Consider the following 72,089-nt stretch of genomic DNA (forward strand, 5'->3'; position numbering starts at 1 on the left):
CTCCACTAGTATATAATAGCCTGGTACATTCCCATACTGGTGTTGAATACCAATGTGCATCCCTCTACTAGTATATAATAGCCTGGTACATTCCCATACTGGTGTTGAATATCAATGTGCATCCCTCCACTAGTATATAATAGCCTGGTACATTCCCATACTGGTGTTGAATACCAATGTGCATCCCTATACTAGTATATAATAGCTTGGTACATACCCATACAGGTGTTGAATACCAATGTGCATCCCTCCACTAGTATATAATAGCCTGGTACATTCCCATACTGGTGTTGAATACCAATGTGCATCCCTCCACTAGTATATAATAGCCTGGTATATTCCCATACTGGTGTTGAATACCAATGTGCATCCCTATACTAGTATATAATAGCTTGGTGCATCCCAATACTGATGTAGAATACCAATGTGCATCCCTCCACTAGTATATAATAGCCTGGTACATTCCCACACTGGTGTTGAATACCAATGTGCATCCCGCCACTAGTATATAATAGCCTGGTACATTCCCATACTGGTGTTGAATACCAATGTGCATCCCGCCACTAGTATATAATAGCTTGGTGCATCCCAATACTGGTGAACAATACCAATGTGCATCCATCTACTAGTATATAATAGCCTGGTACATTCCCATACTGGTGTTTAATACCAATGTGCATCCCTCCACTAGTATATAATAGCTTGGTACATTCCCATACTGGTGTTTAATACCAATGTGCATCCCTCCACTAGTATATAATAGCCTGGTACATTCCCATACTGGTGTTTAATACCAATGTGCATCCCGCCACTAGTATATAATAGCCTGGTACATTCCCATACTGGTGTTGAATACCAATGTGCATCCCGCCACTAGTATATAATAGCTTGGTGCATCCCAATACTGGTGAACAATACCAATGTGCATCCATCTACTAGTATATAATAGCCTGGTACATTCCCACACTGGTGTTGAATACCAATGTGCATCCCGCCACTAGTATATAATAGCCTGGTACATTCCCATACTGGTGTTGAATACCAATGTGCATCCCGCCACTAGTATATAATAGCTTGGTGCATCCCAATACTGGTGAACAATACCAATGTGCATCCATCTACTAGTATATAATAGCCTGGTACATTCCCATACTGGTGTTTAATACCAATGTGCATCCCTCCACTAGTATATAATAGCTTGGTACATTCCCATACTGGTGTTTAATACCAATGTGCATCCCTCCACTAGTATATAATAGCCTGGTACATTCCCATACTGGTGTTTAATACCAATGTGCATCCCGCCACTAGTATATAATAGCCTGGTACATTCCCATACTGGTGTTGAATACCAATGTGCATCCCGCCACTAGTATATAATAGCTTGGTGCATCCCAATACTGGTGAACAATACCAATGTGCATCCATCTACTAGTATATAATAGCCTGGTACATTCCCACACTGGTGTTGAATACCAATGTGCATCCCGCCACTAGTATATAATAGCCTGGTACATTCCCATACTGGTGTTGAATACCAATGTGCATCCCGCCACTAGTATATAATAGCTTGGTGCATCCCAATACTGGTGAACAATACCAATGTGCATCCCTCTACTAGTATAAAATAGCCTGGTACATTCCCATACTGGTGTTGAATACCAATGTGCATCCCTATACTAGTATATAATAGCTTGGTTCACACCCATGCTGGTGTTGAATACCAATGTGCATCCCTCCACTAGTATATAATAGCCTGGTACATTCCCATACTGGTGTTGAATACCAATGTGCATCCCTCCACTAGTATATAATAGCTTGGTACATACCCATACTGGTGTTGAATACCAATGTGCATCCCTCCACTAGTATATAATAGCCTGGTACATTGCCATACTGGTGTTGAATACCAATGTGCATCCCTCTTCTAGTATATAATAGCTTGGTACATTCCCATACTGGTGTTGAATACCAATGTGCATCCCTCTACTAGTATATAATAGCCTGGTACATTCCCATACTGGTGTTGAATATCAATGTGCATCCCTATACTAGTATATAATAGCTTGGTACATACCCATACTGGTGTTGAATACCAATGTGCATCCCTCCACTAGTATATAATAGCCTGGTACATTCCCATACTGGTGTTGAATACCAATGTGCATCTCTCTACTAGTATATAATAGCCTGGTACATTCCCATACTGATGTAGAATACCAATGTGCATCCTTCTACTAGTATATAATAGCCTGGTACATTCCCATACTGGTGTTGAATACCAATGTGCATCCCTATACTAGTATATAATAGCTTGGTGCATCCCAATACTGGTGAACAATACCAATGTGCATCCATCTACTAGTATATAATAGCCTGGTACATTCCCACACTGGTGTTGAATACCAATGTGCATCCATCTACTAGTATATAATAGCCTGGTACATTCCCATACTGGTGTTGAATACCAATGTGCATCCCTCCACTAGTATATAATAGCTTGGTACATCCCAATACTGATGTAGAATACCAATGTGCATCCCTCCACTAGTATATAATAGCCTGGTACATTCCCATACTGGTGTTGAATGCCAATGTGCATCCCGCCACTAGTATATAATAGCTTGGTGCATCCCAATACTGGTGAACAATACCAATGTGCATCCATCTACTAGTATATAATAGCCTGGTACATTCCCATACTGGTGTTGAATACCAATGTGCATCCATCTACTAGTATATAATAGCTTGGTACATACCCATACTGGTGTTGAATACCAATGCGCATCCCTATACTAGTATATAATAGCCTGGTACATTCCCATACTGGTGTTGAATACCAATGTGCATCCCTATACTAGTATATAATAGCTTGGTACATACCCATACTGGTGTTGAATACCAATGCGCATCCCTATACTAGTATATAATAGCCTGGTACATTCCCATACTGGTGTTGAATACCAATGTGCATCCATCTACTAGTATATAATAGCCTGGTACATTCCCATACTGGTGTTGAATACCAATGTGCAACCCTCTACTAGTATATAATAGCCTGGTACATTCCCATACTGGTGTTGAATACCAATGCGCATCCCTCCACTAGTATATAATAGCCTGGTACATTCCCATACTGGTGTTGAATACCAATGTGCATCCCTCCACTAGTATATAATAGCCTGGTACATTCCCATGCTGGTGTTGAATACCAATGTGCATCCCTCCACTAGTATATAATAGTCTGGTACATTCCCATACTGGTGTAAAATACCAATGCGCATCCCTATACTAGTATATAATAGCTTGGTACATTCCCATACTGGTGTTGAATACCAATGTGCATCCATCTACTAGTATATAATAGCCTGGTACATTCCCATACTGGTGAACAATACCAATGTTCATCCCTCCACTAGTATATAATAGCCTGGTACATTCCCATACTGGTGAACAATACCAATGCGCATCCCTATACTAGTATATAATAGCCTGGTACATTCCCATACTGGTGTTGAATACCAATGTGCATCCATCTACTAGTATATAATAGCCTGGTACATTCCCATAATGGTGAACAATACCAATGTTCATCCCTCCACTAGTATATAATAGCCTGGTACATTCCCATACTGGTGTTGAATACCAATGTGCATCCCTCCACTAGTATATAATAGCCTGGTACATTCCCATACTGGTGTTGAATACCAATGTGCATCCCTCCACTAGTATATAATAGCCTGGTACATTCCCATACTGGTGTTGAATACCAATGCGCATCCCTATACAAGTATATAATAGCTTGGTGCATCCCAATACTGGTGAACAATACCAATGTTGATCCCTCCACTAGTATATAATAGCCTGGTACATCCCCATACTGGTGTTGAATACCAATGTGCATCCCTCTACTGGTATATAATAGCCTGGTACATTCCCATACTGGTGTTGAATACCAATGTGCATCCCTCCACTAGTATATAATAGTCTGGTACATTCCCATACTGGTGTAAAATACCAATGTGCATCCCTCTACTAGTATATAATAGCCTGGTACATTCCCATACTGGTGTTGAATACCAATGTGCATTCCTCCACTGGTATATAATAGCCTGGTACATTCCCAGTACTGGTGTTTAATACCAATGTGCATCCCTCCACTAGTATATAATAGCTTGGTACATACCCATACTGGTGTTGAATACCAATGTGCATCCATCTACTAGTATATAATAGCCTGGTACATACCCACACTGGTGTTGAATACCAATGTGCATCCCTCTACTAGTATATAATAGCCTGGTACATTCCCATACTGGTGTTTAATACCAATGTGCATCCCTCAACTACTATATAATAGCCTGGTACATTCCCATACTGGTGTTTAATACCAATGTGTATCCATCTACTAGTATATAATAGCCTGGTACATACCCATACTGGTGTTGTATACCAATGTGCATCCTTCTGCTAGTATATAATAGCCTGGTACATTCCCATACTGGTGTTGAATACCAATGTGCATCCCTATACTAGTATATAATAGCCTGGTACATTCCCATACTGGTGTTTAATACCAATGTGCATCCATCTACTAGTATATAATAGCCTGGTACATACCCATACTGGTGTTGAATACCAATGTGCATCCATCTACTAGTATATAATAGCCTGGTACATTCCCATACTGGTGTTGAATACCAATGTGCATCCCTATACTAGTATATAATAGCTTGATACATACCCATACTGGTGTTGAATACCAATGTGCATCCCTCCACTAGTATATAATAGCCTGGTACATTCCCATACTGGTATTGAATACCAATGTGCATCCCTCTACTAGTATATAATAGCCTGGTACATTCCCATACTGGTGTTGAATATCAATGTGCATCCCTCCACTAGTATATAATAGCCTGGTACATTCCCATACTGGTGTTGAATACCAATGTGCATCCCGCCACTAGTATATAATAGCTTGGTGCATCCCAATACTGGTGGACAATACCAATGTGCATCCATCTACTAGTAGATAATAGCCTGGTACATTCCCATACTGGTGTTGAATACCAATGTGCATCCCTCTACTAGTATATAATAGCCTGGTACATTCCCATACTGGTGTAGAATACCAATGTGCATCCCTCCACTAGTATATAATAGCTTGGTACATTCCCATACTGGTGTTGAATACCAATGTGCATCCCTATACTAGTATATAATAGCCTGGTACATTCCCATACTGGTGTTGAATACCAATGTGCATCCCGCCACTAGTATATAATAGCTTGGTACATTCCCATACTGGTGTTGAATGCCAATGTGCATCCCGCCACTAGTATATAATAGCTTGGTACGTCCCAATACTGGTGAACAATACCAATGTGCATCCATCTACTAGTATATAATAGCCTGGTACATTCCCAGTACTGGTGTTTAATACCAATGTGCATCCCGCCACTAGTATATAATAGCTTGGTACATTCCCATACTGGTGTTGAATGCCAATGTGCATCCCTATACTAGTATATAATAGCCTGGTACATTCCCATACTGGTGTTGAATGCCAATGTGCATCCCGCCACTAGTATATAATAGCTTGGTGCATCCCAATACTGGTGAACAATACCAATGTGCATCCATCTACTAGTATATAATAGCCTGGTACATTCCCAGTACTGGTGTTTAATACCAATGTGCATCCCTCTACTAGTATAAAATAGCTTGGTGCATCCCAATACTGGTGAACAATACCAATGTGCATCCCTCTACTAGTATATAATAGCCTGGTACATTCCCATACTGGTGTATAATACCAATGTGCATCCCTCCACTAGTATATAATAGCTTGGTACATTCCCCATACTGGTGTTTAATACCAATGTGCATCCCTCCACTAGTATATAATAGCTTGGTACATCCCCCATACTGGTGTAGAATACCAATGTGCATCCATCTACTAGTATATAATAGCCTGGTACATTCCCACACTGGTGTAGAATACCAATGTGCATCCCTCTACTAGTATATAATAGCCTGGTACATTCCCAATAATGGTGTAGAATACCAATGTGCATCCCTCTACTAGTATATAATAGCTTGGTGCATCCCAATACTGGTGTTGAATACCAATGTGCATCCATCTACTAGTATATAATAGCCTTGTACATTCCCAGTACTGGTGTTTAATACCAATGTGCATCCCTCTACTAGTATATAATAGCTTGGTGCATCCCAATACTGGTGAACAATACCAATGTGCATCCATCTACTAGTATATAATAGCCTGGTACATTCCCATACTGGTGTTGAATACCAATGTGCATCCCTCCACTAATATATAATAGCTTGGTACATCCCAATACTGGTGTTGAATACCAATGTGCATCCCTCTACTAGTATATAATAGCCTGGTACATTCCCATACTGGTGTTGAATACCAATGTGCATCCCTCCACTAATATATAATAGCTTGGTACATCCCAATACTGGTGTTGAATACCAATGTGCATCCCTCTACTAGTATATAATAGCCTGGTACATTCCCATACTGGTGTTGAATACCAATGTGCATCCCTCCACTAATATATAATAGCTTGGTACATCCCAATACTGGTGTTGAATACCAATGTGCATCCCGCCACTAGTATATAATAGCTTGGTACATCCCCCATACTGGTGTAGAATACCAATGTGCATCCATCTACTAGTATATAATAGCCTGGTACATTCCCATACTGGTGTTTAATACCAATGTGCATCCCTCCACTAGTATATAATAGCTTGGTACATCCCCCATACTGGTGTAGAATACCAATGTGCATCCATCTACTAGTATATAATAGCCTGGTACATTCCCACACTGGTGTTGAATACCAATGTGCATCCATCTACTAGTATATAATAGCCTGGTACATTCCCAGTACTGGTGTTTAATACCAATGTGCATCCCTATACTAGTATATAATAGCTTGGTGCATCCCAATACTGGTGAACAATACCAATGTGCATCATTCTACTAGTATATAATAGCCTGGTACATTCCCTGTACTGGTGATTAATACCAATGTGCATCCCGCCACTAGTATATAATAGCTTGGTGCATCCCAATACTGGTGTTTAATACCAATGTGCATCCATCTACTAGTATATAATAGCCTGGTACATTCCCACACTGGTGTAGAATACCAATGTGCATCCCTCTACTAGTATATAATAGCCTGGTACATTCCCATACTGGTGTTTAATACCAATATGCAACCCTCTATTAGTATATAATAGCCTGGTACATTCCCATACTGGTGTTTAATACCAATGTGCAACCATCTATTAGTATATAATAGCTTGGTACATTCCCATACTGGGGTTTAATACCAATGTGCAACCCTCTATTAGTATATAATAGCCTGGTACATTCCCATACTGGTGTTGAATACCAATGTGCATCCCTCTACTAGTATATAATAGCCTGGTACATTCCCATACTGGTGTAGAATACCAATGTGCATCCATCTACTAGTATATAATAGCCTGGTACATTCCCACACTGGTGTAGAATACCAATGTGCATCCATCTACTAGTATATAATAGCCTGGTACATTCCCACACTGGTGTTGAATACCAATGTGCATCCCTCTACTAGTATATAATAGCTTGGTGCATCCCAATACTGGTGAACAATACCAATGTGCATCCCTCTACTAGTATATAAGAGCCTGGTTCATTCCCATACTGGTGTTTAATACCAATGTGCATCCCTCCACTAGTATATAATAGCTTGGTACATCCCCCATACTGGTGTAGAATACCAATGTGCATCCCTCTACTAGTATATAATGCCTGGTACATCCCCACACTGGTGTAGAATACCAATGTGCATCCATCTACTAGTATATAATAGCCTGGTACATACCCACACTGGTGTAGAATACCAATGTGCATCCATCTACTAGTATATAATAGCCCGGTACATACCCACACTGGTGTTAAATACCAATGTGCATCCTTCTATTAGTGTATAATAGCCTGGTACATCCCCACACTGGTGTAGAATACCAATGTGCAAACTTGGCATTGACATCAGTCATAATCACGGTGGGTTTCTGATGCACGACACTGACTTTCGTGATTCCATTCAAAATGGTGGACTGGTGGCCATATTGTTTTTACAAATGTTCTGCAGATTTTACATAGATGAAGGAGGCAAGCTATAGATAGTTAAATTTTGTGTCCGTTATTTCTTGTGCATACTTGGACCATTTTTTTCAAAGTTGGTACATCACAAGTCAATATCACTTTATTTTATTTTGTTTATTGTGAAATTAATACTCTGTGTTGTTTGTAATAGATATTTTCTGAACATATGTTTGAAAGGTTGTGTCAGTTTCTTAATTCTGTTTCTGTATTACACGTTCGCATTGATGTGGATACAGTGCTTGTATTATTTGCAAATAATTGTTTCTGAGATTGGCAAAGTACTGTAGGTTGTAGTCATGTCAATTATCGTTTGTAGTTCACCGCTTTCTTTTATTCCAGTAACCGTTTGCTTGTGTTTCCTATAGGTTGATTTCATTTGTTCACTAAGCCCAATATGCACATATAAATTTGATTGGGTTAGTTAACGTGCACTGAAAGATCATCAGGCGGACCCGACAGTTGATAAGGTATCTATCCAATATGATACCATTCTTCTTAACATAATCCCAGTACCGCGAGTTAAATAAGTAAGTAAGTAGTCAGCTGGAGATCGAACCAACATCCTCCTTTAATACAAACAAGGTTTGCTCCGACTGATGACGCAATATAAATTGGCGTCATGTTATACGGTTAATCATTTAAGGGCTGTACTACGATCAGTTCGCATGCGAGTTGTTAGCTGTGCAGTTATGATATGGCTTTAGTATTACTCTTTGCGGATGATATTGTCATATTGTCAAATTCAGGTTCTGAGCTACAAGACAGTCTTAATCTCTTTAATGACTACTGCAAAAGGTGGAAACTGACTGTCAACATCAAGAAAACCAAAGTTATTATTCTGCAAACAACTACTCGGTTCACAAAAGGGTAAGTAATATTGCTGTTAGAGCAGAACTTGGTAGTTATCCCCTAATTACTGAAATTTGTACTCAAATGTACAAGTTTTGGTTAAGAGTAAAAAAAAATAAAGAATGCAGTAATATAGCGCACTGTGCTTATCAGTCAGAGTGTACAATCAATAGTAATTCATGGGCAAACTTTGTTAGCAAACAACTTGAAATAACTCGATTAAATGAAACGGATCATAATGCTAACATTTTTAAAAACAATCTTAAAAGAATTTGCTATGAACAAATTTTGTTACCAACTCTATCCAAAAAGGAAAATAATAAACTACGTATTTACAATAAATACAAATTAGATCATGAATTTGAACCATATCTGAATAAAATTAATAATTTAAATCACAGAGTAAGTGTAACCAAATTTAGAATTTCAGCACATAAACTACCAATTGAAAAATTAAGATACCAAAAAATACCCTCAGAGCAAAGATTTTGCACACTGTGTTCTGATCAGTCTGTTGATGAAATGCATGCTCTTTTTGACTGCAAACTGGGTGAAATTTTAAAGGAACGTAGCTACTTTTGGAATACTCTATCATTATACAATGATAGAATTACTTTATCAACACAATTTTACAATGTACTAACTTATAGTTGTTAGTGTTATCCGTTTTAACATTTTATTGTTTATATCTGTATTTCGTTTTATTGTGTTTTGTGTATGATTATTGTCCATGGTTAATGTATTTCCAATTCATTCATTTGAGTCAAATAAAATATACTATACTATTCTACGATTGATTTTGTCATCTGTCGTCGGGTGTTTGTCTATTGATAGTAACCAAGCAACACGTCCTCGTTTACATTTGCACTTTGATATCTAGTTATATGGCACGCATACAAACTGACCTTACCGGAACTAAAGTAAATCATTACTCATTACAGGCTGAATTTCCAGCATTGCGAAAAAGTATAACCGCTTCGATGTTAGTTTTTCTACACACTGACACATCACTTCAATAACAGTATGTGCGATTTCGAATCAACCTAAGTAATAGTTACATCGTCTGCTAATGTCAATATTTTGATAGAATACGTGCCGCAGACAGATTAGTGATGTATTCAAGTTAATTATCAATATCATGTATTTCATTTGTATTTGCGCATCAGTAAAACGCTGAAAGGATACCTCGCAGATGATACTGAAGCCAGTGAATCGTTCTGTGTAATAAATTTAAAGTAGACAACCTAGCAATTACATGTAAGTACAGTTCCGTGAATTTGTATATATTCTTAGCAGGGACAATTGCGTATTGACAGAAACAAACTGGATGGGGAGAGACTGTCGTGTGGTCCGTGCTTGGCTATGGCGAGTCCTGAATGGTGTTTATCTTTGTCTGGCTTTAAAGGTGATTGCCTATGACAGGTATTAGTCGATCCTTGACCAAGTATAACCCTCGGGGTATAACCAGATGGTTCTACGCTATTGCATGGCACCATCGACGCTCGGTTATGCTAATTCATCGTCGCTGCTTGGCAAGGTGTTTTACTGGGTGTATTAGGTATGTCATTGACTGATTAGTTAATGAACACGAATCAACAAATCATAATACAATGAATCGCCAATCGCCAATCAATAAATTATAGATCACAACCAGAAAACAATAAATATGACCAGAAAAAAGTACTTAACTATGACAGAGTAAATATTAACTATTTTTGCGTATCGGTGTTAGAGAATAATTAGTGCTTGAACATGGTTGAAATTTTGATGCTTGAGTATTGCAGGGAAATGTTGTACTTGGGTAAGGAAAGGATAGTAGTGGTCGAGTATAGCAAAAACAGATTGTTGCTTGAATAAGGTAGTGAGAATTTATTTGGGTGTGGAAACAATGGTGTTTGAGTTATGGCGGGGAAAATTGGTGCATACTAGTATGTATGGCAAGGTAAATGGTGCTTGGGTTATGGCAGGAAAAATTTGGTGCATGGGTATGGGTATGGCAGGGGAAATTGGTTCTTGGGTATGAAGAAAAATGGTGCTTGGGTGTAGCAAGAAATAAATTGGTGCCCGGGTTTTGCAGGAAAAATGGTGCGTGAGTGTGGCAAGGAAAATGATATATTGGGCATGGTAGAAGAAAATTGTGCTTGTGTATAGCTATCGTATTTAACAAAGTGATCAAGTAATTGAGATAAAATAAACTTTATCCAGATTGAAAAATATTTTTTCAGTTGATTTGTTTGCATTGGGGTTATGTCACGTGACCGTACTAAGGCTGACACGCTATGCTCTGCCTATATCACCACGTGATAACGAGATATCGTTATAAGTTTGCCAACTTGAGGTTCAGTGTACTCGGTGGTTAATATACAGACTAGTTACTTTATGTATAATATAAATCAACCAATAATGATCCCATATACTTTGACTTGTTTCGAATCAGTCTGGATTGTTTGCCCGTAAATCAAAATTATTACCACATTCATTAATTCATACTTGATTTTCTTCTCAGATAGAGACAACTCAATTCATGGTGACCTTCAAATAGATGAGGTCAAACCCAACATGACGTCATTCATCATAAACTAAATATATGACTTGGTGATTTGATGAACGAAGATGGCAGATCGTCACTATAAACGCAAACAGGAAACACAACTGATAGCCACTCTCTCTCGATATTTTCGCCGAGTTGATAGACGAAAATTACTTACAATGATACTTGCGATGTCTTCCCTGAATCTTGTATATACGTTGTATGCTACTCCAACGAAGACCAGTTTTACCGAAGAACAAGCGAAGCCATTCAGTCATGAAAATCGATTAATGAACTATCCAAGGCAGTTATGGCAACGTATGTTTCATAAGAAAGACCCAACTAATATCTGCACAGAAAATGGGTTACTTTCTTCAATTGGTGTTTATCACGTGCACAATCCGTGTTCTGTCAAATCGCACTTCATAATGTATTTAATCATTTCAACAAAGGAAACAGCTTCACACAGAATGACTATTAGGAACACTTGGATAAAACACGGTAAAACTATGGATAGTATCCAATACATGTTTGTCATCGAACGCAATAACTCAATTAATTCAAAGCTTATAAAAGAGAAAGAACGTTACAGGGATTTGGTAATAGGAGACAGTGTCAAACTGATTCGGGCATTACATTGGGTCACTAAATGTTGTAAAGATGTCCACTACTTGGCCATAGTTACAGATGATGTATTTGTGAACACCGCTTTAGTGAAAAGGTGGCTTCAAAACACAACAGATTATGCGTACGCTTTTGTCAAACAAACGCAATCGCAGACAGACTACACACATCAACAAAAGAACGTTTCGTTTGACAAAATTGTGTCTTTTGAGAACAAACGATTTACAAGCGAATACCTAAATAATTCGTTTGCCATGTTTCTTCCTATGCATTTAATACATAGACACATTGACCTGATTGGCGGTGTACTAAACCAGCCAGCATTGAAACATCTACCTTATGTTACCGTGAAGACAGTACAAAAACTGACGAATACACAAAGTGTATGTGAACTAAAGCAGTCAATGACGTCATGGACAGAAACTCCCGATACTATGTTTATTTATAACATGAAACTGAACGTATGGGGCAAACACATCCAATGTGTACATAACAGCGCACATGGTTATATCCAACGCACGCTGACAGAACACTTCTATGTAAAATTCATTGTAAATCACAAATCTTGGTGTAAGCATGCATTTCATAGCATACCAACTCCTCACATATTGGCGATAGTTACATCGTCTGCTACAAATTTCGATGCTAGGCAGGCAATAAGAGAAACATGGGGAAATAATGACGAAACAAAAAGTAAAAACGTTAAGACATTGTTTCTTTTAGGTTTGCCACAAGATAAACTCACAATAGAACAGATAAAAGAAGAAGATGACGTAAATAATGATATCCTGGTAGCTGACTTCATCGATGATTACTACAACTTGACTTTGAAAACATTTGCACTTGTAGAATGGGTGAATCGTCACTGTTCCTTTGTGGATTACGTCATCAAAATTGACGATGACGTATTTATGAACTGGGATAACTTAGCTGCTTTACTGATGTTATCACCCCGTAAGAAGCTATACCTAGGCGACCCGTATGTTGGCACTCGACCAGTTCGTTTAACAAACAGTAAATGGTACACACCGGAAGAGGCATGGAATAACACATTCTACCCAGCATACATCAGTGGAGTGTGTTACGTAATGTCGATTGACGTTATAGTTGACATACATAATTTCTCTAAGACAATCAGCACCATACCTTGGGAGGATACTATGATGGGTATCTTAATGTCAAAACTGGACAATGTATCCCCAGTACCGAGTAAATTGTTTGATACCAATGGCATGCTACGTCATCACCCCTGTTACTTACGAGATGCAATTATATCTCATAAGTTCACACCAAACACTCTACGTCTTTACTGGTACTATTTTAACGTGAGAACAACCTGCAGCAAAAATAAACGACAAAAAATTATGAATCAAACTATTCGTAACTTTGGCAACCGAGTGGATGAACTACCTAAATTAAACAACACTGCTTTAAAGCAACTAGCGGTAGAATGCGGAAAGTGCACAGACGTTTTCTGTGATGGCGACACTTTCCTTATCGTCTTTGTTTTTTCCGAACCTGAACATTACGAACGTCGTAAATATACGCGGTTGACATGGACAAGGTTAAATAGACTCAGTAACAAGACTGCCAAGACTGTCTTCATTGTAGCATTTTCTGAAGATCCTTTGCTGCAATCTTTTATCCTGAATGAAATTGCCGTTGAGGGCGATATACTTTTGACCGGTGTTGACCTGAAAAATAATCAAGAGGCATTGACAGGCATGTCATATAAGCCTCAACTGGTTTTCTTAAACGCGATTACAAAGCAGTTATGTTCTTCTGCAAAGTACTTACTCAAAACCGAAGATGATGTGTTTGTTAATATTCATAATATATTGCACTTCTTGAAGACAGGATTGTCAACAAGCGTCATAGTGGGCGGGCTTCAAAGCCAACAGTTTGGTTCGAACACATCTGATGAACCACAATTTGCAAAAGTTTTCATTTCAGCAACAGATAATTCACCAATAGAATTCAACTATCGTCCTGGTGTCACATCAAACAACGAGGCATTGTTGTCAGATATTAGCTGTGGCAATGATAAACTGTGTGATGTGTGTACTTTACATCACATACTAACTATACAGGGATTTAAAGACCAGTTTATGTTAAAAGTTGTACAATCATTCTCAGACGACAGTTACTTCCATACTTGTAATATTAGCGGCGATGGAAGTGAGTTAGTGGACGAATTCCGCCAATACAAGCTACTGGAACCCATTCCGGAAATTCATGTTTTGTATGGCGGATGGATATACGAACGCACAATGGACGCACTACGGTACGGCTACTTAATAAATAAACCGCATCACTGCGATGGAGACGTATTTCTGTTAATAGTGGTCTTCTCCGGGCCGGGTAGTGGTTATCGATCTGCCGTACGGGCAACCTGGGCAAGTAACAACAGCTGGAATAACCACGTCATCAAACACGTCTTCTTTACTGGCAGCGCAGATAATTTGATGAATATCAGAGTGAGACACGAAGACATGATTCACGGTGACATTGTACAAGTAAACGTTAGTGACAATTTTCGGAATACAACCATTATAACTGCCATGGCATTGAAATGGTCAAGTTTATTTTGTCATTCAGCAAAATACGTTCTTTTCGTCAAACCACATATGTATATTAACATGCCTAGACTGATGCAGTTCTTAAAAAACCTACGCAATGAACATAATATCGCAATCGGTCAATTACAAACGCAGGCCACCCCAATTCGAAACCCTAATCATTTGTTTTACACCCCACAAAAACTGTATGAAGCAGATATCTATCCTCACTATTTAGTCGGAAGAAGCTGTGTGATGTCATCAAATGTGGTGCACAAATTGTCAGTGACGTCATCAAAAGTAGAGCTATTTCCGTGGGATGATGTTTACTTAGGAATGCTATTACAGGCAGCAGGAATCACTCCGTTCGGGCATTCCGATTTCATTACTAGCGCAGTTCCAGCGTCAGTTAGCAGATGTGAGAAGCACTCATACATTGCATGGAAAGTCGAAGATAATGAAAATATACATGTCACGTGGTCGGAGATGCACCAGCCATGTGTGGCACGTGGCATACACATTGACATGATTGGACGTCATTTCGTTATGCATAATTATTCACTGTGTAATAATTATGACGTCATGGTACTAATGATGGTGATATCGAAAGCGGAGCATAAAAACAAACGGAATGTTATCCGTCAAACATGGGCTGAGAAGAACGAAGCTACGAGGCACGTGTTTATTATTGGAAAACCACACAGCGATCACCTGCAAAGCATAATTCATGAAGTAGAACACAATCGTGACGTCATTCTGCTAAGTTCTCCTGACACATACGACGAATTAACATACAAATCCGTGATGGCAATGAAGTGGGCTGGGCAATATTGTCCACACGCCAGGTTCGTATTGAAAGTTGACGATGATGTCTTTATTAACACAGTTAACTTACTGGCATTTCTTCAACATGCTCCAGAACGGGGGTTCTACTTTGGGTATACAAATTACAAGATGGGGCCAGTTAAACAGAAAGATAATCACAACTACACACCAGATCATCTCTGGCCAGCTGGTAAAATCTACCCAGCATACAACGCGGGTCCTGCATACATAATATCCGGTGATGTAATTCAAAATATCAACTCAGCAATACACGATGTATTGTATTTGAACAACGAGGACGTGTTCATGGGATCTCTCCTTCAGGAGATCGGTATATTTCCAGTATCCAGTGACCGATTAGACATGAATGCTACTACAGATACATTCGGTAACATTATGGGAATGTTGGCATTACATCCAGTTAAACCACATCATATATTTGAACTGTGGTATGATATCACCGAAAAAGCCGAGGCGTACTCGAGTGAACTGGAGTACGAGCAAAACGATTTGTTTTCAATGCTATCTGAGAAATCTAATATATTTCCCGCAAACACACACGTGACCTGCGAGGGCAAATTACTCGTTGTTGTCACGAGTAAAGCCTCGCACAATGCATATAGAGATGCAATACGTAATACATGGGCACAGGACAAGGAAGATATCATTGTCAGATTTCTCGTTTATAGAGGGAAATCAGGAGGATATACCCCTGATATTTATAAGTTGGAAGAGGAAATTATGTTTTATAATGACGTAATCGATATAACAGGTGAACATGTGTTTTCGGAGTGGTTAAATCTTTTAGGTTTAAGATGGGGGTCCCTTTTTTGTAATGACGCAAAATACGTCATGCTAGTCCCAGATCATAGCTACATTCAAATACACAACGTTCTAAGTTACCTAGAAACACCACATATTCATAGTTTTATTTGTGGGAGAGGGAAAAATGTAGTAAACACAGACAATCGGCCAATCACCAACCAGATTGGCACTCAGAACGGTCATCATGCAAGTATATCTCAGATAGATGGAGGCGCATTCATATCGTCGTTGGACGTAGCAACAAGACTCATAGATATGGCGCTTATAACACCTGTTCTGCCAGACATGTATGTGTATATGACGTTACTCTTGGATAAACTAAATGTCTCAGTCACTCTTACTGACGAGTTTGACACGAATGCTGCTGCACGTGCAGGTGATGTATGTGCAATGCGTCATTTACTCCTATCATGTTACTTTGTTCCAAAACAAATGTATGCAGAATATCATGTTCTTAGAGAAGGTGACGTTAGTGACTGTTACCTGTACGTTGATGAGAAAGACATCCGGGTACTGATGAAGAAAGACATCCGGGTACTGATGGTAATATTAATAACGATATTCGTTGCACTGTGTGGAATAACAACTAAATGTATTTTCCGATATGTACTAGTAACATGATATAATTCGTTCTATAATGTATTCATGTATTTCAATGAGATTTGACTTGACACAATCTTACCATTCAGGGCGTGACAGGCACAAGGCGTGATTTCGCAAAAGTGGGCATGGTCATTTTTGTAACTCGATGCTCGTTCTCGTTGTCCGTAACTCGAACAATTCAGCATCTCGACAGGAACGAGTTTTGTTATGGCCGTCATGAAGCTTACCGCTAAATGCATGGCTGCGGGTATGGTCGTACATTTCTATTTGTCATAAGAAACTCTCCTTCTCTTTTCTGCCTTCCACCCGTACGTTTATGACACATGCCGATACAGGAAGACAGCAGAAGAGAAAAAAAACAACAATTATGACGTAATCTACAACTAAAAAAGGCGGAAGGTCTCACTGGTGATGCAGCCATAGTCTGTGTATTTAAGCCGCAGTGCAAAACCTGTCTGTTTTAAGTCAAATTAATGTTCATATTTTACTGAGCTATCTTAAGACAGTTTATTGAATTGGTCAATATTGGAATTTAAAGTGCGGTGATCGTCGCGCCGCGCATGTACGACATTTGTGTTGATAAACATTGATTTCCCCTACAATCCAATGCGCTCTTCTAATGGAATTCACAAGTGTGAGTTTTGACCTGGGCGCAAGTTGCATTAATTACCGCCGGTGACTTTATACTTTTCGATACCTAACTTCGTAACGTTTGTATTCGTTGATCTGCGCAACCGTCAAAGTCGCTATCTTTGTTCATAAGAGACTCATATCTTGCGCATGCGTGGCGCGACGACCACCGCCCTTTAACCAGCCTAATATAGTCTGGCAATCTGTGGTAATTGACGACTAAACGAGTACCATCATATTGCTAGCATGTTTGTATTCTGACCACTCATTCATATTCAGTTATTATTCGAGATTATAATCACTTTTATTACTTGTAAGTTTTTATTAATTAAAAGACGCCTCCACGCGCTTGTGAAGGCTCTTTGTACTTCGATATTCAATAGTTGTACTCTTTTGTTGTTGTTGTTTGGGGGTAAGTGTTTTTTGTACTGTACTTGTATTTTTATTGAAGGTCCAAATCTACATTAACAATTCCCAGCGAAATTGTGAGCCAAATGCACCAGTCTTTAGTGAAATGTAAGAGGATATGATAGATTGTGTTTTAATTTACACACATTAAGGTCACCGTGTACGATACAGTAATATACACTAAAACAACGTTTTGAACGAAAGGGACTTGGTGAGCGTTTGGGGGATTTGGAACCTAACAGCGGCTTCATTTGAACCTGTTGTCGGTCAAGAATTCTACATCAATGCAAAGATAGCTTCCACAGAAAATGTAACATTCGCAATTGTATTGCAAATGGGGGATGCCGATTGTTAAAGGGCGGCAGTAGTGTGACACATGTGTGACATTCGTGTTGATAAACATTGATTTTCCCACAATCCAACACGCTCTACTAACGGAAAAATGAATTTTGACCTGGGCACGACTTGCATTAATTACTGCCGGTGATACTTTCGATACCTGAAAAAATACCTAATTAAAGCTTTGTGTAGTCTCAGTTTGTACTCGTTTATCTGCGCAACAGTCAAAGTCACCATCTTTGTTTATATGAGACCCATATCTCGCGCATGCGTGGCGCGATGACTACCGCTCTTTAACAATAACAACAAAGAAAACAAAACATTGAGTTTCTAAAGTTTTAAATATTTTACAAACAATATGGGCCACCTATGCAGTGACTTCGTTGTACAATTTCTCGTTAACATAATCGTTGAGCTCAATGAAGACGTAATTGTTCATTGTCTATGTTTTTATGATTTCATTCATCCGACGAGTAGGTGTAAAAATAAATTTCATTAATTACGAGAACGACTGTGGATAATATATGATTCAGAGATAGCCACCCTCTGCTGCATGTACGAAAGGCTCACTGGACAAGGTACGAGTCTATAGTAGACAACACTGGGACGTAACGTCATTGTAAAATGGCGCCATCTATTGGTATCAAACGTTGTTTTGTAGACCTTGCTGGCATATTTCGTCAGCTAATTCTCGCTGTTATTACAACTCACATAATTGACTAGTCCTAACATAGGTGAGGTTTAGATCCTGGTCCTAACATAGGTATATATTAGATCCTGGTCCTAACATAGGTATGTATTAGATTCTGGTTCTAACATACGTACGTATTAGATCCTGCTTCTAACAGGTATATATTAGATTCTGGTCCTAACATAGGTACGTATTAGATCCTTGTTCTAACATAGGTAAATATTAGATTCTGGTCCTAACATAGGTATATATTAGATCCTGGTCCTAACATAGGTACGTATTAGATCCTGGTCCTAACATAGGTATATATTAGATTCTGGTCCTAACATAGGTATGTATTAGATCCTGGTTCTAACATAGGTATATATTAGATCCTGGTCCTAACATAGGTACGTATTAGATCCTGGTCCTAACATAGGTATATATTAGATTCTGGTTCTAACATAGGTATATATTAGATTCTGGTCCTAACATAAGTATGTATTAGATCCTGGTCCTAACATAGGTATATATTATATCCTGGTCCTAACATAGGTATATATTAGATTCTGGTCCTAACATAAGTATGTATTAGATTCTGGTCCTAACATAGTTATGTATTAGATCCTGCTCCTAACATAGGTATGTATTAGATACTGGTCCTAATATAGGTAGAGGTTAGATCCTGGTCCTAACATAGGTATGTATTAGATCCTGGTTCTAACATAGGTATATATTAGATCCTGGTTCTAACATAGGTATGTATTAGATCCTGGTCCTAACATAGGTACGTATTAGATCCTGGTCCTAACATAGGTATATATTAGATTCTGGTCCTAACATAGGTATGTATTAGATCCTGGTCCTAACATAAGTATGTATTAGATCCTGGTTCTAACATAGGTATGTATTCGATCCTGGTTCTAACATAGGTATGTATTAGATCCTGGTTCTAACATAGGTATGTGTTAGAACCTGGTCCTAATATAAGTATGTATTAGATACTGGTCCTAATATAGGTAAAGGTTAGATCCTGGTCCTAACATAGGTATGTATTAGACCCTGGTCCTAATATAGATAAAGATTAGATCCTGGTCCTAACATACGTATGTATTAGATCCTGGTTCTAAAATAGGTATGTATTATATTCTGGTCCTAACATAAGTATGTATCAGATCCTGGTCCTAACATAAGTTTGTATTAGATCCTGGTTCTAACATAGGTATATTTCATATTCTGGTCATATCATAGGTATGTATTAGATCCTGGTCCTAACATTGGTATATATTATATCCTGGTTCTAAGATATGTATGTATTAGACACTGATTCTAACATAGGTATTATTAGATCCTGGTTCTAACATAAGTATGTATTAGATCTTGGTCCTAACACAGGTATGTATTAGATCCTGGTCCTAACATAGGTATGTAATAGATCCTGGTCCTAACATAGGTATGTATTAGATCCTGGTCCTAATATAGGTAAAGGTTATATCCTGGTCCTAACTTAGGTATGTATTAGACCCTGGTTCTGACATAGGTATGCATTAGATCATGGTTCTAACATAGGTATATATTAGATCCTGGTCCTAACATAGGTACGTATTAGATCCTGGTCCTAACATAGGTATGTATTAGATCCTGGTCCTAACATAGGTATGTATTAGATCCTGGTCCTAACATAGATATGTATTAGATCCTGGTCCTAACATAGGTGAGGTTTAGATCCTGGTATTAAGATAGGTAATGGTTAGATCCTGGTCCTTACATAGGTATGTATTAGATTCTGGTCCTAACATAGGTATGTATTAGATTCCGGTCCTAACATAGGTACGTATTAGATCCTGGTCTTAACATGGGTATGTATTAGATCCTAGTCCTAAAATAGGTATGTATTAGATTCTGGTCCTAACATAGGTACGTATTAGATCCTGGTCCTAACATAGGTACGTATTAGATCCTGGTCCTAACATAGGTATGTATTATATCCTGGTCCTAACATAGGTATATATTAGATCCTGGTTCTAACATAGGTATGTATTAGACCCTGGTTCTAACATAGGTATGTATTAGATCCTGGTTCTAACAAAGGTATGTATTAGATCCTGGTTCTAACATAGGTATGTGTTAGAACCTGGTCCTAATATAAGTATGTATTAGATACTGGTCCTAATATAGATAAAGGTTAGATCCTGGTCCTAACATAGGTATGTATTAGACCCTGGTCCTAATATAGATAAAGATTAGATCCTGGTCCTAACATAGGTATGTATTAGATCCTGATTCTAAAATAGGTATGTATTATATTCTGGTCCTAACATAAGTATGTATCAAATCCTGGTCCTAACATAAGTTTGTATTAGATCCTGGTTCTAACATATGTATATTTTTATTCTGGTCCTAACATAGGTATGTATTAGATCCTGGTCCTAACATTGGTATATATTATATCCTGGTTCTAACATATGTATGTATTAGACACTGATTCTAACATAGGTATGTATTAGATCCTGGTTCTAACATAAGTATGTATTAGATCTTGGTCCTAACACAGGTATGTATTAGATCCTGGTCCTAACATAGGTATGTATTAGATCCTGGTCCTAATAAAGGTATATAATAGATCCTGGTTCTAACATAGGTACGTATTAGATCCTGGTTCTAATATAGGTATGTATTAGATCCTGGTACTAACATAGATATGTATTAGATCCTGGTCCTAACACAGGTATGTATTTGATACTGGTCCTAATATAGGTAAAGGTTAGATCCTGGTCCTAACATAGATATGTATTAGATCCTGGACCTAATATAGGTAAAGGTTTGATCCTGGTCCTAACATAGGTACGTATTAGATCCTGGTCCTAACATAGGTATGTATTAGATCCTGGTCCTAACATAGGTATGTATTAGATACTGATCCTAACATAGGTATGTATTAGATCCTGGTCCTAACATAGGTATGTATTAGATCCTTGTCCTAACATAGATATGTATTAGATCCTGGTCCTAACATAGGTGAGGTTTAGATCCTGGTATTAAGATAGGTAATGGTTAGATCCTGGTCCTTACATAGGTATGTATTAGATTCTGGTCCTAATATAGGTATGAATTAGATTCCGGTCCTAACATAGGTACGTATTAGATCCTGGTCTTAACATGGGTATGTATTAGATCCTAGTCCTAATATAGGTATGTATTAGATTCTGGTCCTAACATAGGTACGTATTAGATCCTGGTCTTAACATGAGTATGTATTAGATTCTGGTCCTAACATAGGTATGTATTAGATCCTGGTCCTAACATAGGTATGTATTAGATCCTGGTTCTAACATAGGTATGTATTAGACCCTGGTCATAACATAGGTACGTATTAGATCCTGGTCCTAACATTGGTACGTATTAGATCCTGGTCCTAACATAGGTATGTATTAGATCCTGGTCCTAACATATGTATGTATTAGATACTGGTCCTAACATAGGTATGTATTAGATCCTGGTCCTAACAGAGGCATGTATTAGATACTGGTCCTAACATAAGTATGTATTATATCCTGGTCCTAACATAGGTATGTATTAGATCGTGGTTCTAACATAGGAACGTATTAGATTCTGGTCCTAACATAGATATGTATTAGATCCTGGTTCTAACATAGGTGAGGTTTAGATCCTGGTATTAATATTGGTAATGGTTAGATCCTGGTCCTTACATAGGTATGTATTAGATTCTGGTCCTAACATAGGTACGTATTAGATCCTGGTCTTAACATGGGTATGTATTAGATCCTAGTCCTAACATAGGTATGTATTATATTCTGGTCATAACATAGGTACGTATTAGATCCTCGTCCTAACATGGGTATGTATTAGATTTTGATCCTAACACAGGTATGTATTAGATCCTGGTCCTAACATAGGAATGTATTAGATCCTGAACCTAACATAGGTATGTATTAGATGCTGGTCCGAACATAGGTATGTATTAGATCCAGGTCCTAACATAGGTATATATTAGATCCTGGTTCTAACATAGGTATGTATTAGATCCTGGTACTAACATAGATACGTATTAGATCCTGGTCCTAACACAGGTATGTATTTGATACTGGTCCTAATATAGGTAAAGGTTAGATCCTGGTCATAACATAGATATGTATTAGATCCTGGACCTAATATAGGTAAAGGTTTGATCCTGGTCCTAACATAGGTACGTATTAGATCTTGGTCCTAACATAGGTATGTATTAGATCCTGGTCCTAACATAGGTATGTATTAGATACTGGTCCTAACATAGGTATGTATTAGATCCTGGTCCTAACATAGGTATGTATTAGATCCTGGTCCTAACATAGATATGTATTAGATCCTGGTCCTAACATAGGTGAGGTTTAGATCCTGGTATTAAGATAGGTAATGGTTAGATCCTGGTCCTTACATAGGTATGTATTAGATTCTGGTCCTAACATAGGTATGTATTAGATTCCGGTCCTAACATAGGTACGTATTAGATCCTGGTCTTAACATGGGTATGTATTAGATCCTAGTCCTAAAATAGGTATGTATTAGATTCTGGTCCTAACATAGGTACGTATTAGATCCTGGTCCTAACATAGGTACGTATTAGATCCTGGTCCTAACATAGGTATGTATTATATCCTGGTCCTAACATAGGTATATATTAGATCCTGGTTCTAACATAGGTATGTATTAGACCCTGGTTCTAACATAGGTATGTATTAGATCCTGGTTCTAACAAAGGTATGTATTAGATCCTGGTTCTAACATAGGTATGTGTTAGAACCTGGTCCTAATATAAGTATGTATTAGATACTGGTCCTAATATAGATAAAGGTTAGATCCTGGTCCTAACATAGGTATGTATTAGACCCTGGTCCTAATATAGATAAAGATTAGATCCTGGTCCTAACATAGGTATGTATTAGATCCTGATTCTAAAATAGGTATGTATTATATTCTGGTCCTAACATAAGTATGTATCAGATCCTGGTCCTAACATAAGTTTGTATTAGATCCTGGTTCTAAGATATGTATATTTTTATTCTGGTCCTAACATAGGTATGTATTAGATCCTGGTCCTAACATTGGTATATATTATATCCTGGTTCTAACATATGTATGTATTAGACACTGATTCTAACATAGGTATGTATTAGATCCTGGTTCTAACATAAGTATGTATTAGATCTTGGTCCTAACACAGGTATGTATTAGATCCTGGTCCTAACATAGGTATGTATTAGATCCTGGTCCTAATAAAGGTATATAATAGATCCTGGTTCTAACATAGGTACGTATTAGATCCTGGTTCTAATATAGGTATGTATTAGATCCTGGTACTAACATAGATATGTATTAGATCCTGGTCCTAACACAGGTATGTATTTGATACTGGTCCTAATATAGGTAAAGGTTAGATCCTGGTCCTAACATAGATATGTATTAGATCCTGGACCTAATATAGGTAAAGGTTTGATCCTGGTCCTAACATAGGTACGTATTAGATCCTGGTCCTAACATAGGTATGTATTAGATCCTGGTCCTAACATAGGTATGTATTAGATACTGATCCTAACATAGGTATGTATTAGATCCTGGTCCTAACATAGGTATGTATTAGATCCTGGTCCTAACATAGATATGTATTAGATCCTGGTCCTAACATAGGTGAGGTTTAGATCCTGGTATTAAGATAGGTAATGGTTAGATCCTGGTCCTTACATAGGTATGTATTAGATTCTGGTCATAATATAGGTATGTATTAGATTCCGGTCCTAACATAGGTACGTATTAGATCCTGGTCTTAACATGGGTATGTATTAGATCCTAGTCCTAAAATAGGTATGTATTAGATTCTGGTCCTAACATAGGTACGTATTAGATCCTGGTCTTAACATGAGTATGTATTAGATTCTGGTCCTAACATAGGTATGTATTAGATCCTGGTCCTAACTTAGGTATGTATTAAATCCTGGTTCTAACATAGGTATGTATTAGACCCTGGTCATAACATAGGTACGTATTAGATCCTGGTCCTAACATTGGTACGTATTAGATCCTGGTCCTAACATAGGTATGTATTAGATCCTGGTCCTAACATAGGTATGTATTAGATACTGGTCCTAACATAGGTATGTATTAGATCCTGGTCCTAACAGAGGCATGTATTAGATACTGGTCCTAACATAAGTATGTATTAGATCCTGGTCCTAACATAGGTATGTATTAGATCGTGGTTCTAACATAGGAACGTATTAGATTCTGGTCCTAACATAGATATGTATTAGATCCTGGTCCTAACATAGGTGAGGTTTAGATCCTGGTATTAATATTGGTAATGGTTAGATCCTGGTCCTTACATAGGTATGTATTAGATCCTAGTCCTAACATAGGTATGTATTAGATTCTGGTCCTAACATAGGTACGTATTAGATCCTGGTCCTAACATAGGTATGTATTAGATTCTGGTCCTAACATACGTATGTATTAGATTCTGGTCCTAACATATGTATGTATTAGATCTTGGTCCTAACATAGGTATGTATTAGATCCTGGTTCAAACATAGGAACGTATTAGATTCTGGTCCTAACATAGATATGTATTAGATCCTGGTCCTAATATAGGTAAAGGTTATATCCTGGTCCTAACTTAGGTATGTATTAGACCCTGGTTCTGACATAGGTATGCATTAGATCATGGTTCTAACATAGGTATATATTAGATCCTGGTCCTAACATAGGTACGTATTAGATCCTGGTCCTAACATAGGTACGTATTAGATCCTGGTCCTAACATAGGTATATATTAGATTATGGTCCTAACATAAGTATGAATTATATCCTGGTTCTAACATAGGTACGTATTAGATCCTGGTTCTAACATAGGTATGTATTATATCCTAGTCCTAACATAGGTATATATTAGATCCTGGTTCTAACATAGGTATGTATTAGACCCTGGTTCTAACATTGGTATGTATTAGATACTGGTCCTAATATAGGTAAAGGTTAGATCCTGGTCCTAACATAGGTATGTATTAGACCCTTGTCCTAATATAGATAAAGATTAGATCCTGGTCCTAACATAGGTACGTATTAGATCCTGGTCCTAACATAGGTATGTATTATATCCTGGTCCTAACATAGGTATATATTAGATCCTGGTTCTAACATAGGTATGTATTAGACCCTGGTTCTAACATAGGTATGTATTAGATCCTGGTTCTAACAAAGGTATGTATTAGATCCTGGTTCTAACATAGGTATGTTTTAGAACCTGGTCCTAATATAAGTATGTATTAGATACTGGTCCTAATATAGATAAAGGTTAGATCCTGGTCCTAACATAGGTATGTATTAGACCCTGGTCCTAATATAGATAAAGATTAGATCCTGGTCCTAACATAGGTATGTATTAGATCCTGATTCTAAAATAGGTATGTATTATATTCTGGTCCTAACATAAGTATGTATCAGATCCTGGTCCTAACATAAGTTTGTATTAGATCCTGGTTCTAACATATGTATATTTTTATTCTGGTCCTAACATAGGTATGTATTAGATCCTGGTCCTAACATTGGTATATATTATATCCTGGTTCTAACATATGTATGTATTAGACACTGATTCTAACATAGGTATGTATTAGATCCTGGTTCTAACATAAGTATGTATTAGATCTTGGTCCTAACACAGGTAAGTATCAGATCCTGGTCCTAACATAGGTATGTATTAGATCCTGGTCCTAATAAAGGTATATAATAGATCCTGGTTCTAACATAGGTACGTATTAGATCCTGGTTCTAATATAGGTATGTATTAGATCCTGGTACTAACATAGATATGTATTAGATCCTGGTCCTAACACAGGTATGTATTTGATACTGGTCCTAATATAGGTAAAGGTTAGATCCTGCTCCTAACATAGATATGTATTAGATCCTGGACCTAATATAGGTAAAGGTTTGATCCTGGTCCTAACATAGGTACGTATTAGATCCTGGTCCTAACATAGGTATGTATTAGATCCTGGTCCTAACATAGGTATGTATTAGATACTGATCCTAACATAGGTATGTATTAGATCCTGGTCCTAACATAGATATGTATTAGATCCTGGTCCTAACATAGATATGTATTAGATCCTGGTCCTAACATAGGTGAGGTTTAGATCCTGGTATTAAGATAGGTAATGGTTAGATCCTGGTCCTTACATAGGTATGTATAAGATTCTGGTCCTAATATAGGTATGTATTAGATTCCGGTCCTAACATAGGTACGTATTAGATCCTGGTCTTAACATGGGTATGTATTAGATCCTAGTCCTAAAATAGGTATGTATTAGATTCTGGTCCTAACATAGGTACGTATTAGATCCTGGTCTTAACATGAGTATGTATTAGATTCTGGTCCTAACATAGGTATGTATTAGATCCTGGTCCTAACATAGGTATGTATTAAATCCTGGTTCTAACATAGGTATGTATTAGACCCTGGTCATAACATAGGTACGTATTAGATCCTGGTCCTAACATTGGTACGTATTAGATCCTGGTCCTAACATAGGTATGTATTAGATCCTGGTCCTAACATAGGTATGTATTAGATACTGGTCCTAACATAGGTATGTATTAGATCCTGGTCCTAACAGAGGCATGTATTAGATACTGGTCCTAACATAAGTATGTATTATATCCTGGTCCTAACATAGGTATGTATTAGATCGTGGTTCTAACATAGGAACGTATTAGATTCTGGTCCTAACATAGATATGTATTAGATCCTGGTCCTAACATAGGTGAGGTTTAGATCCTGGTATTAATATTGGTAATGGTTAGATCCTGGTCCTTACATAGGTATGTATTAGATTCTGGTCCTAACATAGGTACGTATTAGATCCTGGTCTTAACATGGGTATGTATTAGATCCTAGTCCTAACATAGGTATGTATTATATTCTGGTCATAACATAGGTACGTATTAGATCCTCGTCCTAACATGGGTATGTATTAGATTTTGATCCTAACACAGGTATGTATTAGATCCTGGTCCTAACATAGGAGCGTATTAGATCCTGAACCTAACATAGGTATGTATTAGATGCTGGTCCGAACATAGGTATGTATTAGATCCAGGTCCTAACATAGGTATATATTAGATCCTGGTTCTAACATAGGTATGTATTAGATCCTGGTACTAACATAGATACGTATTAGATCCTGGTCCTAACACAGGTATGTATTTGATACTGGTCCTAATATAGGTAAAGGTTAGATCCTGGTCATAACATAGATATGTATTAGATCCTGGACCTAATATAGGTAAAGGTTTGATCCTGGTCCTAACATAGGTACGTATTAGATCTTGGTCCTAACATAGGTATGTATTAGATCCTGGTCCTAACATAGGTATTTATTAGATACTGGTCCTAACATAGGTATGTATTAGATCCTGGTCCTAACATAGGTATGTATTAGATCCTGGTCCTAACATAGATATGTATTAGATCCTCGTCCTAACATAGGTGAGGTTTAGATCCTGGTATTAAGATAGGTAATGGTTAGATCCTGGTCCTTACATAGGTATGTATTAGATTCTGGTCCTAACATAGGTATGTATTAGATTCCGGTCCTAACATAGGTACGTATTAGATCCTGGTCTTAACATGGGTATGTATTAGATCCTAGTCCTAAAATAGGTATGTATTAGATTCTGGTCCTAACATAGGTACGTATTAGATCCTGGTCCTAACATAGGTACGTATTAGATCCTGGTCCTAACATAGGTATGTATTATATCCTGGTCCTAACATAGGTATATATTAGATCCTGGTTCTAACATAGGTATGTATTAGACCCTGGTTCTAACATAGGTATGTATTAGATCCTGGTTCTAACAAAGGTATGTATTAGATCCTGGTTCTAACATAGGTATGTGTTAGAACCTGGTCCTAATATAAGTATGTATTAGATACTGGTCCTAATATAGATAAAGGTTAGATCCTGGTCCTAACATAGGTATGTATTAGACCCTGGTCCTAATATAGATAAAGATTAGATCCTGGTCCTAACATAGGTATGTATTAGATCCTGATTCTAAAATAGGTATGTATTATATTCTGGTCCTAACATAAGTATGTATCAGATCCTGGTCCTAACATAAGTTTGTATTAGATCCTGGTTCTAACATATGTATATTTTTATTCTGGTCCTAACATAGGTATGTATTAGATCCTGGTCCTAACATTGGTATATATTATATCCTGGTTCTAACATATGTATGTATTAGACACTGATTCTAACATAGGTATGTATTAGATCCTGGTTCTAACATAAGTATGTATTAGATCTTGGTCCTAACACAGGTATGTATTAGATCCTGGTCCTAACATAGGTATGTATTAGATCCTGGTCCTAATAAAGGTATATAATAGATCCTGGTTCTAACATAGGTACGTATTAGATCCTGGTTCTAATATAGGTATGTATTAGATCCTGGTACTAACATAGATATGTATTAGATCCTGGTCCTAACACAGGTATGTATTTGATACTGGTCCTAATATAGGTAAAGGTTAGATCCTGGTCCTAACATAGATATGTATTAGATCCTGGACCTAATATAGGTAAAGGTTTGATCCTGGTCCTAACATAGGTACGTATTAGATCCTGGTCCTAACATAGGTATGTATTAGATCCTGGTCCTAACATAGGTATGTATTAGATACTGATCCTAACATAGGTATGTATTAGATCCTGGTCCTAACATAGGTATGTATTAGATCCTGGTCCTAACATAGATATGTATTAGATCCTGGTCCTAACATAGGTGAGGTTTAGATCCTGGTATTAAGATAGGTAATGGTTAGATCCTGGTCCTTACATAGGTATGTATTAGATTCTGGTCCTAATATAGGTATGTATTAGATTCCGGTCCTAACATAGGTACGTATTAGATCCTGGTCTTAACATGGGTATGTATTAGATCCTAGTCCTAAAATAGGTATGTATTAGATTCTGGTCCTAACATAGGTACGTATTAGATCCTGGTCTTAACATGAGTATGTATTAGATTCTGGTCCTAACATAGGTATGTATTAGATCCTGGTCCTAACATAGGTATGTATTAGATCCTGGTTCTAACATAGGTATGTATTAGACCCTGGTCATAACATAGGTACGTATTAGATCCTGGTCCTAACATTGGTACGTATTAGATCCTGGTCCTAACATAGGTATGTATTAGATCCTGGTCCTAACATAGGTATGTATTAGATACTGGTCCTAACATAGGTATGTATTAGATCCTGGTCCTAACAGAGGCATGTATTAGATACTGGTCCTAACATAAGTATGTATTATATCCTGGTCCTAACATAGGTATGTATTAGATCGTGGTTCTAACATAGGAACGTATTAGATTCTGGTCCTAACATAGATATGTATTAGATCCTGGTCCTAACATAGGTGAGGTTTAGATCCTGGTATTAATATTGGTAATGGTTAGATCCTGGTCCTTACATAGGTATGTATTAGATTCTGGTCCTAACATAGGTACGTATTAGATCCTGGTCTTAACATGGGTATGTATTAGATCCTAGTCCTAACATAGGTATGTATTATATTCTGGTCATAACATAGGTACGTATTAGATCCTCGTCCTAACATGGGTATGTATTAGATTTTGATCCTAACACAGGTATGTATTAGATCCTGGTCCTAACATAGGAACGTATTAGATCCTGAACCTAACATAGGTATGTATTAGATGCTGGTCCGAACATAGGTATGTATTAGATCCAGGTCCTAACATAGGTATATATTAGATCCTGGTTCTAACATAGGTATGTATTAGATCCTGGTACTAACATAGATACGTATTAGATCCTGGTCCTAACACAGGTATGTATTTGATACTGATCCTAATATAGGTAAAGGTTAGATCCTGGTCATAACATAGATATGTATTAGATCCTGGACCTAATATAGGTAAAGGTTTGATCCTGGTCCTAACATAGGTACGTATTAGATCTTGGTCCTAACATAGGTATGTATTAGATCCTGGTCCTAACATAGGTATGTATTAGATACTGGTCCTAACATAGGTATGTATTAGATCCTGGTCCTAACATAGGTATGTATTAGATCCTGGTCCTAACATAGATATGTATTAGATCCTGGTCCTAACATAGGTGAGGTTTAGATCCTGGTATTAAGATAGGTAATGGTTAGATCCTGGTCCTTACATAGGTATGTATTAGATTCTGGTCCTAACATAGGTATGTATTAGATTCCGGTCCTAACATAGGTACGTATTAGATCCTGGTCTTAACATGGGTATGTATTAGATCCTAGTCCTAAAATAGGTATGTATTAGATTCTGGTCCTAACATAGGTACGTATTAGATCCTGGTCCTAACATAGGTACGTATTAGATCCTGGTCCTAACATAGGTATGTATTATATCCTGGTCCTAACATAGGTATATATTAGATCCTGGTTCTAACATAGGTATGTATTAGACCCTGGTTCTAACATAGGTATGTATTAGATCCTGGTTCTAACAAAGGTATGTATTAGATCCAGGTTCTAACATAGGTATGTGTTAGAACCTGGTCCTAATATAAGTATGTATTAGATACTGGTCCTAATATAGATAAAGGTTAGATCCTGGTCCTAACATAGGTATGTATTAGACCCTGGTCCTAATATAGATAAAGATTAGATCCTGGTCCTAACATAGGTATGTATTAGATCCTGATTCTAAAATAGGTATGTATTATATTCTGGTCCTAACATAAGTATGTATCAGATCCTGGTCCTAACATAAGTTTGTATTAGATCCTGGTTCTAACATATGTATATTTTTATTCTGGTCCTAACATAGGTATGTATTAGATCCTGGTCCTAACATTGGTATATATTATATCCTAGTTCTAACATATGTATGTATTAGACACTGATTCTAAAATAGGTATGTATTAGATCCTGGTTCTAACATAAGTATGTATTAGATCTTGGTCCTAACACAGGTATGTATTAGATCCTGGTCCTAACATAGGTATGTATTAGATCCTGGTCCTAATAAAGGTATATAATAGATCCTGGTTCTAACATAGGTACGTATTAGATCCTGGTTCTAATATAGGTATGTATTAGATCCTTGTACTAACATAGATATGTATTAGATCCTGGTCCTAACACAGGTATGTATTTGATACTGGTCCTAATATAGGTAAAGGTTAGATCCTGGTCCTAACATAGATATGTATTAGATCCTGGACCTAATATAGGTAAAGGTTTGATCCTGGTCCTAACATAGGTACGTATTAGATCCTGGTCCTAACATAGGTATGTATTAGATCCTGGTCCTAACATAGGTATGTATTAGATACTGATCCTAACATAGGTATGTATTAGATCCTGGTCCTAACATAGGTATGTATTAGATCCTGGTCCTAACATAGATATGTATTAGATCCTGGTCCTAACATAGGTGAGGTTTAGATCCTGGTATTAAGATAGGTAATGGTTAGATCCTGGTCCTTACATAGGTATGTATTAGATTCTGGTCCTAATATAGGTATGTATTAGATTCCGGTCCTAACATAGGTACGTATTAGATCCTGGTCTTAACATGGGTATGTATTAGATCCTAGTCCTAAAATAGGTATGTATTAGATTCTGGTCCTAACATAGGTACGTATTAGATCCTGGTCTTAACATGAGTATGTATTAGATTCTGGTCCTAACATAGGTATGTATTAGATCCTGGTCCTAACATAGGTATGTATTAAATCCTGGTTCTAACATAGGTATGTATTAGACCCTGGTCATAACATAGGTACGTATTAGATCCTGGTCCTAACATTGGTACGTATTAGATCCTGGTCCTAACATAGGTATGTATTAGATCCTGGTCCTAACATAGGTATGTATTAGATACTGGTCCTAACATAGGTATGTATTAGATCCTGGTCCTAACAGAGGCATGTATTAGATACTGGTCCTAACATAAGTATGTATTAGATCCTGGTCCTAACATAGGTATGTATTAGATCGTGGTTCTAACATAGGAACGTATTAGATTCTGGTCCTAACATAGATATGTATTAGATCCTGGTCCTAACATAGGTGAGGTTTAGATCCTGGTATTAATATTGGTAATGGTTAGATCCTGGTCCTTACATAGGTATGTATTAGATTCTGGTCCTAACATAGGTACGTATTAGATCCTGGTCTTAACATGGGTATGTATTAGATCCTAGTCCTAACATAGGTATGTATTATATTCTGGTCATAACATAGGTACGTATTAGATCCTCGTACTAACATGGGTATGTATTAGATTTTGATCCTAACACAGGTATGTATTAGATCCTGGTCCTAACATAGGAACGTATTAGATCCTGAACCTAACATAGGTATGTATTAGATGCTGGTCCGAACATAGGTATGTATTAGATCCTGGTCCTAACATAGGTATATATTAGATCCTGGTTCTAACATAGGTATGTATTAGATCCTGGTACTAACATAGATACGTATTAGATCCTGGTCCTAACACAGGTATGTATTTGATACTGGTCCTAATATAGGTAAAGGTTAGATCCTGGTCATAACATAGATATGTATTAGATCCTGGACCTAATATAGGTAAAGGTTTGATCCTGGTCCTAACATAGGTACGTATTAGATCTTGGTCCTAACATAGGTATGTATTAGATCCTGGTCCTAACATAGGTATGTATTAGATACTGGTCCTAACATAGGTATGTATTAGATCCTGGTCCTAACATAGGTATGTATTAGATCCTGGTCCTAACATAGATATGTATTAGATCCTGGTCCTAACATAGGTGAGGTTTAGATCCTGGTATTAAGATAGGTAATGGTTAGATCCTGGTCCTTACATAGGTATGTATTAGATACTGGTCCTAACATATGTATGTATTAGATTCCGGTCCTAACATAGGTACGTATTAGATCCTGGTCTTAACATGGGTATGTATTAGATCCTAGTCCTAAAATAGGTATGTATTAGATTCTGGTCCTAACATAGGTACGTATTAGATCCTGGTCTTAACATGAGTATGTATTAGATTCTGGTCCTAACATAGGTATGTATTAGATCCTGGTCCTAACATAGGTATGTATTAGATCCTGGTTCTAACATAGGTATGTATTAGACCCTGGTTCTAACATAGGTATGTATTAGATCCTGGTTCTAACATAGGTATGTATTAGATCCTGGTTCTAACATAGGTATGTGTTAGAACCTGGTCCTAATAAAAGTATGTAATAGATACTGGTCCTAATATAGGTAAATGTTAGATCCTGGTCCTAACATAGGTATGTATTAGACCCTGGTCCTAATATAGATAAAGATTAGATCCTGGTCCTAACATAAGTATGTATTAGATCCTGGTTCTAAAATAGGTATGTATTATATTCTGGTCCTAACATAAGTATGTATCAGATCCTGGTCCTAACATAAGTTTGTATTAGATCCTGGTTCTAACATAGGTATATTTTATATTCTGGTCATATCATAGGTATGTATTAGATCCTGGTCCTAACATTGGTATATATTATTTACCTGGTTCTAAGATATGTATGTATTAGACACTGATTCTAACATAGGTATTATTAGATCCTGGTTCTAACATAAGTATGTATTAGATCTTGGTCCTAACACAGGTATGTATTAGATCCTGGTCCTAACATAGGTATGTATTAGATCCTGGTCCTAATAAAGGTATATAATAGATCCTGGTTCTAACATAGATACGTATTAGATCCTGGTTCTAATATAGGTATGTATTAGATCCCGGTACTAACATAGATATGTATTAGATCCTGGTCCTAACACAGGTATGTATTTGATACTGGTCCTAATATAGGTAAAGGTTAGATCCTGGTCCTAACATAGATATGTATTAGATCCTTTTCCTAATATAGGTAAAGGTTTGATCCTGGTCCTAACATAGGTACGTATTAGATCCTGGTCCTAACATAGGTACGTATTAGATCCTGGTCCTAACATAGGTATGTATTAGATCCTGGTTCTAACATAGGTATGTATTAGATACTGGTCCTAACATAGGTATGTATTAGATCCTGGTCCTAACATAGGCATGTATTAGATACTGGTCCTAACATAAGTATGTATTAGATCCTGGTCCTAACATAGGTATGTATTAGATCCTGGTTCTAAAATAGGAACGTATTAGATTCTGGTCCTAACATAGATATGTATTAGATCCTGGTCCTAACATAGGTGAGGTTTAGATCCTGGTATTAATATAGGTAATGGTTAGATCCTGGTCTTTACATAGGTATGTATTAGATCCTGGTCCTAACATAGGTACGTATTAGATCCTGGTCTTAACATGGGTATGTATTAGATCCTAGTCCTAACATAGGTATGTATTAGATTCTGGTCATAACATAGGTACGTATTAGATCCTGGTCTTAACATGAGTATGTATTAGATTATGGTCCTAACATAGGTATGTATTAGATCCTGGTCCTAACATAGGTATGTATTAGATCCTGGTCCTAACATAGGTATGTATTAGATTCTGGTCCTAACATAGGTACGTATTAGATCCTCGTCCTAACATGGGTATGTATTAGATTTTGATCCTAACACAGGTATGTATTGGATCCTGGTCCTAACATAGGAACGTATTAGATCCTGAACCTATCATAGGTATGTATTAGATGCTGGTCCGAACATAGGTATGTATTAGATCCTGGTCCTAACATAGGTATATATTAGATCCTGGTTCTAACATAGGTATGTATTAGATCCTGGTACTAACATAGATATGTATTAGATAATGGTCCTAACACAGGTATGTATTTGATACTGGTCCTAATATAGGTAAAGGTTAGATCCTGGTCCTAACATAGATATGTATTAGATCCTGGACCTAATATAGGTAAAGGTTTGATCCTGGTCCTAACATAGGTACGTATTAGATACTGGTCCTAACATAGGTATGTATTAGATCCTGGTCCTAACATAGGTATGTATTAGATACTGGTCCTAACATAGGTATGTATTAGATCCTGGTCCTAACATAGGTATGTATTGGATACTGGTCCTAACATAAGTATGTATTAGATCCTGGTCCTAACATAGGTATGTATTAGATCCTGGTCCTAACATAGATATGTATTAGATCCTGGTCCTAACAGAGGTGAGGTTTAGATCCTGGTGTTAATATAGGTAATGGTTAGATCCTGGTCCTTACATAGGTATGTATTAGATTCTGGTCCGAACATAGGTATGTATTAGATTCTGGTCCTAACATAGGTACGTATTAGCTCCTGGTCTTAACATGAGTATGTATTAGATTCTGGTCCTAACATAGGTATGTATTAGATCCTGGTCCTAACATAGGTATGTATTAGATCCTGGTCCTAACATAGGTATGTATTAGATTCTGGTCCTAACATAGGTACGTATTAGATCCTCGTCCTAACATGGGTATGTATTAGATTTTGATCCTAACACAGGTATGTATTGGATCCTGGTCCTAACATAGGAACGTATTAGATACTGAACCTAACATAGGTATGTATTATATGCTGGTCCGAACATAGGTATGTATTAGATCCTGGTCCTAACATAGGTATATATTAGATCCTGGTTCTAACATAGGTATGTATTAGATCCAGGTACTAACATAGATATGTATTAGATCCAGGTCCTAACACAGGTATGTATTTGATACTGGTCCTATTATATATGTATGTATTAGATTCTGGTCCTAACACAGGTATGTATTTGATACTGGTCCTAATATAGGTAAACGTTAGATCCTGGTCCTAACATAGATATGTATTAGATCCTGGTCCTAATATAGGTAAAGCTTAGATCCTGGTCCTAACATAGGTACGTATTAGATCCTGGTCCTAACATAGGAACGTATTGGATCCTGGTCCTAACATAGGTATGTATTAGATCCTGGTCCTAACATAAGTATGTATTAGATTCTGGTCCTAACATAGGTATGTATTAGATCCTGGTTCTAAAATAGGAACGTATTAGATTCTGGTCCTAACATAGATATGTATTAGATCCTGGTCCTAACATAGGTGAGGTTTAGATCCTGGTATTAATATAGGTAATGGTTAGATCCTGGTCTTTACATAGGTATGTATTAGATTCTGGTCCTAACATAGGTACGTATTAGATCCTGGTCTTAACATGGGTATGTATTAGATCCTAGTCCTAACATAGGTATGTATTAGATTCTGGTCATAACATAGGTACGTATTAGATCCTGGTCTTAACATGAGTATGTATTAGATTATGGTCCTAACATAGGTATGTATTAGATCCTGGTCCTAACATAGGTATGTATTAGATCCTGGTCCTAACATAGGTATGTATTAGATTCTGGTCCTAACATAGGTACGTATTAGATCCTCGTCCTAACATGGGTATGTATTAGATTTTGATCCTAACACAGGTATGTATTGGATCCTGGTCCTAACATAGGAACGTATTAGATCCTGAACCTAACATAGGTATGTATTAGATGCTGGTCCGAACATAGGTATGTATTAGATCCTGGTCCTAACATAGGTATATATTAGATCCTGGTTCTAACATAGGTATGTATTAGATCCTGGTACTAACATAGATATGTATTAGATAATGGTCCTAACACAGGTATGTATTTGATACTGGTCCTAATATAGGTAAAGGTTAGATCCTGGTCCTAACATAGATATGTATTAGATCCTGGACCTAATATAGGTAAAGGTTTGATCCTGGTCCTAACATAGGTACGTATTAGATACTGGTCCTAACATAGGTATGTATTAGATCCTGGTCCTAACATAGGTATGTATTAGATACTGGTCCTAACATAGGTATGTATTAGATCCTGGTCCTAACATAGGTATGTATTGGATACTGGTCCTAACATAAGTATGTATTAGATCCTGGTCCTAACATAGGTATGTATTAGATCCTGGTCCTAACATAGATATGTATTAGATCCTGGTCCTAACAGAGGTGAGGTTTAGATCCTGGTGTTAATATAGGTAATGGTTAGATCCTGGTCCTTACATAGGTATGTATTAGATTCTGGTCTGAACATAGGTATGTATTAGATTCTGGTCCTAACATAGGTACGTATTAGCTCCTGGTCTTAACATGAGTATGTATTAGATTCTGGTCCTAACATAGGTATGTATTAGATCCTGGTCCTAACATAGGTATGTATTAGATCCTGGTCCTAACATAGGTATGTATTAGATTCTGGTCCTAACATAGGTACGTATTAGATCCTCGTCCTAACATGGGTATGTATTAGATTTTGATCCTAACACAGGTATGTATTGGATCCTGGTCCTAACATAGGAACGTATTAGATACTGAACCTAACATAGGTATGTATTATATGCTGGTCCGAACATAGGTATGTATTAGATCCTGGTCCTAACATAGGTATATATTAGATCCTGGTTCTAACATAGGTATGTATTAGATCCAGGTACTAACATAGATATGTATTAGATCCAGGTCCTAACACAGGTATGTATTTGATACTGGTCCTAATATAGGTATGTATTAGATTCTGGTCCTAACACAGGTATGTATTTGATACTGGTCCTAATATAGGTAAACGTTAGATCCTGGTCCTAACATAGATATGTATTAGATCCTGGTCCTAATATAGGTAAAGCTTAGATCCTGGTCCTAACATAGGTACGTATTAGATCCTGGTCCTAACATAGGAACGTATTGGATCCTGGTCCTAACATAGGTATGTATTAGATCCTGGTCCTAACATAAGTACGTATTAGATTCTGGTCCTAACATAGGTATGTATTAGATCCTGGTTCTAAAATAGGAACGTATTAGATTCTGGTCCTAACATAGATATGTATTAGATCCTGGTCCTAACATAGGTGAGGTTTAGATCCTGGTATTAATATAGGTAATGGTTAGATCCTGGTCCTTACATAGGTATGTATTAGATTCTGGTCCTAACATAGGTATGTATTAGATTCTGGTCCTAACATAGGTACGTATTATATCCTGGTCTTAACATGGGTATGTATTAGATCCTAGTCCTAACATAGGTATGTTCTAGATTCTGGTCCGTACATAGGTACGTATTAGATCCTGGTCTTAACATGAGTATGTATTAGATTCTGGTCCTAACATAGGTATGTATTAGATCCCTGGTCCTAACATAGGTATGTATTAGATCCTGGTCCTAACATAGGTATGTATTAGATTCAGGTCCTAGCATAGGTACGTATTAGATCCTCGTCCTAACATGGGTATGTATTAGATTTTGATCCTAAGACGGGTATGTATTAGATCCTGGTCCTAACATAGGAACGTATTAGATCCTGAACCTAACATAGGTATGTATTAGATGCTGGTCCGAACATAGGTATGTATTAGATCCTGGTCCTAACATAGGTGAGGTTTAGATCCTGGTATTAATATAGGTAATGGTTAGATCCTGGTCCTAACACAGGTATGTATTAGATCCTGGTCCTAACATAGGTATGTAATATATCCTGGTCCTAACATAGGTATGTATTACATACTGGGTCTAACATAAGTATGTATTAGATCCTGGTCCTAACATAGGTATGTATTCGATCCTGGTTCTAACATAGGTGAGGTTTAGATCCTGGTATTAATATAGGTAATGGTTAGATCCTTGTCCTTACATAGGTATGTATTAGATCCTAGTCTTAACATAGGTGAGGTTTAGATCCTGGTATTAATATAGGTAAAGGTTAGATCCTGGTCCTAACATATGTATGTATTAGATCTTGGTCCTAACATAGGTATGTATTAGATCCTGGTTCTAACATAGGAACGTATTAGATTCTGGTCCTAACATAGATATGTATTAGATCCTGGTCCTAACATAGGTGAGGTTTAGATCCTGGTATTAATATAGGTAATGGTTAGATCCTGGTCCTTACATAGGTATGTATTAGATCCTAGTCCTAACATAGGTATGTATTAGATTCTGGTCCTAACATAGGTGTGTATTACATACTGGTCCTAACATAAGTATGTATTAGATACTGGTCCTAACATAGGTATGTATTAGATCCTGGTTCTAACATAGGAACGTATTAGATTCTGGTCCTAACATAGATATGTATTAGATCCTGGTCCTAACATAGGTGAGGTTTAGATCCTGGTATTAATATAGGTAATGGTTAGATCCTGGTCCTTACATAGGTATGTATTAGATCCTAGTCCTAACATAGGTGAGGTTTAGATCCTGGTATTAATATAGGTAATGGTTAGATCCTGGTCCTAACATAGGTATGTATTAAATCCTAGTCCTAACATAGGTATGTATTAGATTCTGGTCCTAACATAGGTGTGTATTACATACTGGTCCTAACATAAGTTTGTATTAGATACTGGTATTAATATAGGTATGTATTAGACTCTGGTCCTAACATAGGTGAGGTTTAGATCCTGGTATTAATATAGGTAAAGGTTAGATCCTGGTCCTAACATATGTATGTATTAGATCTTAGTCCTAACATAGGTATGTATTATATTCTGGTCCTAACATAGGTACGTATTAGATCCTGGTCCTAACATAGGTATGCATTAGATCCTGGTTCTAACATAGGAACGTATTATATTCTGGTCCTAACATATATATGTAAAAGATCCTGGTCCTAACATAGGTGAGGTTTAGATCCTGGTATTAATACAGGTAATGGTTAGATCCAGGTCCTTACATAGGTATGTATTAGATTCTGGTCCTAACGTAGATACGTATTATATCCTGGTCTTAACATGGGTATTATTAGATCATAGTCCTAACATAGGTATGTATTAGATTCTGGTCCTAACATAGGTATGTATTACATACTGGTCCTAACATAAGTATGTATTAGATACTGGTCCTAACATAGGTATGTATTAGATCCTGGTCCTAACATAGGTATGTATTAGATCCTGGTTCTAAAATAGGAACGTATTAGATTCTGGTCGTAACATAGATATGTATTAGATCCTGGTCCTAACATAGGTGAGGTTTAGATCCTGGTATTAATATAGGTAATGGTTAGATCCTGGTCCTTACATAGGTATGTATTAGATTCTGCTCCTAACATAGGTATGTATTAGATTCTGGTCCTAACATAGGTACGTATTATATCCTGGTCTTAACATGGGTATGTATTAGATCCTAGTCCTAACATAGGTATGTTCTAGATTCTGGTCCGTACATAGGTACGTATTAGATCCTGGTCTTAACATGAGTATGTATTAGATTCTGGTCCTAACATAGGTATGTATTAGATCCCTGGTCCTAACATAGGTATGTATTAGATCCTGGTCCTAACATAGGTATGTATTAGATTCAGGTCCTAGCATAGGTACGTATTAGATCCTCGTCCTAACATGGGTATGTATTAGATACTGGTCCGAACATAGGTATGTATTAGATCCTGGTCCTAACATAGGTGAGGTTTAGATCCTGGTATTAATATAGGTAATGGTTAGATCCTGGTCCTAACACAGGTATGTATTAGATCCTGGTCCTAACATAGGTATGTAATATATCCTGGTCCTAACATAGGTATGTATTACATACTGGTTCTAACATAAGTATGTATTAGATCCTGGTCCTAACATAGGTATGTATTCGATCCTGGTTCTAACATAGGTGAGGTTTAGATCCTGGTATTAATATAGGTAATGGTTAGATCCTTGTCCTTACATAGGTATGTATTAGATCCTAGTCTTAACATAGGTGAGGTTTAGATCCTGGTATTAATATAGGTAAAGGTTAGATCCTGGTCCTAACATATGTATGTATTAGATCTTGGTCCTAACATAGGTATGTATTAGATCCTGGTTCTAACATAGGAACGTATTAGATTCTGGTCCTAACATAGATATGTATTAGATCCTGGTCCTAACATAGGTGAGGTTTAGATCCTGGTATTAATATAGGTAATGGTTAGATCCTGGTCCTTACATAGGTATGTATTAGATCCTAGTCCTAACATAGGTATGTATTAGATTCTGGTCCTAACATAGGTGTGTATTACATACTGGTCCTAACATAAGTATGTATTAGATACTGGTCCTAACATAGGTATGTATTAGATCCTGGTTCTAACATAGGAACGTATTAGATTCTGGTCCTAACATAGATATGTATTAGATCCTGGTCCTAACATAGGTGAGGTTTAGATCCTGGTATTAATATAGGTAATGGTTAGATCCTGGTCCTAACATAGGTATGTATTAAATCCTAGTCCTAACATAGGTATGTATTAGATTCTGGTCCTAACATAGGTGTGTATTACATACTGGTCCTAACATAAGTATGTATTAGATACTGGTATTAATATAGGTATGTATTAGACTCTGGTCCTAACATAGGTGAGGTTTAGATCCTGGTATTAATATAGGTAAAGGTTAGATCCTGGTCCTAACATATGTATGTATTAGATCTTAGTCCTAACATAGGTATGTATTATATTCTGGTCCTAACATAGGTACGTATTAGATCCTGGTCCTAACATAGGTATGCATTAGATCCTGGTTCTAACATAGGAACGTATTATATTCTGGTCCTAACATATATATGTAAAAGATCCTGGTCCTAACATAGGTGAGGTTTAGATCCTGGTATTAATACAGGTAATGGTTAGATCCAGGTCCTTACATAGGTATGTATTAGATTCTGGTCCTAACGTAGATACGTATTATATCCTGGTCTTAACATGGGTATTATTAGATCATAGTCCTAACATAGGTATGTATTAGATTCTGGTCCTAACATAGGTATGTATTACATACTGGTCCTAACATAAGTATGTATTAGATACTGGTCCTAACATAGGTATGTATTAGATCCTGGTCCTAACATAGGTATGTATTAGATCCTGGTTCTAAAATAGGAACGTATTAGATTCTGGTCGTAACATAGATATGTATTAGATCCTGGTCCTAACATAGGTGAGGTTTAGATCCTGGTATTAATATAGGTAATGGTTAGATCCTGGTCCTTACATAGGTATGTATTAGATTCTGCTCCTAACATAGGTATGTATTAGATTCTGGTCCTAACATAGGTACGTATTATATCCTGGTCTTAACATGGGTATGTATTAGATCCTAGTCCTAACATAGGTATGTTCTAGATTCTGGTCCGTACATAGGTACGTATTAGATCCTGGTCTTAACATGAGTATGTATTAGATTCTGGTCCTAACATAGGTATGTATTAGATCCCTGGTCCTAACATAGGTATGTATTAGATCCTGGTCCTAACATAGGTATGTATTAGATTCAGGTCCTAGCATAGGTACGTATTAGATCCTCGTCCTAACATGGGTATGTATTAGATTTTGATCCTAAGACGGGTATGTATTAGATCCTGGTCCTAACATAGGAACGTATTAGATCCTGAACCTAACATAGGTATGTATTAGATGCTGGTCCGAACATAGGTATGTATTAGATCCTGGTTCTAACATAGGTGAGGTTTAGATCCTGGTATTAATATAGGTAATGGTTAGATCCTGGTCCTAACACAGGTATGTATTAGATCCTGGTCCTAACATAGGTATGTATTATATCCTGGTCCTAACATAGGTATATATTACATACTGGTTCTAACATAAGTATGTATTAGATACTGGTCCTAACATAGGTATGTATTAGATCCTGGTTCTAACATAGGAACGTATTAGATTCTGGTCCTCACATAGATATGTATTAGATCCTGGTCCTAACATAGGTGAGGTTTAGATCCTGGTATTAATATAGGTAATGGTTAGATCCTTGTCCTTACATAGGTATGTATTAGATCCTAGTCTTAACATAGGTGAGGTTTAGATCCTGGTATTAATATAGGTAAAGGTTAGATCCTGATCCTAACATATGTATGTATTAGATCTTGGTCCTAACATAGGTATGTATTAGATCCTGGTTCTAACATAGGAACGTATTAGATTCTGGTCCTAACATAGATATGTATTAGATCCTGGTCCTTACATAGGTGAGGTTTAGATCCTGGTATTAATATAGGTAATGGTTAGATCCTGGTCCTTACATAGGTATGTATTAGATCCTAGTCCTAACATAGGTATGTATTAGATTCTGGTCCTAACATAGGTATGTATTACATACTGGTCCTAACATAAGTATGTATTAGATACTGGTCCTAACATAGGTATGTATTAGATCCTGGTTCTAACATAGGAACGTATTAGATTCTGGTCCTAACATAGATATGAATTAGATCCTGGTCCTAACATAGGTGAGGTTTAGATCCTGGTATTAATATAGGTAATGGTTAGATCCTGGTCCTTACATAGGTATGTATTAGATCCTAGTCCTAACATAGGTGAGGTTTAGATCCTGGTATTAATATAAGTAATGGCTAGATCCTGGTCCTAACATAGGTATGTATTAAATCCTAGTCCTAACATAGGTATGTATTAGATTCTGGTCCTAACATAGGTATGTATTACATACTGGTCCTAACATAAGTATGTATTAGATACTGGTATTAATATAGGTATGTATTAGACTCTGGTCCTAACATAGGTGAGGTTTAGATCCTGGTATTAATATAGGTAAAGGTTAGATCCTGGTCCTAACATATGTATGTATTAGATCTTGGTCCTAACATAGGTATGTATTAGATTCTGGTCCTAACATAGGTACGTATTAGATCCTGGTCCTAACATAGGTATGCATTAGATCCTGGTTCTAACATAGGAACGTATTATATTCTGGTCCTAACATATATATGTAAAAGATCCTGGTCCTAACATAGGTGAGGTTTAGATCCTGGTATTAATATAGGTAATGGTTAGATCCTGGTCCTTACATAGGTATGTATTAGATTCTGGTCCTAACGTAGATACGTATTATATCCTGGTCTTAACATGGGTATGTATTAGATCCTAGTCCTAACATAGGTATGTATTAGATTCTGGTCCTAACATAGGTATGTATTACATACTGGTCCTAACATAAGTATGTATTAGATACTGGTCCTAACATAGGTATGTATTAGATCCTGGTCCTAACATAGGTATGTATTAGATCCTGGTTCTAAAATAGGAACGTATTAGATTCTGGTCCTAACATAGATATGTATTAGATCCTGGTCCTAACATAGGTGAGGTTTAGATCCTGGTATTAATATAGGTAATGGTTAGATCCTGGTCCTTACATAGGTATGTATTAGATTCTGGTCCTAACATAGGTACGTATTATATCCTGGTCTTAACATGGGTATGTATTAGATCCTAGTCCTAACATAGGTATGTTCTAGATTCTGGTCCGTACATAGATACGTATTAGATCCTGGTCTTAACATGAGTATGTATTAGATTCTGGTCCTAACATAGGTATGTATTAGATCGCTGGTCCTAACATAGGTATGTATTAGATCCTGGTCCTAACTTAGGTATGTATTAGATTCAGGTCCTAGCATAGGTACGTATTAGATCCTCGTCCTAACATGGGTATGTATTAGATTTTGATCCTAAGACAGGTATGTATTAGATCCTGGTCCTAACATAGGAACGTATTAGATCCTGAACCTAACATAGGTATGTATTAGATGCTGGTCCGAACATAGGTATGTATTAGATCCTGGTCCTAACATAGGTGAGGTTTAGATCCTGGTATTAATATAGGTAATGGTTAGATCCTGGTCCTAACACAGGTATGTATTAGATCATGGTCCTAACATAGGTATGTATTATATCCTGGTCCTAACATAGGTATGTATTACATACTGGTTCTAACATAAGTATGTATTAGATACTGGTCCTAACATAGGTATGTATTAGATCCTGGTTCTAACATAGGAACGTATTAGATTCTGGTCCTCACATAGATATGTATTAGATCCTGGTCCTAACATAGGTGAGGTTTAGATCCTGGTATTAATATAGGTAATGGTTAGATCCTTGTCCTTACATAGGTATGTATTAGATCCTAGTCTTAACATAGGTGAGGTTTAGATCCTGGTATTAATATAGGTAAAGGTTAGATCCTGGTCCTAACATATGTATGTATTAGATCTTGGTCCTAACATAGGTATGTATTAGATCCTGGTTCTAACATAGGAACGTATTAGATTCTGGTCCTAACATAGATATGTATTAGATCCTGGTCCTAACATAGGTGAGGTTTAGATCCTGGTATTAATATAGGTAATGGTTAGATCCTGGTCCTTACATAGGTATGTATTAGATCCTAGTCCTAACATAGGTATGTATTAGATTCTGGTCCTAACATAGGTATGTATTACATACTGGTCCTAACATAAGTATGTATTAGATACTGGTCCTAACATAGGTATGTATTAGATCCTGGTTCTAACATAGGAACGTATTAGATTCTGGTCCTAACATAGATATGTATTAGATCCTGGTCCTAACATAGGTGAGGTTTAGATCCTAGTCCTAACATAGGTGAGGTTTAGATCCTGGTATTAATATAGGTAATGGTTAGATCCTGGTCCTAACATAGGTATGTATTAAATCCTAGTCCTAACATAGGTATGTATTAGATTCTGGTCCTAACATAGGTATGTATTACATACTGGTCCTAACATAAGTATGTATTAGATACTGGTATTAATATAGGTATGTATTAGACTCTGGTCCTAACATAGGTGAGGTTTAGATCCTGGTATTAATATAGGTAAAGGTTAGATCCTGGTCCTAACATATGTATGTATTAGATCTTGGTCCTAACATAGGTATGTATAAGATTCTGGTCCTAACATAGGTACGTATTAGATCCTGGTCCTAACATAGGTATGCATTAGATCCTGGTTCTAACATAGGAACGTATTATATTCTGGTCCTAACATATATATGTAAAAGATCCTGGTCCTAACATAGGTGAGGTTTAGATCCTGGTATTAATATAGGTAATGGTTAGATCCTGGTCCTTACATAGGTATGTATTAGATTCTGGTCCTAACGTAGATACGTATTATATCCTGGTCTTAACATGGGTATGTATTAGATCCTAGTCCTAACATAGGTATGTATTAGAATCTGGTCCTAACGTAGGTACGTATTAGATCCTGGTCCTAACATAGGTATGTATTAGATTCTGGTCCTCACATAGGTATGTATTAGATTCTGGTCCTAACATAGGTACGTATTAGATCCTGGTTCTAACATAGGTATGTATTAAATCCTAGTCCTAACATAGGTATGTATTAGATCCTGGTCCTAACATAGGTATGTATTAAATCCTAGTCCTAACCTAGGTATGTATTAGATACTGGTTCTAACATAGGAACGTATTAGATTCTGGTCCTAACATAGATATGTATTAGATCCTGGTCCTAACATAGGTGAGGTTTAGATCCTGGTATTAATATAGGTAATGGTTAGATCCTGGTCCTTACATAGGTATGTATTAGATTCTGGTCCTAACGTAGATACGTATTATATCCTGGTCTTAACATGGGTATGTATTAGATCCTAGTCCTAACATAGGTATGTATTAGAATCTGGTCCTAACGTAGGTACGTATTAGATCCTGGTCCTAACATAGGTATGTATTAGATTCTGGTCCTCACATAGGTATGTATTAGATTCTGGTCCTAACATAGGTACGTATTAGATCCTGGTTCTAACATAGGTATGTATTAAATCCTAGTCCTAACATAGGTATGTATTAGATCCTGGTCCTAACATAGGTATGTATTAAATCCTAGTCCTAACCTAGGTATGTATTAGATACTGGTTCTAACATAGGAACGTATTAGATTCTGGTCCTAACATAGATATGTATTAGATCCTGGTCCTAACATAGGTGAGGTTTAGATCCTGGTATTAATATAGGTAATGGTTAGATCCTGGTCCGTACATAGGTATGTATTAGATCCTAGTCCTAATATATGTATGTATTACATTCTGGTCCTAACATAGGTACGTATTAGATCCTGGTCCTAACATAGGTATGCATTAGATCCTGGTTCTAACAGAGGAACCTATTAGATTCTGGTCCTAACATATATATGTAAAAGATCCTGGTCCTAACATAGGTGAGGTTTAGATCCTGGTATTAATATAGGTAAAGGTTAGATCCTGGTCCTTACATAGGTATGTATTAGATCCTGGTCCTAACATAGGTATATATTAGATCCTGGTCCTAACACAGGTATGTATTAGATCCTGGTCCTAACATAGGTATGTATTAGATCCTGGTCCTAATAAATGTACATATTAGATCATGGTTCTAACATAGGTACGTATTAGATCCTGGTTCTAACATAGGTATGTATTACATCCTGGTACTAACATAAATATGTATTAGATCCTGGTCCTAACACAGGTATGTATTTGATACTGGTCCTAATATAGGTAAAGGTTAGATCCTGGTCCTAACATAGATATGTATTAGATCCTGGTCCTAATATAGGTAAAGCTTAGATCCTGGTCCTAACATAGGTATGTATTAGATCCGGGTCCTAACATAGGTATGTATTAGATACTGGTCCTAACATAGGTATGTATTAGATCCTGGTCCTAACATAGGTATGTATTAGATACTGGTCCTAACATAAGTATTATTAGATCCTGGTCCTAACATAGGTACGTATTAGATCCTGGTTCTAACATAGCTACGTATTGGATCCTGGTCCTAACATAGGTATGTATTAGATCCTGGTCCTAACATATGTATGTATTAGATCTTGGTCCTAACATAGGTATGTATTAGATCCTGCTTCTAACATAGGAACGTATTAGATTCTGGTCCTAACATAGATATGTATTAGACCCTGCTCCTAACATAGGTGAGGTTTAGATCCTGGTATTAATATAGGTAATGGTTAGATACTGGTCCTTACATAGGTATGTATTAGATCCTAGTCCTAACATAGGTATGTATTAGATTCTGGGCCTAACATAGGTACGTATTAGATCCTGGTCCTAACATAGGTATGTATTAGATTCTGGTCCTAAAATAGTTATGTATTAGATCCTGGTCCTAACATAGGTATGTATTAGATTCTGGTCCTAACGTAGGTACGTATTAGATCCTGGTCATAACATGGGTATGTATTAGATCCTAGTCCTAACATAGTTATGTATTAGATTCTAGTCCTAACATAGGTATGTATTACATACTGGTCCTAACATAAGTATGTATTAGATACTGGTTCTAACATAGGAACGTATTAGATTCTGGTCCTAACATAGATATGTATTAGATCCTGGTCCTAACATAGGTGAGGTTTAGATCCTGGTATTAATATAGGTAATGGTTAGATCCTGGTCCTTACATAGGTATGTATTAGATCCTAGTCCTAACATAGGTGAGGTTTAGATCCTGGTATTAATATAGATAAAGGTTAGATCCTGGTCCAAACATATGTATGTATTAGATCTTGGTCCTAACATAGGTATGTATTAGATCCTGGTTCTAACATAGGAACGTATTAGATTCTGGTCCTAACATAGATATGTATTAGATCCTGGTCCTAACATAGCTGAGGTTTAGATCCTGGTATTAATATAGGTAATGGTTAGATCCTGGTCCTTACATAGGTATGTATTATATCCTAGTCCTAACATAGGTATGTATTAGATTCTGGTCCTAACATAGGTACGTATTAGATCCTGGTCCTAACATAGGTATGTATTAGATTCTGGTCCTAACATAGGTATGTATTAGATTCTGGTCCTAAAATAGGTATGTATTAGATCCTGGTCCTAACATAGGTATGTATTAGATCCTAGTCCTAACATAGGTATGTATTAGATTCTGGTCCTAACATAGGTATGTATTACATACTGGTCCTAACATAAGTATGTATTAGATACTGGTATTAATATAGGTATGTATTATATACTGGTCCTAACATAGGTGAAGTTTAGATCCTGGTATTAATATAGGTAAAGGTTAGATCCTGGTCCTAACATATGTATGTATTAGATCTTGGTCCTAACATAGGTATGTATTAGATCCTGGTTCTAACATAGGAACGTATTAGGTTCTGGTCCTAACATAGATATGTATTAGATCCTGGTCCTAACATAGGTAAGGTTTAGATCCTGGTATTAATATAGGTAATGGTTAGATCCTGGTCCTTACATAGGTATGTATTAGATCCTAGTCCTAATATAGGTATGTATTATATTCTGGTTCTAACATAGGTACGTATTAGATCCTGGTCCTAACATAGGTATGTATTAGATTCTGGTCCTAACATATGTGTGTATTAGATCTTGGTTCTAACATAGGTGAGGTTTAGATCCTGGTATTAATATAGGTAATGGTTAGATCCTGGTCCTAACATATGTACGTATTAGATCTTGGTCCTAACATAGGTATGTATTAGATCCTGGTTCTAACATAGGAACGTATTAGATTCTGGTCCTAACATAGATATGTATTAGATCCTGGTCCTAACATAGGTGAGGTTAAGATCCTGGTATTAATATAGGTAATGGTTAGATCCTGATCCTTACATAGGTATGTATTAGATTCTGGTCCTAACGTAGGTACGTATTAGATCCTGGTCTTATCATGGATATGTATTAGATCCTGGTTCTAACATTGGAACGTATTAGATTCTGGTCCTAACATAGATATGTATTAGATCCTGGTCCTAACATAGGTGAGGTTTAGATCCTGGTATTAATATAGGTAATGGTTAGATCCTGGTCCTTACATAGGTATGTATTAGATCCTAGTCCTAACATAGGTATGTATTAGATTCTGGTCCTAACATAGGTATGTATTACATACTGGTCCTAACATAAGTATGTATTAGATACTGTTCCTAACATAGGTATATATTAGATCCTGGTTCTAACATAGGAACGTATTAGATTCTGGTCCTAACATAGTTATGTATTAGATCCTGGTCCTAACATAGGTGAGGTTTAGATCCTGGTATTAATATAGGTAATGGTTAGATCCTGAGCCTTACATAGGTATGTATTAGATCCTAGTCCTAACATAGGTGAGGTTTAGATCCTGGTATTAATATAGGTAAAGGTTAGATCCTGGTCCTAACATATGTATGTATTAGATCTTGGTCCTAACATAGGTATGTATTAGATCCTGGTTCTAACATTGGAACGTATTAGATTCTGGTCCTAACATAGATATGTATTAGACACTGCTCCTAACATAGGTGAGGTTTAGATCCTGGTATTGATATAGGTAATGGTTAGATACTGGTCCTTACATAGGTATGTATTAGAATCTGGTCCTAACGTAGGTACGTATTAGATCCTGGTCCTAACATAGGTATGTATTAGATTCTGGTCCTCCCATAGGTATGTATTAGATTCTGGTCCTAACATAGGTATGTATTAGATCCTGGTCCTAACATAGGTATGTATTAAATCCTAGTCCTAACATAGGTATGTATTAGATTCTGGTCCTAACATAGGTATGTATTACATACTGGTCCTAACATAAGTATGTATTAGATACTGGTATTAATATAGGTATGTATTAGACTCTGGTCCTAACATAGGTGAGGTTTAGATCATGGTATTAATATAGGTAAAGGTTAGATCCTGGTCCTAACATATGTATGTATTAGATCTTGGTCCTAACATAGGTATGTATTAGATCCTGGTTCTAACATAGGAACGTATTAGATTCTGGTCCTAACATAGATATGTATTAGATCCTGGTCCTAACATAGATGAGGTTTAGATCCTGGTATTAATATAGGTAATGGTTAGATCCTGGTCCTTACATAGGTATTTATTAGATCCTAGTCCTAATATATGTATGTATTAGATTCTGGTCCTAACATAGGTACGTATTAGATCCTGGTCCTAACATAGGTATGCATTAGATCCTGGTTCTAACATAGGAACGTATTAGATTCTGGTCCTAACATATATATGTAAAAGATCCTGGTCCTAACATAGGTGAGGTTTAGATCCTGGTATTAATATAGGTAATGGTTAGATCCTGGTCCTTACATAGGTATGTATTAGATTCTGGTCCTAACGTAGATACGTATTATATCCTGGTCTTAACATGGGTATGTATTAGATTCTAGTCCTAACATAGGTATGTATTAGATTCTGGTCCTAACATAGGTATGTATTACATACTGGTCCTAACATAAGTATGTATTAGATACTGGTCCTAACATAGGTATGTATTAGATCCTGGTTCTAACATAGGAACGTATTAGATCCTGAACCTAACATAGGTATGTATTAGATGCTGGTCCGAACATAGGTATGTATTAGATCCTGGTCCTAACATAGGTATGTATTAGATGCTGGTCCTAATAAATGTATATATTAGATCATGGTTCTAACATAGGTACGTATTAGATCCTGGTTCTAACATAGGTATGTATTACATCCTGGTACTAACATAAATATGTATTAGATCCTGGTCCTAACACAGGTATGTATTTGATACTGGTCCTAATATAGGTAAAGGTTAGATCCTGGTCCTAACATAGATATGTATTAGATCCTGGTCCTAATATAGGTAAAGCTTCGATCCTGGTCCTAACATAGGTACGTATTAGATCCTGGTTCTAACATAGCTACGTATTGGATCCTGGTCCTAACATAGGTATGTATTAGATCCTGGTCCTATCATAGGTATGTATTAGATCCTGGTTCTAACATAGGAACGTATTAGATTCTGGTCCTAACATAGATATGTATTAGATCCTGGTCCTAACATAGGTGAGGTTTAGATCCTGGTATTAATATAGGTAATGGTTAGATCCTGGTCCTTACATAGGTATGTATTATATCCTAGTCCTAACATAGGTATGTATTAGATTCTGGTCCTAACATAGGTACGTATTAGATCCTGGTCCTAACATAGGTATGTATTAGAATCTGGTCCTAACATAGGTATGTATTAGATTCTGGTCCTAAAATAGGTATGTATTAGATCCTGGTCCTAACATAGGTATGTATTAGATCCTAGTCCTAACATAGGTATGTATTAGATTCTGGTCCTAACATAGGTATGTATTACATACTGGTCCTAACATAAGTATGTATTAGATACTGGTATTAATATTGGTATGTATTAGATTCTGGTCCTAACATAGGTGAAGTTTAGATCCTGGTATTAATATAGGTAAAGGTTAGATCCTGGTCCTAACATATGTATGTATTAGATCTCGGTCCTAACATAGGTATGTATTAGATCCTGGTTCTAACATAGGAACGTATTAGGTTCTGGTCCAAACATTGATATGTATTAGATCCTGGTCCTAACATAGGTGAGGTTTAGATCCTGGTATTAATATAGGTAATGGTTAGATCCTGGTCCTTACATAGGTATGTATTAGATCCTAGTCCTAATATAGGTATGTTTTATATTCTGGTTCTAACATAGGTACGTATTAGATCCTGGTCCTAACATAGGTATGTATTAGATTCTGGTCCTAACATATGTGTGTATTAGATCTTGGTTCTAACATAGGTGAGGTTTAGATCCTGGTATTAATATAGGTAATGGTTAGATCCTGATCCTTACATAGGTATGTATTAGATTCTGGTCCTAACGTAGGTACGTATTAGATCCTGGTCTTATCATGGATATGTATTACATCCTGGTTCTAACATTGGAACGTATTAGATTCTGGTCCTAACATAGATATGTATTAGATCCTGGTCCTAACATAGGTGAGGTTTAGATCCTGGTATTAATATAGGTAATGGTTAGATCCTGGTCCTTACATAGGTATGTATTAGATCCTAGTCCTAACATAGGTATGTATTAGATTCTGGTCCTAACATAGGTATGTATTACATACTGGTCCTAACATAAGTATGTATTAGATACTGTTCCTAACATAGGTATATATTAGATCCTGGTTCTAACATAGGAACGTATTAGATTCTGGTCCTAACATAGTTATGTATTAGATCCTGGTCCTAACATAGGTGAGGTTTAGATCCTGGTATTAATATAGGTAAAGGTTAGATCCTGGTCCTAACATATGTATGTATTAGATCTTGGTCCTAACATAGGTATGTATTAGATTCTGGTTCTAACATAGGAACGTATTAGATTCTGGTCCTAACATAGATATGTATTAGACACTGCTCCTAACATAGGTGAGGTTTAGATCCTGGTATTAATATAGGTAATGGTTAGATACTGGTCCTTACATAGGTATGTATTAGAATCTGGTCCTAACGTAGGTACGTATTAGATCCTGGTCCTAACATAGGTATGTATTAGATTCTGGTCCTTCCATAGGTATGTATTAGATTCTGGTCCTAACATAGGTATGTATTAGATCCTGGTCCTAACATAGGTATGTATTAAATCCTAGTCCTAACATAGGTATGTATTAGATTCTGGTCCTAACATAGGTATGTATTACATACTGGTCCTAACATAAGTATGTATTAGATACTGGTATTAATATAGGTATGTATTAGACTCTGGTCCTAACATAGGTGAGGTTTAGATCATGGTATTAATATAGGTAAAGGTTAGATCCTGGTCCTAACATATGTATGTATTAGATCTTGGTCCTAACATAGGTATGTATTAGATTCTGGTTCTAACATAGGAACGTATTAGATTCTGGTCCTAACATAGATATGTATTAGATCCTGGTCCTAACATAGATGAGGTTTAGATCCTGGTATTAATGTAGGTAACGGTTAGATCCTGGTCCTTACATAGGTATTTATTAGATCCTAGTCCTAATATATGTATGTATTAGATTCTGGTCCTAACATAGGTACGTATTAGATCCTGGTCCTAACATAGGTATGCATTAGATCCTGGTTCTAACATAGGAACGTATTAGATTCTGGTCCTAACATATATATGTAAAAGATCCTGGTCCTAACATAGGTGAGGTTTAGATCCTGGTATTAATATAGATAATGGTTAGATCCTGGTCCTTACATAGGTATGTATTAGATTCTGGTCCTAACGTAGATACGTATTATATCCTGGTCTTAACATGGGTATGTATTAGATCCTAGTCCTAACATAGGTATGTATTAGATTCTGGTCCTAACATAGGTATGTATTACATACTGGTCCTAACATAAGTATGTATTAGATACTGGTCCTAACATAGGTATGTATTAGATCCTGGTTCTAACATAGGAACGTATTAGATCCTGAACCTAACATAGGTATGTATTAGATGCTGGTCCGAACATAGGTATGTATTAGATCCTGGTCCTAACATAGGTATATATTAGATCCTGGTCCTAACACAGGTATGTATTAGATCCTGGTCCTAACATAGGTATGTATTAGATCCTGGTCCTAATAAATGTATATATTAGATCATGGTTCTAACATAGGTACGTATTAGATCCTGGTTCTAACATAGGTATGTATTACATCCTGGTACTAACATAAATATGTATTATATCCTGGTCCTAACACAGGTATGTATTTGATACTGGTCTTAATATAGGTAAAGGTTAGATCCTGGTCCTAACATAGATATGTATTAGATCCTGGTCCTAATATAGGTACGTATTAGATCCTGGTTCTAACATAGCTACGTATTGGATCCTCGTCCTAACATAGGTATGTATTAGATCCTGGTCCTATCATAGGTATGTATTAGATACTGGTCCTAACATAGATATGTATTAGATCCTGGTCCTAACATAGGTATGTATTACATACTGGTCCTAACATAAGTATGTATTAGATACTGGTCCTAACATAGGTATGTATTAGATCCTGGTCCTAACATAGGAACGTATTAGATTCTGGTCCTAACATAGACATGTATTAGATCCTGGTCCTAACATAGGTGAGGTTTAGATCCTGGTATTAATATAGGTAATGGTTAGATCCTGGTCTTTACATAGGTATGTATTAGATCCTAGTCCTAACATAGGTGAGGTTTAGATCCTGGTATTAATATAGATAAAGGTTAGAAATTGGTCCTAACATATGAATGTATTAGATCTTGGTCCTAACATAGGTATGTATTAGATCCTGGTTCTAACATAGGAACGTATTAGATTCTGGTCCTAACATAGATATGTATTAGATCCTGGTCCTAACATAGGTGAGGTTTAGATCCTGGTATTAATATAGGTAATGGTTAGATCCTGGTCCTTACATAGGTATGTATTATATCCTAGTCCTAACATAGGTATGTATTAGATTCTGGTCCTAACATAGGTACGTATTAGATCCTGGTCCTAACATAGGTATGTATTAGAGTCTGGTTCTAACATAGGTATGTATTAGATTCTGGTCCTAAAATAGGTATGTATTAGATCCTGGTCCTAACATAGGTATGTATTAGATCCTAGTCCTAACATAGGTATGTATTAGATTCTGGTCCTAACATAGGTATGTATTACATACTGGTGATAACATAAGTATGTATTATATACTGGTATTAATATAGGTATGTATTAGATTCTGGTCCTAACATAGGTGAAGTTTAGATCCTGGTATTAATATAGGTAATGGTTAGATCCTGGTCCTTACATAGGTATGTATTAGATTCTGGTCCTAACGTAGGTACGTATTAGATCCTGGTCTTAACATGGGTATGTATTAGATCCTAGTCCTAACATAGGTATGTATTAGATTCTGGTCCTAACATAGGTATGTATTAGATCCTAGTCCTAACATAGGTGAGGTTTAGATCCTGGTATTAATATAGGTAAAGGTTAGATCCTGGTCCTAACATATGTATGTATTAGATCTTGGTCCTGACATAGGTATGTATTACATCCTGGTTCTAACATAGGAACGTATTAGATTCTGGTCCTAACATAGATATGTATTAGATCATGGTCCTAACATAGGTGAGGTTTAGATCCTGGTGTTAATATAGGTAATGGTTAGATCCTGGTCCTCACATAGGTATGTATTAGATCCTAGTTCTAACATAGGTATGTATTAGATTCTGGTCCTAACATAGGTACGTATTAGATCCTGGTCCTAACATAGGTATGTATTAGATTCTGGTCCTAACATAGGTATGTATTAGATCCTGGTCCTAACATAGGTATGTATTAGATCCTAGTCCTAACATAGGTATGTATTAGATTCTGGTCCTAACATAGGTATGTATTACATACTGGTCCTAACATAAGTATGTATTAGATACTGGTATTAATATAGGTATGTATTAGATTCTGGTCCTAACATAGATGAGGTTTAGATCCTGGTATTAATATAGGTAATGGTTAGATCCTGGTCCTTACATAGGTATGTATTAGATCCTAGTCCTAATATATGTATGTATTAGATTCTGGTCCTAACATAGGTACGTATTAGATCCTGGTCCTAACATAGGTATGCATTAGATCCTGGTTCTAACAGAGGAACGTATTAGATTCTGGTCCTAACATATATATGTAAAAGATCCTGGTCCTAACATAGGTGAGGTTTAGATCCTGGTATTAATATAGGTAATGGTTAGATCCTGGTCCTTACATAGGTATGTATTAGATCCTGGTCCTAACATAGGTATATATTAGATCCTGGTCCTAACACAGGTATGTATTAGATCCTGGTCCTAACATAGGTATGTATTAGATCCTGGTCCTAATAAATGTATATATTAGATCATGGTTCTAACAGAGGTACGTATTAGATCCTGGTTCTAACATAGGTATGTATTACATCCTGTTACTAACATAAATATGTATTAGATCCTGGTCCTAACACAGGTATGTATTTGATACTGGTCCTAATATAGGTAAAGGTTAGATCCTGGTCCTAACATTGATATGTATTAGATCCTGGTCCTAATATAGGTAAAGCTTAGATCCTGGTCCTAACATAGGTACGTATTAGATCCTGGTTCTAACATAGCTACGTATTGGATCCTGGTCCTAACATAGGTATGTATTAGATCCGGGTCCTAACATAGGTATGTATTAGATACTGGTCCTAACATAGGTATGTATTAGATCCTGGTCCTAACATAGATATGTATTAGATACTGGTCCTAACATAAGTATTATTAGATCCTGGTCCTAACATAGGTACGTATTAGATCCTGGTTCTAACATAGCTACGTATTGGATCCTGGTCCTAACATAGGTATGTATTAGATCCTGGTCCTAACATATGTATGTATTAGATCTTGGTCCTAACATAGGTATGTATTAGATCCTGGTTCTAACATAGGAACGTATTAGATTCTGGTCCTAACATAGATATGTATTAGACCCTGCTCCTAACATAGGTGAGGTTTAGATCCTGGTATTAATATAGGTAATGGTTAGATACTGGTCCTTACATAGGTATGTATTAGATCCTAGTCCTAACATAGGTATGTATTAGATTCTGGGCCTAACATAGGTACGTATTAGATCCTGGTCCTAACATAGGTATGTATTAGATTCTGGTCCTAAAATAGGTATGTATTAGATCCTGGTCCTAACATAGGTATGTATTATATACTGGTCCTAACATAAGTATTATTAGATCCTGGTCCTAACATAGGTATATATTAGATCCTGGTTCTAACATAGGAACGTATTAGATTCTTGTCCTAACATATATATGTAAAAGATCCTGGTCCTAACATAGGTGAGGTTTAGATTCTGGTATTAATATAGGTAATGGTTAGATCCTGGTCCTTACATAGGTATGTATTAGATTCTGGTCCTAACGTAGATACGTATTATATCCTGGTCTTAACATGGGTATGTATTAGATCCCAGTCCTAACATAGGTATGTATTAGATTCTGGTCCTAACACAGGTATGTATTACATACTGGTCCTAACATAAGTATGTATTAGATACTGGTCCTAACATAGGTATGTATTAGATCCTGGTTCTAACATAGGAACGTATTAGATCCTGAACCTAACATAGGTATGTATTAGATGCTGGTCCGAACATAGGTATATATTAGATCCTGGTCCTAACATAGGTATATATTAGATCCTGGTCCTAACACAGGTATGTATTAGATCCTGGTCCTAACATAGGTATGTATTAGATCCTGGTCCTAATAAATGTATATATTAGATCATGGTTCTAACATAGGTACGTATTAGATCCTGGTTCTAACATAGGTATGTATTACATCCTGGTACTAACATAAATATGTATTAGATCATGGTCCTAACACAGGTATGTATTTGATACTGGTCCTAATATAGGTAAAGGATAGATCCTGGTCCTAACATAGATATGTATTAGATCCTGGTCCTAATATAGGTAAAGCTTCGATCCTGGTCCTAACATAGGTACGTATTAGATCCAGGTTCTAACATAGCTACGTATTGGATCCTGGTCCTAACATAGGTATGTATTAGATCCTGGTCCTATCATTGGTATGTATTAGATACTGGTCCTAACATAGATATGTATTAGATCCTGGTCCTAACATAGGTATTATTACATACTGGTCCTAACATAAGTATGTATTAGATACTGGTCCTAACATAGGTATGTATTAGATCCTGGTTCTAACATAGGAACGTATTAGATTCTGGTCCTAACATAGACATGTATTAGATCCTGGTCCTAACATAGGTGAGGTTTAGATCCTGGTATTAATATAGGTAATGGTTAGATCCTGGTCCTTACATAGGTATGTATTATATCCTAGTCCTAACATAGGTATGTATTAGATTCTGGTCCTAACATAGGTACGTATTAGATCCTGGTCCTAACATAGGTATATATTAGAATCTGGTCCTAACATAGGTATGTATTAGATTCTGGTCCTAAAATAGGTATGTATTAGATCCTGGTCCTAACATAGGTATGTATTAGATCCTAGTCCTAACATAGGTATGTATTAGATTCTGGTCCTAACATAGGTATATATTACATACTGGTCCTAACATAAGTATGTATTAGATACTGGTATTAATATTGGCATGTATTAGATTCTGGTCCTAACATAGGTGAAGTTTAGATCCTGGTATTAATATAGGTAAAGGTTAGATCCTGGTCCTAACATATGTATGTATTAGATCTCGGTCCTAACATAGGTATGTATTAGATCCTGGTTCTAACATAGGAACGTATTAGGTTCTGGTCCAAACATTGATATGTATTAGATCCTGGTCCTAACATAGGTGAGGTTTAGATCCTGGTATTAATATAGGTAATGGTTAGATCCTGGTCCTTACATAGGTATGTATTAGATCCTAGTCCTAATATAGGTATGTTTTATATTCTGGTTCTAACATAGGTACGTATTAGATCCTGGTCCTAACATAGGTATGTATTAGATTCTGGTCCTAACATATGTGTGTATTAGATCTCGGTTCTAACATAGGTGAGGTTTAGATCCTGGTATTAATATAGGTAATGGTTAGATCCTGATCCTTACATAGGTATGTATTAGATTCTGGTCCTAACGTAGGTACGTATTAGATCCTGGTCTTATCATGGATATGTATTAGATCCTGGTTCTAACATTGGAACGTATTAGATTCTGGTCCTAACATAGATATGTATTAGATCCTGGTCCTAACATAGGTGAGGTTTAGATCCTGGTATTAATATAGGTAATGGTTAGATCCTGGTCCTTACATAGGTATGTATTAGATCCTAGTCCTAACATAGGTATGTATTAGATTCTGGTCCTAACATAGGTATGTATTACATACTGGTCCTAACATAAATATGTATTAGATACTGTTCCTAACATAGGTATATATTAGATCCTGGTTCTAACATAGGAACGTATTAGATTCTGGTCCTAACATAGTTATGTATTAGATCCTGGTCCTAACATAGGTGAGGTTTAGATCCTGGTATTAATATAGGTAATGGTTAGATCCTGAGCCTTACATAGGTATGTATTAGATCCTAGTCCTAACATAGGTGAGGTTTAGATCCTGGTATTAATATAGTTAAAGGTTAGATCCTGGTCCTAACATATGTATGTATTAGATCTTGGTCCTAACATAGGTATGTATTAGATTCTGGTTCTAACATAGGAACGTATTAGATTCTGGTCCTAACATAGATATGTATTAGACACTGCTCCTAACATAGGTGAGGTTTAGATCCTGGTATTAATATAGGTAATGGTTAGATACTGGTCCTTACATAGGTATGTATTAGAATCTGGTCCTAACGTAGGTACGTATTAGATCCTGGTCCTAACATAGGTATGTATTAGATTCTGGTCCTCCCATAGGTATGTATTAGATTCTGGTCCTAACATAGGTATGTATTAGATCCTGGTCCTAACATAGGTATGTATTAAATCCTAGTCCTAACATAGGTATGTATTAGATTCTGGTCCTAACATAGGTATGTATTACATACTGGTCCTAACATAAGTATGTATTAGATACTGGTATTAATATAGGTATGTATTAGACTCTGGTCCTAACATAGGTGAGGTTTAGATCATGGTATTAATATAGGTAAAGGTTAGATCCTGGTCCTAACATATGTATGTATTAGATCTTGGTCCTAACATAGGTATGTATTAGATCCTGGTTCTAACATAGGAACGTATTAGATTCTGGTCCTAACATAGATATGTATTAGATCATGGTCCTAACATAGATGAGGTTTAGATCCTGGTATTAATATAGGTAATGGTTAGATCCTGGTCCTTACATAGGTATTTATTAGATCCTAGTCCTAATATATGTATGTATTAGATTCTGGTCCTAACATAGGTACGTATTAGATCCTGGTCCTAACATAGGTATGCATTAGATCCTGGTTCTAACGTAGGAACGTATTAGATTCTGGTCCTAACATATATATGTAAAAGATCCTGGTCCTAACATAGGTGAGGTTTAGATCCTGGTATTAATATAGGTAATGGTTAGATCCTGGTCCTTACATAGGTATGTATTAGATTCTGGTCTTAACGTAGATACGTATTATATCCTGGTCTTAACATGGGTATGTATTAGATCCTAGTCCTAACATAGGTATGTATTAGATTCTGGTCCTAACATAGGTATGTATTACATACTGGTCCTAACATAAGTATGTATTAGATACTGGTCCTAACATAGGTATGTATTAGATCCTGGTTCTAACATAGGAACGTATTAGATCCTGAACCTAACATAGGTATGTATTAGATGCTGGTCCGAACATAGGTATGTATTAGATCCTGGTCCTAACATAGGTATATATTAGATCCTGGTCCTAACACAGGTATGTATTAGATCCTGGTCCTAACATAGGTATGTATTAGATCCTGGTCCTAATAAATGTATATATTAGATCATGGTTCTAACATAGGTACGTATTAGATCCTGGTTCTAACATAGGTATGTATTACATCCTGGTACTAACATAAATATGTATTAGATCCTGGTCCTAACACAGGTATGTATTTGATACTGGTCTTAATATAGGTAAAGGTTAGATCCTGGTCCTAACATAGATATGTATTAGATCCTGGTCCTAATATAGGTACGTATTAGACCCTGGTTCTAACATAGCTACGTATTGGATCCTCGTCCTAACATAGGTATGTATTAGATCCTGGTCCTATCATAGGTATGTATTAGATACTGGTCCTAACATAGATATGTATTAGATCCTGGTCCTAACATAGGTATGTATTACATACTGGTCCTAACATAAGTATGTATTAGATACTGGTCCTAACATAGGTATGTATTAGATCCTGGTCCTAACATAGGAACGTATTAGATTCTGGTCCTAACATAGATATGTATTAGATCCTGGTCCTAACATAGGTGAGGTTTAGATCCTGGTATTAATATAGGTAATGGTTAGATCCTGGTCTTTACATAGGTATGTATTAGATCCTAGTCCTAATATAGGTGAGGTTTAGATCCTGGTATTAATATAGATAAAGGTTAGATCCTGGTCCTAACATATGTACGTATTAGATCTTGGTCCTAACATAGGTATGTATTAGATCTTGGTACTAACATAGGTATGTATTAGATCCTGGTTCTAACATAGGAACGTATTAGATTCTGGTCCTAACATAGATATGTATTAGATCCTGGTCCTAACATAGGTGAGGTTTAGATCCTGGTATTAATATAGTTAATGGTTAGATCCTGGTCCTTACATAGGTATGTATTATATCCTAGTTCTAACATAGGTATGTATTAGATTCTGGTCCTAACATAGGTACGTATTAGATCCTGGTCCTAACATAGGTATGTATTAGATTCTGGTTCTAACATAGGTATGTATTAGATTCTGGTCCTAAAATAGGTATGTATTAGATCCTGGTCCTAACATAGGTATGTATTAGATCCTAGTCCTAACATAGGTATGTATTAGATTCTGGTCCTAACATAGGTATGTATTACATACTGGTCCTAACATAAGTATGTATTATATACTGGTATTAATATAGGTATGTATTAGATTCTGGTCCTAACATAGGTGAAGTTTAGATCCTGGTATTAATATAGGTAATGGTTAGATCCTGGTCCTTACATAGGTATGTATTAGATTCTGGTCCTAACGTAGGTACGTATTAGATCCTGGTCTTAACATGGGTATGTATTAGATCCTAGTCCTAACATAGGTATGTATTAGATTCTGGTCCTAACATAGGTATGTATTAGATCCTAGTCCTAACATAGGTGAGGTTTAGATCCTGGTATTAATATAGGTAAAGGTTAGATCCTGGTCCTAACATATGTATGTATTAGATCTTGGTCCTGACATAGGTATGTATTACATCCTGGTTCTAACATAGGAACGTATTAGATTCTGGTCCTAACATAGATATGTATTAGATCATGGTCGTAACATAGGTGAGGTTTAGATCCTGGTGTTAATATAGGTAATGGTTAGATCCTGGTCCTCACATAGGTATGTATTAGATCCTAGTTCTAACATAGGTATGTATTAGATTCTGGTCCTAACATAGGTACGTATTAGATCCTGGTCCTAACATAGGTATGTATTAGATTCTGGTCCTAACATAGGTATGTATTAGATCCTGGTCCTAAGATAGGTATGTATTAGATCCTAGTCCTAACATAGGTATGTATTAGATTCTGGTCCTAACATAGGTATGTATTACATACTGGTCCTAACATAAGTATGTATTAGATACTGGTATTAATATAGGTATGTATTAGATTCTGGTCCTAACATAGATGAGGTTTAGATCCTGGTATTAATATAGGTAATGGTTAGATCCTGGTCCTTACATAGGTATGTATTAGATCCTAGTCCTAATATATGTATGTATTAGATTCTGGTCCTAACATAGGTACGTATTAGATCCTGGTCCTAACATAGGTATGCATTAGATCCTGGTTCTAACAGAGGAACGTATTAGATTCTGGTCCTAACATATATATGTAAAAGATCCTGGTCCTAACATAGGTGAGGTTTAGATCCTGGTATTAATATAGGTAATGGTTCGATCCTGGTCCTTACATAGGTATGTATTAGATCCTGGTCCTAACATAGGTATATATTAGATCCTGGTCCTAACACAGGAATGTATTAGATCCTGGTCCTAACATGGGTATGTATTAGATCCTGGTCCTAATAAATGTATATATTAGATCATGGTTCTAACAGAGGTACGTATTAGATCCTGGTTCTAACATAGGTATGTATTACATCCTGTTACTAACATAAATATGTATTAGATCCTGGTCCTAACACAGGTATGTATTTGATACTGGTCCTAATATATGTAAAGGTTAGATCCTGGTCCTAACATTGATATGTATTAGATCCTGGTCCTAATATAGGTAAAGCTTAGATCCTGGTCCTAACATAGGTACGTATTAGATCCTGGTTCTAACATAGCTACGTATTGGATCCTGGTCCTAACATAGGTATGTATTAGATCCGGGTCCTAACATAGGTATGTATTAGATACTGGTCCTAACATAGGTATGTATTAGATCCTGGTCCTAACATAGATATGTATTAGATACTGGTCCTAACATAAGTATTATTAGATCCTGGTCCTAACATAGGTACGTATTAGATCCTGGTTCTAACATAGCTACGTATTGGATCCTGGTCCTAACATAGGTATGTATTAGATCCTGGTCCTAACATATGTATGTATTAGATCTTGGTCCTAACATAGGTATGTATTAGATCCTGGTTCTAACATAGGAACGTATTAGATTCTGGTCCTAACATAGATATGTATTAGACCCTGCTCCTAACATAGGTGAGGTTTAGATCCTGGTATTAATATAGGTAATGGTTAGATACTGGTCCTTACATAGGTATGTATTAGATCCTAGTCCTAACAAAGGTATGTATTAGATTCTGGGCCTAACATAGGTACGTATTAGATCCTGGTCCTAACATAGGTATGTATTAGATTCTGGTCCTAAAATAGGTATGTATTAGATCCTGGTCCTAACATAGGTATGTATTATATACTGGTCCTAACATAAGTATTATTAGATCGTGGTCCTAACATAGGTATATATTAGATCCTGGTTCTAACATAGGAACGTATTAGATTCTGGTCCTAACATATATATGTAAAAGATCCTGGTCCTTACATAGATATGTATTAGATTCTGGTCCTAACGTAGATACGTGTTATATCCTGGTCTTAACATGGGTATGTATTAGATTCCAGTCCTAACATAGGTATGTATTAGATTCTGGTCCTAACACAGGTATGTATTACATACTGGTCCTAACATAAGTATGTATTAGATACTGGTCCTAACATAGGTATGTATTAGATCCTGGTTCTAACATAGGAACGTATTAGATCCTGAACCTAACATAGGTATGTATTAGATGCTGGTCCGAACATAGGTATATATTAGATCCTGGTCCTAACATAGGTATATATTAGATCCTGGTCCTAACACAGGTATGTATTAGATCCTGGTCCTAACATAGGTATGTATTAGATCCTGGTCCTAATAAATGTATATATTAGATCATGGTTCTAACATAGGTACGTATTAGATCCTGGTTCTAACATAGGTATGTATTACATCCTGGTACTAACATAAATATGTATTAGATCCTGGTCCTAACACAGGTATGTATTTGATACTGGTCCTAATATAGGTAAAGGTTAGATCCTGGTCCTAACATAGATATGTATTAGATCCTGGTCCTAATATAGGTAAAGCTTCGATCCTGGTCCTAACATAGGTACGTATTAGATCCAGGTTCTAACATAGCTACGTATTGGATCCTGGTCCTAACATAGGTATGTATTAGATCCTGGTCCTATCATAGGTATGTATTAGATACTGGTCCTAACATAGATATGTATTAGATCCTGGTCCTAACATAGGTATGTATTACATACTGGTCCTAACATAAGTATGTATTAGATACTGGTCCTAACATAGGTATGTATTAGATCCTGGTTCTAACATAGGAACGTATTAGATTCTGGTCCTAACATAGACATGTATTAGATCCTGGTCCTAACATAGGTGAGGTTTAGATCCTGGTATTAATATAGGTAATGGTTAGATCCTGGTCTTTACATAGGTATGTATTAGATCCTGGTCCTAACATAGGTGAGGTTTAGATCCTGGTATTAATATAGGTAATGGTTAGATCCTGGTCCTTACATAGGTATGTATTATATCCTAGTCCTAACATAGGTATGTATTAGATTCTGGTCCTAACATAGGTACGTATTAGATCCTGGTCCTAACATAGGTATGTATTAGATTCTGGTCCTAACATAGGTATGTATTAGATCCTGGTTCTAATATAGGAACGTATTAGATTCTGGTCCTAACATAGACATGTATTAGATCCTGGTCCTAACATAGGTGAGGTTTAGATCCTGGTATTAATATAGGTAATGGTTAGATCCTGGTCTTTACATAGGTATGTATTAGATCCTGGTCCTAACATAGGTGAGGTTTAGATCCTGGTATTAATATAGGTAATGGTTAGATCCTGGTCCTTACATAGGTATGTATTATATCCTAGTCCTAACATAGGTATGTATTAGATTCTGGTCCTAACATAGGTACGTATTAGATCCTGGTCCTAACATAGGTATGTATTAGATTCTGGTCCTAACATAGGTATGTATTAGATTCTGGTCCTAAAATAGGTATGCATTAGATCCTGGTCCTAACATAGGTATGTATTAGATCCTAGTCCTAACATAGGTATGTATTAGATTCTGGTCCTAACATAGGTATGTATTACATACTGGTCCTAACATAAGTATGTATTAGATACTGTTATTAATATAGGTATGTATTAGATTCTGGTCCTAACATAGGTGAAGTTTAGATCCTGGTATTAATATAGGTAATGGTTAGATCCTGGTCCTTACATAGGTATGTATTAGATTCTGGTCCTAACGTAGGTACGTATTAGATCCTGGTCTTAACATGGGTATGTATTAGATCCGAGTCCTAACATAGGTATGTATTAGATTCTGGTCCTAACATAGGTATGTATTAGATCCTAGTCCTAACATAGGTGAGGTTTAGATCCTGTTATTAATATAGGTAAAGGTTAGATCCTGGTCCTAACATATGTATGTATTAGATCTTGGTCCTGACATAGGTATGTATTACATCCTGGTTCTAACATAGGAACGTATTAGATTCTGGTCCTAACATAGATATGTATTAGATCATGGTCCTAACATAGGTGAGGTTTAGATCCTGGTGTTAATATAGGTAATGGTTAGATCCTGCTCCTCACATAGGTATGTATTAGATCCTAGTCCTAACATAGGTATGTATTAGATTCTGGTCCTAACATAGGTACGTATTAGATCCTGGTCCTAACATAGGTATGTATTAGATTCTGGTCCTAACATAGGTATGTATTAGATCCTGGTCCTAACATAGGTATGTATTACATACTGGTCCTAACATAAGTATGTATTAGATACTGGTATTAATATAGGTATGTATTAGATTCTGGTCCTAACATAGATGAGGTTTAGATCCTGGTATTAATATAGGTAATGGTTAGATCCTGGTCCTTACATAGGTATGTATTAGATCCTAGTCCTAATATATGTATGTATTAGATTCTGGTCCTAACATAGGTACGTATTAGATCCTGGTCCTAACATAGGTATGCATTAGATCCTGGTTCTAACAGAGGAACGTATTAGATTCTGGTCCTATCATATATATGTAAAAGATCCTGGTCCTAACATAGGTGAGGTTTAGATCCTGGTATTAATATAGGTAATGGTTAGATCCTGGTCCTTACATAGGTATGTATTAGATCTTGGTCCTAACATAGGTATGTATTAGATCCTGGTCCTAATAAATGTATATATTAGATCATGGTTCTAACATAGGTACGTATTAGATCCTGGTTCTAACATAGGTATGTATTACATCCTGGTACTAACATAAATATGTATTAGATCCTGGTCCTAACACAGGTATGTATTTGATACTGGTCCTAATATAGGTAAAGGTTAGATCCTGGTCCTAACATAGATATGTATTAGATCCTGGTCCTAATATAGGTAAAGCTTAGATCCTGGTCCTAACATAGGTACGTATTAGATCCTGGTTCTAACATAGCTACGTATTGGATCCTGGTCCTAACATAGGTATGTATTAGATCCGGGTCCTAACATAGGTATGTATTAGATACTGGTCCTAACATAGGTATGTATTAGATCCTGGTCCTAACATAGGTATGTATTAGATACTGGTCCTAACATAAGTATTATTAGATCCTGGTCCTAACATAGGTACGTATTAGATCCTGGTTCTAACATAGCTACGTATTGGATCCTGGTCCTAACATAGGTATGTATTAGATCCTGGTCCTAACATATGTATGTATTAGATCTTGGTCCTAACATAGGTATGTATTAGATCCTGGTTCTAACATAGGAACGTATTAGATTCTGGTCCTAACATAGATATGTATTAGACCCTGCTCCTAACATAGGTGAGGTTTAGATCCTGATATTAATATAGGTAATGGTTAGATACTGGTCCTTACATAGGTATGTATTAGATCCTAGTCCTAACATAGGTATGTATTAGATTCTGGGCCTAACATAGGTACGTATTAGATCCTGGTCCTAACATAGGTATGTATTAGATTCTGGTCCTAAAATAGGTATGTATTAGATCCTGGTCCTAACATAGGTATGTATTAGATACTGGTCCTAACATAAGTATTATTAGATCCTGGTCCTAACATAGGTATATATTAGATCCTGGTTCTAACATAGGAACGTATTAGATTCTGGTCCTAACATATAAATGTATTAGATCCTGGTCCTAACATAGGTGAGGTTTAGATCCTCGTATTAATATAGGTAATGGTTAGATCCTGGTCCTTACATAGGTATGTATTAGATTCTGGTCCTAACGTAGGTACGTATTAGATCCTGGTCATAACATGGGTATGTATTAGATACTAGTCCTAACATAGGTATGTATTAGATTCTAGTCCTAACATAGGTATGTATTACATACTGGTCCTAACATAAGTATGTATTAGATACTGGTTCTAACATAGGAACGTATTAGATTCTGGTCCTAACATAGATATGTATTAGATCCTGGTCCTAACATAGGTGAGGTTTAGATCCTGGTATTAATATAGGTAATGGTTAGATCCTGGTCCTTACATAGGTATGTATTAGATCCTAGTCCTAACATAGGTGAGGTTTAGATCCTGGTGTTAATATAGATAAAGGTTAGATCCTGGTCCTAACATATGTATGTATTAGATCCTGGTCCTAACACAGGTATGTATTAGATCCTGGTCCTAACATAGGTATGTAATATATCCTGGTTCTAACATAGGAACGTATTAGATTCTGGTCCTAACATAGATATGTATTAGATCCTGGTCCTAACATAGGTGAGGTTTAGATCCTGGTATTAATATAGGTAATGGTTAGATCCTGGTCCTTACATAGGTATGTATTATATCCTAGTCCTAACATAGGTATGTATTAGATTCTGGTCCTAACATAGGTACGTATTAGATCCTGGTCCTAACATAGGTATGTATTAGATTCTGGTCCTAACATAGGTATGTATTAGATTCTGGTCCTAAAATAGGTATGTATTAGATCCTGGTCCTAACATAGGTATGTATTAGATCCTAGTCCTAACATAGGTATGTATTAGATTCTGGTCCTAACATAGGTATGTATTACATACTGGTCCTAACATAAGTATGTATTAGATACTGGTATTAATATAGGTATGTATTAGATTCTGGTCCTAACATAGGTGAAGTTTAGATCCTGGTATTAATATAGGTAAAGGTTAGATCCTGGTCCTAACATATGTATGTATTAGATCTTGGTCCTAACATAGGTATGTATTAGATCCTGGTTCTAACATAGGAACGTATTAGGTTCTGGTCCTAACATAGATATGTATTAGATCCTGGTCCTAACATAGGTGAGGTTTAGATCCTGGTATTAATATAGGTAATGGTTAGATCCTGGTCCTTACATAGGTATGTATTAGATCCTAGTCCTAATATAGGTATGTATTAGATTCTGGTTCTAACATAGGTACGTATTAGATCCTGGTCCTAACATAGGTATGTATTAGATTCTGGTCTTAACATATGTGTGTATTAGATCTTGGTTCTAACATAGGTGAGGTTTAAATCCTGGTATTAATATAGGTAATGGTTAGATCCTGGTCCTTACATAGGTATGTATTAGATCCTAGTCCTAATATAGGTATGTATTAGATTCTGGTTCTAACATAGGTACGTATTAGATCCTGGTCCTAACATAGGTATGTATTAGATTCTGGTCTTAACATATGTGTGTATTAGATCTTGGTTCTAACATAGGTGAGGTATAAATCCTGGTATTAATATAGGTAATGGTTAGATCCTGGTCCTTACATAGGTATGTATTAGATCCTAGTCCTAACATAGGTATGTATTAGATTCTGGTCCTAACATAGGTATGTATTACATACTGGTCCTAACATAAGTATGTATTAGATACTGTTCCTAACATAGGTATGTATTAGATCCCGGTTCTTACATAGGAACGTATTAGATTCTGCTCCTAACATAGTTATGTATTAGATCCTGGTCCTAACATAGGTGAGGTTTAGATCCTGGTATTAATATAGGTAATGGTTAGATCCTGAGCCTTACATAGGTATGTATTAGATCCTAGTCCTAACATAGGTGAGGTTTAGATCCTGGTATTAATATAGGTAAAGGTTAGATCCTGGTCCTAACATATGTATGTATTAGATCTTGGTCCTAACATAGGTATGTATTAGATCCTGGTTCTAACATAGGAACGTATTAGATTCTGGTCCTAACATAGATATGTATTAGACACTGCTCCTAACATAGGTGAGGTTTAGATCCTGGTATTAATATAGGTAATGGTTAGATACTGGTCCTTACATAGGTATGTATTAGAATCTGGTCCTAACGTAGGTACGTATTAGATCCTGGTCCTAACATAGGTATGTATTAGATTCTGGTCCTCCCATAGGTATGTATTAGATTCTGGTCCTAACATAGGTATGTATTAGATCCTGGTCCTAACATAGGTATGTATTAAATCCTAGTCCTAACATAGGTATGTATTAGATTCTGGTCCTAACATAGGCATGTATTACATACTGGTCCTAACATAAGTATGTATTAGATACTGGTATTAATATAGGTATGTATTAGACTCTGGTCCTAACATAGGTGAGGTTTAGATCATGGTATTAATATAGGTAAAGTTTAGATCCTGGTCCTAACATAGGTATGTATTAGATCTTGGTCCTAACATAGGTATGTATTAGATCCTGGTTCTAACATAGGAACGTATTAGATTCTGGTCCTAACATAGATATGTATTAGATCCTGGTCCTAACATAGATGAGGTTTAGATCCTGGTATTAATATAGGTAATGGTTAGATCCTGGTCCTTACATAGGTATTTATTAGATCCTAGTCCTAATATATGTATGTATTAGATTCTGGTCCTAACATAGGTACGTATTAGATCCTGGTCCTAACATAGGTATGCATTAGATCCTGGTTCTAACATAGGAACGTATTAGATTCTGGTCCTAACATATATATGTAAAAGATCCTGGTCCTAACATAGGTGAGGTTTACATCCTGGTATTAATATAGGTAATGGTTAGATCCTGGTCCT

The sequence above is a fragment of the Saccoglossus kowalevskii genome, chromosome 5 (assembly GCF_978046115.1).
Source record: "Saccoglossus kowalevskii chromosome 5, keSacKowa6.1, whole genome shotgun sequence".
NCBI lineage: Eukaryota > Metazoa > Hemichordata > Enteropneusta > Harrimaniidae > Saccoglossus > Saccoglossus kowalevskii.